Raw genomic sequence first — 70,424 nt, 5'->3', positions numbered from 1 at the left:
TTCTTTAGTTACTGTCTTCTCTCATTATGGCCAACATCCAATGAATCAATAAAATACCCTTTTCCATGTAAATATTAATGGTATACTGTTGTGCATATTTGAGCGTGGAATTAAATGGCTTTGCCACATTGAATTGCATCAGATATGTACCACAGTATGGGTAATTTGCAAGAGCTCAACAGGACATGTAGTATTCTGTGTCATTATAGATAGTTTGGAGAGTATCACTGATGCATGTCAATGCTTTTGCTGCTGTGTCTTGCTCCTTCCACTGTCCACAGTCTCCACTATAGGAAGCCATGTGTCAGTGGTGAAGTGAATCAAATTGTCCAACCAGACCTCATTCTTTCAAATCATTAAGCAATAGTTTGCAGCTATTTATGAGCTTCTTTAGTTTTGCATTTTAAATTTGAAGTGGGTACTATATGGTGTAGAATCAGACTGTACAGGCCATATTGCAAACTGTTTAACCTGTTGAAAATGTGGTTAGCATATATAAATAATGTAAAGAAATACCATTTGGCAACAGTTTTGTATATAAGAAAAGTGTCTTCAAGTTTAGATCACTGTTTCTTATATTTCTTTCCTCATTCATTTGGCTTACTTTCTAGCCACAGTAATTTCAAACTGTCATCATCACACTATGAGAAAAAACAAGTGAGTATTTGTAAACTATCTTGTTTTAATATTATATTTGCATATATTTCAATGTGAAGTAAATTGTGTAAATCTGGAACCCAGCTTGTTTCCAAATAGTTATCTGGTAACAGGACATAGCAAGGAAAGTATTAGGGGAATGTGCGAATTCCTAGCACTATTTACATCAGAAGTTCCAAGGTAGTCTCATTGTTCATTAAATCCTTGCTATCTTGCAGTGTCTGTTTACATAGCCTATTCTTATTCTTTTTGAATCATGCTGCACTAGACTTGTACAAATAGAATCCACAATATTTCCCAAGAACAAAATGGCATATTTGTATAATCAAGGACATCAGGACATTTTGTGTTTCATACACAAGTTAACATTAAATGTAGAATCTTTCTTTTACAAATGCTTTTGACTTGTAATGTATTGGTGAAATGCATGCAGGAAATTGTTATTATCACAAACAACGTAAATTATATAAATGAGCCAAAAAATAAAGATTTCTTTTTTATTGTATTTATTTTTCTTTGTCTCTGTCCTTCTGTTGGTTAAAGCAAGATAAAAACTGGCTTTGGTACAAATAAAGAATGCTTTCTTTATCACTAGTGCTAAATATGTTATTCTTCACATTTTAACTATTTTTATGTAAAACAATTTAAAAATATCTGAGAACTTTGACCACACCCCATTGATTTCTACTTCTTTGTCACCAGCATACTGTCTGGGGATAACACTGGACACCTACACATTCTTCCCAAACAGCCTTTTACTCAACCCTCAAGAGCCCTTCTGAATCATAAAGGCACTGCTTTGTATCTAAGGTATTGTTTTAGTTTGCCACATTGCTTCTACCAAAGCTGCTCATGCTTAAACATGCAAACAAACTCTCCAACAACGTTCTTCTGTTTGGTCCTGTATAACATTCAGCCAAAGGGCTCATCACAAACAGATAAAAGTTGTTTTTAATTGTACTGTGATTCTTTTTATTCCAATAATTCTCAGTAGTAATAAATACCATTTCACTTCATCTCACAAGAAAGGGACCGCACTGAAACTCAGCTGTGTTAAGTAGTGTTCATAGTCATAATATCCAGATGTTACACAGTAACTTTTGACTCACAATGGATGTCTTCATGCTGTTCAGGGCAGAAAGACATAGTACATTGAAACACAATATCATCTCATTGAACTTAAAATATTATATTTCAAAATTAGCAGTAAGTAGAACATTCCTGAAGTTTGCTCACTGGCATGTTTTCAGTGGTTTTTTAATTTGTGGATATTATGCCATATTAGCCATATTTTGGCCAAATATTTAATTGCTTGGATAGCCATGAAATAACTAACAGAATATTCTAACACTACCATCTATTAAGGTCTCTGATATGATGAGCTTCAGCAATTGCTGCAGCAGAGTATCTGAGTTGGTATGCCATGCGATAGAGAAGCCGTATTTGCTTATAAGAATGGCTTTACCTACACCGGAAGTAATGCCTTACCAAAAACACACAGAATTGTCTAGTCTGCTCATACCATTAGTTCCTGGAGCTGGTCCCTGTCCCTCTTAGAATATGGGGTTAGAGCTCAAGACATAGCCTTCCACAGTTGTCTGGGCATCCTTACAAGTACCTGGTCTCCAGGTCTGAATTAGACAATTCTCTAATCACATTGTGTTAATGTCAATATGTAAATCCTTGAATTCAATGTTATGCACATTATTTATTCCACCACTCCTCTGACCACCTTACCTAACCTCATAAATGATTCCATTTACTTCCAAAGACTTTTGGAGCTCTTCTGCTTCTTTGGTCCCTGACTTCACATCTAACAATTGCATTTTACTCATACCTATTCATATTACCTGTTCAAAACAGCACCTAAAATCTGCAGAACACCTGCTCTGTGAACCGGTTGGAAAGTGTTCTGATGAGGAATGACAGTTCACCATTTATTTCAGGAACTTGGAGTCTCTTACAGTACTCTGTAAAAGTAAGATTACTGTACCCAGCTTCATTACCAAGCACTGTACATGGGAAAACATTAATGCTTTTGGCCTGGACCAGCAGGAATGGCTAAGGGTCTTAGTTTAACACTGGAAATAGACTCACTGCTTTGAGGGCACATATGGCCTCCTAATTGCCCTTTGCTGCTTCTGTGAACTTCCTCTTCCCTTCTACCTATTCCTTTTTCCACCATCAGTAGAGCTTGTATAACTTAAATCTCTCATTACACACTCCTCTCTTATGCTTCCAGAGCATTTGAACAGAAATGCCACTTGAAAGAACTCCCTACATACTACCAGGCAAGTCAGTAGTGATGGTTATCCCAGTCAAGCATGGTTTTATATTCCTACCACATTGTGCTTGTAATCCCTCTCCACAGTTCCCAGCCAGCAAAAGAGGATCCCTTATTGGCTACTAAAATCCTCGTTGGATGACTATGCTGATCCATGTCCATGAACAGGTGAATTTTCAGTGTGTCCAGCCACAGACAAAATGCCTGCCACTATGTATTAAATCTCTTATCTGTCACATATTACCAAAACAAGACTATCAGTAGTCTTGTTGACTACTGCTGACAGTAGAGCTAGGTCACTCTCATCGTATAAATTCATTACTCACTGCTTTTATTTAATGAGTTTTTAGATTAAAAAATTTCCACATGGATGCCCAGAAAGGAGACATATTCTTGTTCAGTACATTGCAAATTAATTCACAGGACAGCACAGCTTATTGCTGTTCCCAAGCAAGTGTTCCCAGAAGTCCTAGTGCCTCACATGAGCTAATGCAGCAGTACTAACATGTGCACAGTCATAAAAGAGTAATGAGCTTGCAGAATTAACTGAAGCTAACTCAGCACCAAAGTAATATTAACAAAGGAGGAAAGCTCAGTGTGTGCTGGCAAAAAAAACCCAAAACAATATTTCCTCCAGGAAGGAGCAGACTGGCCACAGCAACAAGCAGGACTGCCATTATGGCAAGTTAGGATCCCCAGTAGTCAAATGTATTTATTGTGAAATTCATTAGTCTATTAAAGGAAATTGTGAGTACTCAGCACTTCTTAGTCCATTATGAATTGCATATGGTACTTTACTGAAAAAATCAATCATTTAGAAAGTAAAATTATGATGGGAATTAATAAAATCAAGAGAGCCTTCACTCAGAGGGGTCATCTCCAGTATATGACTTGCATGTTACATCATTATTATTGCTACATGAAGTGTTACAATTGTATGAATATTTTTACATTGAAAGTTTTAACTATCTTGAGGTGCCATTTATTGTGATTTTTATGTTCATCTCTTTAGTTCTTCATCTAGATAGATAAATTTGAAGAACCATAATGAAGTATGAGCAGGAAAACAGATCACTGAACTAACAACAAAACCTTATACTTAAAATAAGTTTTAATTATTTTCTATTTGTCGCCTTTTTGAAGAATATTTGGTTATCCAGACAGAGATAAGACTCAGAAAAGAGAAATAACACCACGTGACTGAGGCTGACAGCCACAGAAATAATTCATTATAAATAGACAAAGCAAATAGTAACCACAGTACATTAGTCATGTGTTCAAATTACTGGGATAGTTACAATGGATGTTTTCTAAAATATCATGATTAGTTCATGTACAATTTAATAACAAGACAGGATAAGGTAAAGGGGGATGGTGGAGTGCTGTGATCTGTTTCCACTAAACACCACAGAGCAGGGATGTGCTTTGTCTCTGTAACGCACACTCGCTGCCAATTTACAAATTAAACACTTCACCTTCATAGAAGAAAACATGCTGCAACATGAGCCTCAGCTAAGCTAAGAAAATAAATTGTACTGCAGTAGCCTAAGTAAACTGCAGCCAATTACCATCTCTCAGGAGAGAAGACAAATCACATGCATCTCTGCAGCAAGTGCTATGTTTGAGGCATATAAGAAAAGACATATCATGAACAATTTATAGCAGTAAAGCAGGCATCCATTCCTAAGCATTCTACACTTCAAGTACTTTTCCTGTATAATAAAAGCCATTTAATTTTTTTTTCTCATAACCTACATTAAGGGGTAAGGGGAAAAATGGTATCAGCCCTAAAAGGTATTATTCGTTCTTACAGGAAACAGGTATAGAAAATAGAAAAAGCATTTATCAGACCTTACATGTCATTCCTGTTTTTTTATACAACTATAAGACTCTCATGAGAATTTCAGTATCAGAGGGTTATTTACTCTTAATTCTAAAACCCTTATAGCCTGTGCACGTATCACAAACATTCTGCCCCACCAGTCTCCTAATGTAGAAATGTTGGGTTTGCTTTCAGAAGGCATAGCCCCGGGTATGTACTTACAGAAAAGTACAAGCAAAGTACAGTCTTAATGAGTGAAATCGGCCATCCTAAATCAAAGTGGGTCATGCTATTTCTCCCCTTAGTCTAACGCAGTGATATCAAATCCAGCAAACCAAAAGAAGCAGTTTAACAACATGCCATATAATAGCAGCTATATTCGAAGATAACATGCACAGGTTTTTTAATTATGTCGTACAAACACTCTAAGTGGTTGTTATTATGAGTTTCTTTCCCAGAGAACTGGAACTGATTGCTGAGTTCAACAGCCACAAAAATTTACACTTCACATTTTTTCTCTTGTTGCCATTACAGGGGGATGACAGTGATGGGTCTAATTTTACGACTCTGCAGGAAGCTCAATTCTGGTATACACTTCAGAGATCCCAGCTCTGATCTAAGGAAGGAAATTGATTGACCCAGAAAAAAATAACAGTTTTTTTTCTCTGCTGAATACGAAAGGCCTTATCCTACCTCTTCATGCAAATAAGCAGAAAAAGATCCAAGAAGCATGTGAAAGTATTCAATGGGAAAGCTGTATAAATCTCTCTAGCAACTAAGAAACATCAAATGAAATATGTAAACACAAAAAGATACAGAAGAAAAAAGGGATGGTAGCTTTAATTGGCATAGTCAGATCCTAACATGTGGGACACATATCATAGGTATCATTAATTCTTTGGATGGGATTTTGCTACTGCAACTCCAGGCACCAGGGAACAGCACATTCTTTTCAAACTCTGAAAGTGACAAGGGACAAAACTGGCAGAGCATATGCTACTTTCATGAATGTGCACTGTGTAGAAAGGATGTTACTAACATCTCCCATCTGCACCAGGCACATCCTTAATTCATGTGTTGCAGAGTTTGTGCAGAAATGAGGACAAGCAATGATTTTTATTTTACTGTTATCTTCATTTCATAATGCAGCATTTTAAGCCAGAGTCTATATTTTAAATCCGTAATTTACACGCATATTTTCAATTATATGTTTTAGACATAAAAACCTGTAACTGCTCCATTTAGCACACTTTTTTTCTTTTTTTTTTCTTTTCTTCCAAAGAATGAGAACAATTTATCTTGTTCATCAAGTTGTGCAACAGGAAATGAAGAAAGGCAGCAGTGGTATTTAAATTACCTGCATCCTCTGCCTGTGCCCTCCAGGTTCCTGATACACAGCAGAAGAATTTCAAGAGTTCCAATGGGGACATGAAGCACCATCCCACTTGCTGGCTGTATACATGGAAATATATACCGAGTAAAAAGAGCCTTAAGGTGTACTCAACCTCCAGTGGGCAGTCTGCAAGGGAATTCTGTTTCCAGACCAGCATGATTATAGCCTTTTTGCATACCATGATCTGAATCCATCAGAACCCTGATGTTGACACCTTGTATGTCTTCATGATTGACATGCAAGAACAAGTCCTAAAACTTAGTAGGTAACTAAAATACAAAGTCCCCCACTGTTTTTTAGTCTCAGAATACTTGCCCAGAACAAGTAATGTTTTTTAGCTAGGTGATTTATGCTATTTAATTGTCAATGGAGCAGGCGGGGCAATTTGATGGCTGGGCTAGTAAATTTTCAAAGCAATTTTGCAAGCCTGTATTTCTTGTTCTAACCATTCTACTTCTATTTTACAGATTGTATGTGTATACAAGAGTGCTCCTCGTTGTACTTCAGATTAAAATATGTAACTGACAATTTTGGAAGACAATGGAGTTTACTAGCATGGCTGCTCCCAATTCATCATTCTGCAGAATTTGCCTAGCTGAAGCTAGAGATTGTAAATATTTTACAGTAAAATGATATTTCTATATTTTCTAGGTCACTGCTTCTTTCTGTTCCTGAATCATTAGGAGCAAACAGCAGACTGAAGGAACTGCTTCATCTGATGATGGAGTACAAAGGAGCCCAATCATTCTCTGCAGCTCATCACTGCTCCCGCACTCCTCCACAGCACTGAAAACACACACAGAGTGTCTTCTCTTGGGAAACGAAGATCTCATTCACTCACCAGGGGGACTTACACACTTCAAGGAGTACTAGCTGGAACCTTTTCTTCCATTTAGTTAATTCTCTCTAATTAATTCCTCAGTAAAAAGGCAGGGTTTCTTTTCATCTTCACTCTCCTCATGCACTATACTCTCCTCCTTTCTGTCAGCCCACATTAAATTTGAGTCAGGGAGATCTTCCTGTTGTCTGTGTGCAGCATTCCTGACTGAACTTTAGTCTGAAAATTCCAACACTGAATAATATTAGTAACATCACAGATTACAGACTCCTTTCTACAACTCAGCTTCACAGGGTACTACATGTAAACATACAGAGTGAGAGCTGCATGGTCCTTAAAGTAAAATTTCAGTCATGTCAACAAAAAAATCCTACCTTCTGAACCATGAAGCCAGCTTTCATTTAGTTTGTTCTGTCCCTTCAAGTCTGACAGTCCTTTATCATTTTTCAGCTTATGATATTTAACTCTCTTACACCTCTCTCAATTTTCTCTCTCCTTACTCAAACACATTACTTCCTCCAGTAGCAGGGACATTTACCTGCACTGCTGCAAAGGAGAAGTGGAATTGAAACGAATCCTGCAGCAACAGCAACTCCAGCTGAGGTCTTGGCAGAACTCAGAAGTTTAAACAAGGCTATGCCACGTCAGGCCACAGAAAAGAAAATACTGGCAATTCACTAGGTGGCACTTTTCGAGCCACTCAAATCTAAAACAAAGGTGATGCAAACCTATTTTTCAGCTATGACATCAAGGTCAAACCACATTTAATCACTGAAAATGCTATTAGACCTCCTTCACAAGTGAAAGCTGGCGGTCTGTGTGCGCTAGGCACAGTCCAGCTTCCTAATTCTGCTTACCTAAATTGCTGGGACATACTGAGGGAAGACAGAGCTGAAGGACTTTTTCCATTTACTCTCATGAATATTTCCTACCACGGCATGTCTACTTTCTGCCACTAGACGTGGTCACGGCCACAGAGCCCTCCCTTCCCATTCAGACCAATGCCCTAAACCGCTGCCATATTAACCTGCTTTCACCTCAGCACAGGTATACCTTTCCTTCTGAAGTGCGTAACTCTGGGAAAACCTACAGTCAATACAATGCAGAAGCTCAGGCAGTCTGACTCTATTCGTCCTTTTGCCCTTCTAACCCATGTGAAGACTTTAAATGGCAAATGTGAGCAGCCCCTGTCACACTGTCTGCAGTGATGTATTCTTTCAGATTCCTGCATTTCAGGGAGCACACACGCATGTGACAGGGTAGGCATGCAATCAAGTGCAACCCATACAAAAGAACCCACAGCTAGAAGGGGTATATCTTGATGCTCTTCGCCCCCATTCAGGAATTACTATCATCTTACAAGAGCCCTCCCTAAGGGCTGTATGTAGTCATGGTGACAGGACATCACCACCTGTCTGCCCCTGTAATGGAGGCGATGAGCCAGAATACAAAGCTTTGTTTTGTTGCTGCTGAATGCACACAGCACGTTTCCAAACAACCTGATCCTAACAGAAACCAAAGAAAATTAAAACAGTTTTCAAAGTAATAAAATCTGAAGAAAGTTCCAGATTTATTAATACAGGCTTATGAAAATGAATCAATAAAACAAACAGTGGCTTGAAAATTTACATGAACGGACATGTTTCACATTCTTCAAAATGCAATTTTGAGCATAAAATCATAAAAGGGATGCTTTATGCCCCAAAGTCTAAAATGCCAGCATCACAGAAACAGATTTTACAATGGGCTGCAATTGTTACTACACGTTGCTTTTATTCCAGGGCAGATGCACACAGATCATTATATACTGCTTGCCTGCAGCTAACAGTGTCCAGCTTGCAGTATTTTGCCAGCTTATGAGACTCTAAACATCAGCTGACCAAAAATCACAGAGAAAACTGGCTAAACTACTATCATGTAGTACCACTCGGTGAAGGGAAGAAGTAAACAGTATAAATAATGAAATACGCAGGCAAAATGCATCCTGGCACAGACTGGAGACAGTCTAAACAGAATGAGAGCAGAGGAACTCCTCCTTCTTATCCCATATATCTAGTCTATCCCTCAGGTTATGCATACGTTGTAGAATTAGGCAGCACCTCACAGCTCTCAGATGTGGGTGCATGCCCCTACCTTAGCTTGACCTTGCACTGGACAAGACACAGTGACTATCTCCTTTCTCTTCTCTTCCCAGCACACTGGGTTTACCCAGGAAAGCAATGCAGGCTGGTAAGGATTTTCAGTGTCCAACAGGTTCCCTGAACTGGGTAACTGGAGGGTGAGGACTAAAAGACAAGCTGCAGAATTCTCCATCTTGTGGTTTAGATTTATCATCACAGACCATATGTAGATTTTCCAGTGGCTGCAGAATTGGTTTGGACCTCTCTTCCCCTAAATGGGCAGGACCTAGCAGACAACTAGTGCTCCTTTGGATCCACTCACATTGGGTTTCCCAATACTGCAGACTTCTTCCAGTGTGGAAGACAGTGCGGAAGATTTCTCCCATCCTTTACTACATCATTTGTAAACAGTAAACATTTTGTCTTTCAAATGGCTAGCAGAGAAGACAGAGTTTTGATGAAGTTAGGAAGAATAAAAAAAGTGGTTCAGTGCTCTCAGATATGTTATTGGTTCAGTTTTGACTAATCCTTACCACTGCACAAAGGGAAGGTGCTTATGCACTCTGCCTATAGTCACTTTCTTTCGAACATATACCCATTTAACAGGCAGGCAGAGGCTTTATGGTATCAATGAAACATTAAGGCTTTATGTCTAAAAACAAAATTCAGCAAATGGTGAAGGTCACGTATGCTAAAGTTAATCTGCCATCTTGTGGGTATATACCACAATACACTGTTTTCTAATATCTACTATACATTACTACAGATAAATTAGTATCTTGTATTTATACATTAACTGCCTAAGAGTAGACAGTAGAAGATTTCTGAATGAAAAATGGGAGATACCTATCAAATAGTAGATTGTATTTGTAAGACATACACAACGAGTATTGTATGTCCTAAAGTAACCACAGAGCAATATTGGCCAAGATACAGTACTAATTTTAGTTGGGCAGACAGTCTAGGCTAGACTCTTGGTCGCTCTGAGAAATTAACATTACAGTTATAAACGATGACTTAAACACATCAGAAATCAATGTAATTCAAAAAAAGAAAAAAATGAGTCACAAACACAGGAAGAAAGATCAGTCAAGAAAACTTACCCCTTCAATGTGAAGTGGAATCCAAACCAAGCAGTGGATTTTATCTATCTGTACAACAAGACCCAGGTTTTATTTTTGGCTAATAAACTTACCTATTTATAAATTAAATCCACCTGGAACTACTACTGCATTTGATCTTAACACAAGTTGTAAAGTACACTTTCATGAATTGCTGAGTAACAACTTCGTTACTGCTTTGGTTGCATGCTTAAATACTGCTCCAAAATGCAAGCAGCCATTCTTTTCTTCCCATATGGAATATTGTTACATTGGTACAAAACAATGTCATGAAATTACATTAGTTTCATTGGTGACTAATTTCAATAGCATCATGAAATCTTGGTCCCTGTCAAGAACTCCCAAACTGCTGTCACACTTCACATGCATTTTTATTTGTTTTCATTCTAATGAAAACCTCTCTCTAGCCATGACTTGTGGAAACTCTTTATAAAGTTAACAGTTAAACATTGATTCTACTTTACATAAGGTAATTTATTTCAATATAATCCTTCATTAAAACACTTCTCGTCTCTGATCATAACAACATTTTGCAAAGTTATAAGTCTTCTGTGGTGCTTTTATGGATAGGAGTAATACTCGAGTGCTGAGATGTCATGTGTCTAATACATTTCATTTTTTGAACAATTAGAAGTCAAAAGTATAGTTATATCTTAGCAAAAAGTAGTTAGGGTACTTTAATAAAAGCAATTAAATGGACTCAAAATACAGGCAAAGACTGTTTTAAACCACCATTGTTAGAGCCATGATGTATGCAACTTGTATAAGCATTGTGGGAGAGATTCACTTTTTTCTTTAGCAGGACTGAGGAATTAGCTTCATTCTTGGGTTAGAAACCTGGAATCTTTATGGATAGCTAAAGCAAAATAGCCAGCTTCACTCAAGAACGTGAGAAAAAGGCTGAAGAAACAGCAATAGAAGGTATGGCTTGATAGTTGTCCCTCCAATCAAAAAAAATGCTATTCAAAATTTAAAAAAAGAAAAAAAAAATCACTTTGTAATGAATATTTGGGATGTATTTTCAAGCTGAGAAAAAACATCTACAGAGCTTTTGACTGTTTACCCTAACATAACAATCCTAGCAGGAGATAGACAAGACGACATTGCAGATATGCTGCTGTTTTTGAGTCCTTGAATGAACCTGGCTGGGTATAAAAACTATGTCACAGGGAAAACAAGATCATCAGAAGACCTCTTTTGGGTCACCTCTCACCTCCATTGTAGCTGATTTGGAGGAGGGGGCAGGATGGGCCAATATAATAATATGTTTGATGTAATGATGATATTAAGTATTTTCATGGCAAACTAGCCTGGTAGCCTGTTGAGTCAAAATTCTGCCTTACCCATGCGAAAACCATTATACCCATCAGGTCAAAGACAAGAATGTCTTTTTCTATTTTTAAAAATAAAGTCCTATAAGAGATATACAAATTCAGATATGATGCAGCTACAGCAAAAAATGTATAATTTCGTAACTATTTCTGCAATCCACCTGGATTGTCTCTGCTGCACTTTATGAGTGTTGTATCTGTTACATCATAGGGGATTGCTTTATTTCAGTAAAATATCATCAGAAATGGAAGTCTGCCACAAAACTAAGACATGGATTTTGAGCTACTAATCTTTCAGGGGATTACTGCCAAGACTTTGGTTCAGTTCACTTTGAAAAAAAGTGTTTTTTTCAAATTAAATTTCTAGATACAGGATGTGATTTTGAATAAAAGTTCTTACCATATCTCTGCAGCAGTCATGGCATCCTACACTGATTTTGGTGTGACATCTGAAGATAAATATATTCTAAAAATGCTTCACACAATGACACTGAATATCAAATTAAATAAATTTCTTCGTTTATCTATAACTTTGCTTTTCCTTATTATGTGCATGTATTAGATATACACATACAAAATGCAGTTCAGAGAATTTAAAATACAAGGATTCAGCAGAGTTACAGAGACAAAGGTGACAACAATGTCTCATTTATGGGTACTAGGGATTATATGGATGTCTTCCCATGGTCAAAATAGACATTAAATCTGATTCTGTAACCTGAACATAGGGATTCTGTTCTCCTTGCCACCTACATGTGAGCATGCCTCATGCCTACCCTTCAGAGAGTGTAAGGATGTTTCTACACCGTTTCGAACAAGTCAGATCACACCTGTCAAGAGTGACTCATACAGATAAGGCAATAGGTTTATCAAGAGATAGTTGCCATGGCAAACAGGTAGTGAGTTCAGTTTTGTGTGAATCAAAAGAAGAGAAATAACCTCCAAAATAGCTAGGAACTACCTTCAGTACACTATGTGGTTTTTTTCTTCTGCAAATATTATTGAGCCAGTGCTACACAAATAATGGAGTCACACTGTATACCTCATAGATGCATTTTGATCAAGAGATACTGCTGTTTCAGTAAGTTCTAATACTGATGAGCTACAAAAATACCAGATCCCTCTCCCAAATACTTTTCTTAAATATTGTAGACATATTCTAGAGACAATGTGCTCGATAACATCTGGCACACAGAATCAGCAAACTATTTAAAAAAATCTTTTTCTTTTTTTTTTTAAAGAGAAAAAGTGTGAAAATTATGCAAAAAAAAAAAAAGATTTGAAACCAAATCATCCATGAACAAGCCATTGTAACAACACTAGTAAAATCTGAACAGCAGTATCACAACAGGACACTGTAAATGACTTCCTAATTTAATGCCTTTTACAATACATCACAAAGCTCTGAGAAAAGCAATAAATAATACCACTACAGCTGAAAAGGAAAAACCAAGATGGTTCACGCAGTTAGGTAGTTTTAGCCCAAAACCCAGATATTCTGCAAATAGAATCAGCAGCAAGAATTACAGTACAGCACATAATACCCTGCCATTAACTATTAACTACTTTGATTTCAAAGGACTTCAGGGGGTCTGTGTGTGATACACAGACTCAAGATACATAGTCTCTAAAGCAAGGCAACTGTATTATAAAAGGACAAATGCCATTGAGAATATCTCTGCCAGAACAGTAAAAAGAAAACAAAACAAACCACAAAACAAAACCCCATCCCAATCAACAGTTTTGTATTTTGTTTGCAAAAAATTAATACACAATACATGAAAATGTTTCAGATCAACTTAAACAGCAGCAAACTTCCTCTGAGGAAAATGCCTTTAAAACTGCACTAAAATAGTATTGTTGCTTCAGTGCTTCTCATATATATTACATTTACTCGGATTGCAAATTGAGTAAACTTATGTAAATCATTCACTAAGTTGTGTTGTTCTGTATGTTTCCCTTCTAAATTCAAATTCCAGAAACAGAATTTGAAGGACAAGCTAAGTTATTTCTGGCTTCTCTACTGATCCTGACTGAAACATTTTCTGGTCCCACAGGCTATAATTTACCTATCACTCTCCCCAAGTAAATGATCACTTTGGCACCTCTCTTCCCTGTTTATATCCTCCCTCCCTGCTTCACTCCACAGGAACCAGCTATCTCCTTTCTTATATAATCTCAGACCAATTATTCTCAATGGTATTTAATTTTGAAGATTGTTGTTTCTATTTCAGATGTAAAAAAGGGGCTTCTGTGACCAAACGCCACTTAGTCAACTGTACTAATTGTTCCAAGATATCATCTGTACCTACAATTCCAATCTAGCATCTGGTAGGTAGGACATTTGTAGTCAGTATTACCAAGAACTCCTATGTAGTTGTTTTAATAATTCAGAATTAGACAATGAGATGAAGAAATTATCGCCCACTTTACACATCCTAACCAATTACTTTATGGCATTTGCACAAGACTGCATTGCAGCATTGCATAGTAACTCAAGTGATGCAACTGAGAGTTATAAATAAATAAGACATCACAGGTTAAAATACAGTGCTAGCAAGGGTTAAATGCTCTTTTAATCCTTGGACAGTTGAGTCACATGGCTGCTATCGAATGTGCTCTTTGCCTCAAGCCTTAAGCTCTTCTTTGTAATATGTCTTGATCTGTAAAGGAGTGATGAATAAAATAACTTGGAAATGTTATTTCTTCCCTCATGGTGAAGTCAGGGAAAGAAGGGAGAGTAAAATTCAATGTGCCTAGCAGACTATGTAGTGAAGTTGAAGAACCCAGTGTACAAAAAACATGAAAGCAATGGCATAAAAAATGCTAATTATTTACTTACTACAGTATTACTCCTACTGAAACACTGAAAATGTCAGATGAAAACAGGACCCTTTTCAGGTTTTAGATATTTAGTTTTAAAGGAGCAAGACATTTGCCATTAAAAAAAAAAGGTTTTGTTAAAAACTCAGTCACTTAGTGTCGCAAATGAGTCATTTAGGCTGCTTAAAGAATCACTACCAAAGATATCAGAAAGTGAATAATTTTAATATAAATTTGTAAAAAGCGCAACTTAACAAAATTTGATGGCATGATCCACTCTATTACTTATTCCACATGGAAAAGGTATACAGAGAGAAACCAAATTACAATTAAATTGGAAAGATTTACTCGTGGATCAAATCGGGTTAATGTGTATACTGAGGAGAGAAAGTAGGGGAGACCCTCTTGTTGAGTCGTGAGGTTCAGAGCGGACCAAAATCCACCCCTAGTTGCAGACTTGGTCAACGTTTTATGTCTAAGGATTAGGAAAAGGGATGCACCACCATACCCAGTGAAAACAGAACACTATCAACCTAGCCTAGTAATTTTTGAAAATTCAATCTTAAATAATAATATTAATTTTCCAAGTGAAGCAATGTTCTAAATAACAAAGCTAACTTCTTCTATTTCTGTTCTATCACCCACTGAGTTTGAAGTGCTAATGTTTTGAGTAAACTCCACATATTGTCAGAAAGTGAAGGAATAATTAAATAAATAACAAATTGTAGAGGATCATCTATTTACATATATTCATGTGTTTCTGAAATAGAAGCAGCCAGGAAGATAGCAGGTAGAATTGGAGGAGGCAGGGAAACTGAAAGAAATAATAAGCATTTCATGTGGACAATACACTTAACCTACCAAGTATTGTAGTAAGATTCCAGTATATCTATTCCTATACTATTTCTGAGTAAAAAAATGTGACAAATGCAAAAGAAAGGTATGTCACAGAGACAATCAGTCTAATAGGTTGGCATTAATAGAGATTTTAGAATGAGCACTCTACTCATTATACAGAGTCTGAGATAAATAATATGGAAAACTTAAGACTAATAACACATTAACAATTATCTCTTCCAGTTCTCATGAAACTTTGCATTTTTGTTCTGAAAAAGGCTGGAAACTAGCAGGGGTAAATGAAGCACTATTCTTGCGCTATTTACCAATCTGAATCTGATCAAATTTTCTCAACAGCTTTCTTATTATTGCCATAAACAGAGAAAAGATCCAGGAAAGGTAAACAAAACTGAACTGCAAGTAGGTCTTCAGCAGGAAACCAGGTTGCATTTTAACTCACTAGAATCAATTCACTACAATATTGGCTGTGAACAGGTCACATAGATAAGGTGGAGCAAAATTTTCATAAATCTCACCGTGCCTTTTGAGTGTTTACTCTAGTTTACCATATATGATCTGAAATTTTTACTCTTTCTCAACAAATGACAACTCAAAACTAAAAAACAGTACAAGCTAAGTATAAACTGCCACCATGACATTAAACATCATTTTCATATTTAGTCTCCATATAACCAGTTGTGATTTCAGCATATTACCACTTACCCTCAGACTTCTGACTAATGGTTAAATAATCAGGTTTTACAGTGAAGACAAGAATTATTAGCCTGTTTGTGCATCACTTCAGCAAACTGAATGGCTTACTGGGGGTATGGTGTGACTAACATGAGGTGAAGGAAGGAAACAGCTTTATATCAGCACATTTCAAATGAATCTCATGGTTAAAAAGATGGTATGGCTGCAAAATCAGGCATGATCCTGCTCTCTTCATGGTGACCAGTCCTGTGTAAAGTTACCCTACAAAGAAGACTAAATTATGGAAAGCAATGGATCAATCCTGGTTAAATACCATTCTTACTTTGATTCCAAGGGTTACATTTTCAGTGAAGCATCTCCTTAAAAATTACTCATCCAGAGTCTGATAGTTAAAGCAAATCCAAGTAAATTAAAAAAATAGAATTATAATAGGTGACTAACTAATAAAAAATAATGGTTAGTTCATGGCAGGATGCAATAAAGTTACTCATTTTTATTGACTTGCCTAATCCTAGGAAAATCCTTCTAATTTGTTTTTATAGACCATCACTCTGCAGTACAGTAAGCAGAGTTTGTGCACAAACAAGATGACCTAGTTTTTAACATCTGCAAGTCCTAGCTTGACGCTTGTTTGTTACTTGAAAGGGCAATTAAAATTTAAACAAGTGTGAAAGAACAAACTCTTATTTTCCTTGAATTTCTGTGAAAAAGTCGTTATGCATTAACTAATATTCAATACAAAGTCACATCAGAATTCAACATAACAAAGGATAATTAAGAGTCGTGTTCTCTGAGAATAAAATAAATCACAAACAGATAGTAAAACACATGCAGAAATACACAAGAACAGTAGAGGTAGACATTTCAGGAGACTTGGTTGGATAATTCCTTTCAAATCATAAACCATGTAAAGGAAGTGTAATTCCACAGAACATTCTTCAAGTAAGAAATAAGTTCTGAGCTGATGAATAAAGTGACCTGTATATTTTTGTATGGAATTCAAAAATTCAGGCACTCAACATGCAACAGAGAAACACTTCATATGAAAAATGGCTTTTAAACATCAGGGAGTATTTACAAAGGCAAACATACTCATGTTTTCTTTTTGTTTTTTTTTCATTGCATATGCATCTGTTATTATTTAACTATGCATTTCAGGATGGATTTACTGTTACTTATTGAACATGCTATGTATTACATGCTGAAAAGTTATACACAAACCAAAACAATTTCTGTCCTAAAGAGCTTGTAAACCAGGCAATCACAGGGAAACACAGGAAAAACTGTCGAAGGACCAAGGGGTGTTACAACACCCATTTTTTATGGAAGCTAAAGAACCCAAGTAATTTATGCCTTGCAGTGTCCTGAAAAATGTTCTGGAAGACAAAGGTATCAGAACTTATTGTATGTTATACTAACAAACTATTCTGAGCAAATTCAGCTCCATCCCTGTCATGGCTCCAAAGAATGGCTTTTTAGTTAAAGCACAAATGCTGAAGTCAAAAGGACTATATTCTGTTACCAGCTCCCCTGCAGAACTTCAGACCTTTGGCCAAGCCTGCTACTTACTTTCTTTACTTCATTCTGCCTTAAGAGACCAAACGTCACCACTTACACAAATGCACTTCAACATCTACATAAACAAATGTTCTCGACTTTTCCCGTGAAACTACTTTTTTATGTAAGGCATACAATTTATTTTGATGACGAAGTCTGGCATCCTACAGACAGGTGCACTATACTATGAACGCTTAAGATTTCTGCTTCCATAGACTATGGCATTCATAAAAAATAACTGATAAATTAAAGATGAAGGATGGGAAATAGAGTAGTCACAGGAAATCAATTCTCTTCTAAAATTAAGTATACATTGCCATTGTTTGTGAACTTACATTTAAAATCTCAAAGATTTTTCAATATACAAATAAATTATCTGACTATATAAATATCTCATCCTAGGTGCATTAAAGGAACATAGAAGAATAGAGGCTGAGGTTGCCATTAGTGCAGAAATGTCAATATTAATATTTCCTCACTGTACATTTATGTACTTTCTGATACTTATTTCTCTTAAATTCACTCTTCGAATTGTCCTGATTTCTTCAATTACAAACTTCTTTGATTTTTTTCTCTTACTAATATGAAGTATTTTCAAAGGATGAAAGAGAACAGCCATGTAAATATATGCTGGTTATATCCTGGGTAAAATCATAGAATGGAATATAAAGGCTGCAATCAGTTTAGAATTAGAGATGCTAGAATAACTGATGAGCATCAGAACAGCTTCAGGAGAACTAAGTCTTGCCAAACACCACTTTTTTCTGAATACAGGTTTATTCGATCAAAGTAACTGCATTGACATCAAATGCCTTGAAGAAGCCTTTCAATGGGCTTATATGACATTCTGAGAAAAAAAAAAAATCAGTACTATAAAAAAAAAATCTGTATAGAATCTGAAATTTATATCTACGTAAATTACAGGTATCCAAAGGTAAATGTACATGAGATGCCACTAATACAAGGGAGCATTCCCATTCAGATTCTTTGTGGCTGGTTTTGGCCAAGAGCACCATAGACATCTTTATCATAGACTGGAACATGGTCTTGCATCACATCTTGGCATACACATTTGAGAAGAAAAGAAAAAAGTTGACAAACTAGAATCAAGGGACAATTTTACATCTTAAATAATGAAGACTGAAAACTGTACTTCATGTACTAATTACTTTATCCAGCTGAATACTGAAGCAATGTGATTATCATCTACATATTCTTACAGGCAGAAGAGATGCCTTTGCAATTTCTAAGATGTAAAGTGTTATGAGATAATATGGTTTGCACCCTATTCTCTTCAATATCATAATCTAGTAATAGATGCAAAGCCTAATCAAAATCTCAGAACTCTTACAGAATACTTACATAGAAAAAGTTTGAGCTACAGCTCTATAATATCACTCCTTTTCTTTAAGTATGATTTATATAACTTCTTTTAATCTCATGAGAAGGAGTTATTAGAATTATTACTAGAATACTAGATAAAATACTAGAATCAAAACCTCTTCAAGAAATAGGAAATAACAAAAAGAAAAAAAAAAAACCCACATACAAACTTCCCCTGGATTCACTGTATTATCAAGCACCTGAGATTACATACGTTGGAATTCAAATTGCCCGATTCTAGTATCCTTTTCACCATTAGTACAACTTAACAGATTTTTTTTTAAATCACATACATCTTGTTATTGAAGAATTTTGCCTTAGTGTGACTTATGTTTGGATTTCTTCATTCTACCATTCCCTCATTCTCTTAGGTAATTCATTTGCTTATGGTACCATCTGAGAAAAGATTACAGGTTCGCATCCTGGAACCTATTAGCCAGCAGGCTGTTTCCCTTCTAAGACAGCACCTCTGGGCAGATGGTCTGGCAAGGCAGTTAGCTCCATCCTGATTCTCCCCAGACAGGGAGACAAGTGATTCATCCCTCCTGGCAGATAAGCTGCTGACATTTCCATCTCTGTTTACAGGGTTAGCTGACAGATTGTTGACATGATCCTTTTATTTTCTCCCTATTCTCTTTACATTAGAGCTGGGAACTTTAGCAGGTGAACACTCGCTTTTTGTTACAGTCTGCAGACACCACATGGAGTCAACTTCACTAGCAGTTTCATTTTCAGAATATAGAAGCTAAGCATGCGTATTAAAAAATCTACATTGCAAAACTCAGTTTGACAAAAAATTATAAGTTCCTGAGAAAAAAGGCATCACAAGTCATATGATACGCATCAGTTTCACATATGGATGTTATTTATCAAACAAAGCAAAAGATTTTGCGAAGATTTCTTAAGGTACTGAAAAAAACACTTACAAGAAGGTGAACAATCTTGGTCCATAAAAAAATTAAATCAGACCTCTTTTTTAACTTAGGTGATAAGCAGTTAAATTCTATAAGCTAAAGAAATTTAAATTCAGGATTTCCAAAAGGAAATGCACCTTTTTAAAGCAAACAACTGACTTAAGTAACTTCAGGAGTGTAACAGATCCAAAAGCTCTATCTAGCTATAGAAAAAGGTTATATTATAAATTTTAATGATGTTTAGCATATCCATAAATTTTAAGCAAGTTAATCTTGAAGCTGTTCAACTGTACAACACACAAAAAACTTATATATATCATTACACAAATAAATCTTCCTAGGTGTGCAACCTTACAAGCCGTACAAGATATGGTGAGAGAGATGACAGGCTTAGATACAGAGTTAGTGGAATAAATATAGACCACTAGTGCTCTAAGAAAGGGGAAAAGCAATCATTAATGACTCTGAGACATGGACCCATAAAATCCTGATGTGACTAGACTACATTACATGGCACACAAAAAACCTGGAAAGTCATTTGTTTAGTTGCTGTTTACTAAAACTCACTAAATTGTGATTGTGTTTTAATACTCAAGACAAAAAACTAAGTTTTGCATCATGATTGTATTATTTCTAAATGATTAGGACACATTTTAAAGGTAAAAGCTGACAGGATATTTAACTCCGGATTCTCCCTCCTTTCCCCTCAACCATCACCAGCTATACTTTTATCTTTGAGCTCTGCCCACTAATTTTTTGCTGTTGCCTCTCTCTCAGAAACAGCTCACATTTTTTTAAATGTTGATGTGCTTCTTTAAAAATGCTAAGCTCGAAAATTTACATGTAGAAATAAAAACTAAGTACCTCTAAGGCTGAATAACTATTTGGTCACAGTCCCCAACCTCCAGGGTGCTTACTACTATAACATTTTTGATTAATAATTTCAAAGTACATAGGAACTAATTCTCATGCCTGTATTTTAGATTTGACTGGTACCTGTAATCAACCTGATAAAGAAGAAAAATACCCTAAGAAGCAGGAACAAAAACAGTCTTTCACTGGAGTCCAAATCTCCAAGTATTTTATTTTTAGCATATAAATAAGAAATTAGACTATACAAATAGTTATTAATTGTATTGACATTGATCAAACATTTCTCGTGCCTTTAAATGATACTCTAAACAGACTTTTTTTTTCCTAATTCAAGAATCTGAAGTTGCAAAAGAAACAATTCAAATATGACCCATTTCAAATATACTTCTCCTATTCACTATTAATGATTGAAATCACCTACTAGCTTCTGAAACCTCTAAAAGACAAGAAAAAAAATTATTCTGATAATCACAACAGAGAATTGAAATAATTCTTCTCAGTGTGTTTTCAGTGATAATAAAAGTGATGATAAAAAAAATCTGCCTCTTTTTCACACAGTTTCCTGAACAATAATGTAGAAATCACTGAATAGATGGGGAACATTTGAAACCGAAAGTGATTAAGCATTTCTTTTCTAAGTCTGTAGGACAGGAATTATTCAAAATAGGAAGGATGCCTCAGATTTATAAACATAGAAATTAGTATTAGCCAAAGCACATTGGTAAAGGGATTAAAAAATAACAATAAAACAAAGTGCACAATATATATAACACCAGCATCAGAGCTGCAAAACATTGGGTATATATTTATTTTTAATGATTTATAGAACATTTCTGAAAAGGTATCAACTAAACAAACAGATGGATACAGCTAAGAAAAAACTCTACAGCTCCCAGAAGAGAGAAGTCTTGAAAGGAAGACTCACTTATCTGCCCAGGACCTTTGATCTTATCATTTATTGCTTTTCATTCAGCAGAAAAGAGTATTTTTTATAAGTTTCCCTTGAAAACCACTTTAGATATACACATGCTGCAGAACATTTGGCAAAGTATGTCCTTGAGTGACACTGTTTTATCTGAAACCGAGTTGAATTAGACTCAGACTGTTGTAAATATGGTGTATGGCAAGATGGACTCGTGGAAAAAATTCACAAAAAGATTCAAGCTTTGCAAGATCTGAGTGAGAGTCCCTAAGTGAGCTGGAATAGGATTGTGACCTTATTAGAAGTATATTCTCCTTTGCCACCATGAAGCAGCTGGAAAAAATAATATTCTACCCTGAAATGGAGAACTACAAATATATAAAATTTGAAGGATTTCTCCATCTAATCATCCATGGTTTAGCACTAGGGAAAATACGTGAGCAGTGTGACTGACTTGGTATTATAGAATACCTTAGTATCAGGAAAAAAAGTTGTGAATCAACAAGACTTCAAAAAGCTATGTTTATTATTATTATTGCATCTCTGAATAATAAAGACAAAATAAAAATTAAGTTAATTAAGCAGTGAAGAATCATATTTCCTCCCAATATTCCTAAATCACACAGGAGAAAAAAAAAATCCCTTATTTTCCAGTTAGGTTAAATTACTTCATTGGAAGATGAGAAAAAAAACTAAAACCAAAACACAATTCAAAATCTACGTTGATACTCTGTGGCCTTAAAATAATTTGAATTAAGTTAGTACAGAAGTTCTACAGAGATTTCAAATCTAATTGTCTCCTCCCAAACTTCAACACAAACAATGCACTTTTTGTAACATATAATGTCTATATTATCATCAAATACAACTTTATAGTACTTCTGATATTTTATAAAAGCTTTGGCCACTATTTAGGATGAATTTTCAGAATTTTGTGCAAATAAGTATTAGCACTTTTTAAAATATTTAAATTCTAGTTTGATGATAGAAAATAATTGAACTAACAATGAAAGAAATTAATATAATAAAATGTTGAAAAGTCCTTACAATTTGTATTGTCTTGGTATGTCCTTAACTTTCTAGTTAGTTATTCTAGTGCAGCAAATAGAATAAAGCTACACTGACACCAGTGTTTCATTCCTGCTATATGTAAGTTCTGTTTCCTGAAAGAAGGACACTTACCCACTGTAAATAGGTTCACAAGATGTATTCACTCAAGGTATTTAAACGAACTCAATACTAAAAAGAGGAACAGTTTCTTCATGAAATTTTCTGACAGCTTATACACTTGACCTCCTCCAGGGTAGATGCTTCTTCCCTCTGTTTTATTTACATGAATTTACAACCAACCATTTTAAGATTTTACGTACATATCAGTACCCACAGGAAGCATGCTCTGTCTGCTGACTTACTGAAAGGGCAGCTAGGTCTGTTTACAGTGAGAAACAAATCAGTGCTCAAAACAATACATTGAGTTTCATCAAAGAATAAATCATCATAAACAAAAAGCACCATTTTGCATACGGATTTGTCTGACAAGGATAGTTAGAAAAACAAAACATTCTGCAGCATCCTAACACAAGACAAAAATCACTGCCTAAATTTTAATATATTCCAGGAATTCACAGAATTCCAACATGCCCACTTCCCCCTCTCTTGGCTAACATTCCTTTTTTTTGTTTCTTAGACCTGAAAAAGTGCTGCTTACACACAGTTAAAAACTCTCTAAAAAAAGAAGTTATTAGTGATAGTCTCTGAAAACAAACCAAAATTCACTTACTCTGCTGAAGCACATCACAAGCTGCATCACTTCTATAGATTCTTAAACTTCTCCTTTCTCAGTATATTTGTTTCTTGTCAGTTTTAATGGGAGAAGAAGGTGAATGGCACTCAGCACTGGACGCACCAAAAAGTCACTATTCATGACGTAGCACCTAATGGGACAGTAGAAAGAGTTGGTTTGAATAATTCAGTAAAAAAAAAAAAGGGAGGGGGAGGAGACAAAATTATCGTGGGAAACAAAAGTAATATTTTACTCCCACCAACTTCTAGGTTTGAATTCTAACTGTTTGTGAACGCAGACTATTTCTGGTGAAAATGAATGATTCATTCCTACACATTTCAGAATTAACTGTACTGAAATAGGACACAACTATTGAAGGGTAAACTAGGTGAGCGAAATCTTACTAAGATTATAGAATAGTTTAAAGATTTGAATCAAGTTAAATTCCATATTGATCAAAATTATGAACATGAATTTATTGCTCAGCGCTCCACTAAGTTTCTAGTTTCTGAAAGTCTTGCTAATCAGTGCTGCCAAACTTAGAAACTAGAATCAACAACAATGTTGATCCCAGTGGACTAAAGACCAGACTACACTAAGATATGCAGGGAATTTGATATGCGTAGGACCTTCTCTATGTCTGCAGAGATGGCTGTTCCATTGCACTATAACATTGTTTTCAGACGCTTACATAAACTATGTTGATTTCTTAGGTTTTACAGCATACTATGGTTTTTACTTAAAAACAATTTGCCAGCTCCCTCCCTGCTCCCCCACCACCAAGTATTCATCTCCCATATTTCACCTCATTTTTTGACAGGAAAGCAAGAAGGGTTTTCCTGATTCAAAATGCCTTTCAGCTTATCTTAAGAAGAGAGACTTTAAAACACAAAGCTGAATTTGGCAGAAATAGAACCTCTTTTTATATTTTATAAAATGGAGACCTGCAAGTAAATTCAATTTGTGGTCAAAAGAGACACAATGTTTCCTTCAAATGCATGATAGGATAGCTCAAAGTGCCTGTAAAATGTGCTCACTGATGCAAATGCTTAAAACATTATCTACTGCCAGAAGCTGCACCACTGGCAGTAGATTACAAGTGCAGAAAATTTCTATCTACTATAGCAGAAAACTGACACTTTATGCATGCTTACAACGAGGCAGAAAAGCCGAGCAAAAAGAATAAAAACATTTTTAATAAATGTAATGGTAAAAATCAAGGTTTAGATAAAAATTTTCATACACTGTACAATCTTATATCATTGAGCTGGTGCTGATACATGAAAACATTTAACAAAATTATGTTAACACAATAGGTTTCTACCTATCTCTTTAAAATCTGAAAAAGAGACAACCTGAGAACTATATGCTTGAAAGCAAAGAAACCACATTATAGTGGCCACCTAGCTGTTACGACTAGTATAGTTCTAAGTTTTTAATTTCTCAATGCATTAAATATCTCCGATTGCCTCTAAACATTGCCATCAAAGCTGCTTATATTAAGTGAAAATCATACCATGCAAACATTTTATTAGGCCGTTCTCTTTTTACTGTCACACCTCTTGTGCCAGATGAACTCTTCCCATCAACTCCTGACAGACTTGACCTATGAAAGCTGAAATTGGAAAATTTCTTTCATGGATCTGTATGTAGCAGTGAAGGGATGGGAAAGATATCAGAATCCACTGGTCTAAGCACAGGTCAATAAGTTTATGGGGAAGCACATGCGCACAGGATGCACTGCTGCTCCAACGATGGATTCCACCTCAGCTTCTTTCTACATTTCAATCTCATTAAGCACAATCACCTCAGATTTATATACATATACAGCCATTGTGATAATTTTTTTTTCCACAATATTATCTGAAGGTAAGGAAAACTGCAGAATTGCTTGGGTTCAAAGGAACCCTTTGAGATCATCTAGTGCAACCCCCTTGCACGAGCAGGGTCACCCAGACCAGGTTACGCAGGACCATGTCCAGACGGCTTTTGAATATCTCCACAGATGGAGACTCCACAACCTCTCTGGGCAACCCATTCCAGTGTTTCACTATCCTCACAGGGAAAAAGGTTTTTCTTTTTTTCAGAGGGAATTTCAAGTGTTTTAATTTCTGCCCATTGCCTCTTGTCCTATCAGTAGGCACTACTGACAAGAGTTTAGCTTCCTCTTCTTCATTCTCTCCCAGCAGGTACTTATACATATAACAAGATCCCCACTGAGCCTTCTCTTCTCCAGACTGAAAGTCACAGTTCTTTCAGCCTCTCTTCATATGACAGATGCTCCAAGCCCTTGATGTTCTTTGTGGTCCTTCTATGGACTCACTCCAAGAAGTCCACATATTTCTCATACTTGGGAACCCAGAAGTGGACATGGTACTCCAGATATGACCTCACCAATGCTGAATACAGAGGAAAAGGATGACCTGCCTCAACCTGCTGGCAGTGCTCTTAATGCAGTCCATGATGCTGTTGGCTTTCTTTGCTGTGAAGGCACATTACTGACTCATGTGCAACTTACTGTCCACCAGGACCCCAAAATCCCACTCTGCAGAGCCACTTTCCAGCCACTTGGTCCCCAGCATGTACTGGCAGGACTTGGCACTGTCCTTTGTTAAACATCATGAGATTCCTCTCTGCCCAATTCTCCAGCCTGTCCAGGTCCATCTGAATGGCAGCACAACTACTTGGTGTAGAGCATTGTGTAGTAACTCCTCACTATTTTTGTATTGTCTGCAAATTTGCTGAGGGTGCACTCTGTCCCATCACCAGGTTATTAACAACGAAGCTGAACAGTGCTGGCCCCAGTATCAGTCCCTGGGTTACACACCAATTAGTGACTTGCCTCCAACTAAACTTTGTGTTATAACATTATTCTTCAGCAATTAACATAAGAACTTTGGTTGGTTTGCTTCAAATTTGTTATTTATATCTTTTTCTTGGTTCACAAATTCTATAAATATTAATACACATGCTATCAATTAAATAACTTGAGTTTAGATTTTCTGTTTGACCATCTGCGGCCCAAAGAACTTTCTGCAGCAAAATGGAGGGAAAATCTGTGTACTACAAAGCCTAAGAGCACATGGATGTAAAATAGAGACTATCTAAAGACAGGTTTAAGCCACTGTGTCCTCAAGCTGTGGCACTGATTTCTAAAGATGCTTTTATACTGTGTTATCTTTGTACTATTAACAATACTATGCATATTTTATCACCATCTCCCTTTTGACAGAACTAGGCCTCCATAAACACGTACAGATCTGGAAGCAGAATACAAGTGTTTAAAAACAAACATCTCAAATGTTGGGCAGCATATAAAAGCTAAAACTTTATGATTGTTTTTACCATTATTTGCCTTGCATTATATAAATAAGTTACATTGGATCTTCTTTCTGATATTAGAATCACAAGAAGACAAAATTGTAAGACTCTTCTTTTCTGAAATCAAAGCTGCTGTTAAATTCTATCATGAACCACTTCTTCCACTTAGAACTGCTAGTAAAACATGTAAGGAACATGCTTGAATTCCAACTGTATAGGCTACGAGACTCTTGCCATGAGACCAGAGAGTCTTACTATTCATAATCCCACATTTTAGTTCACTTAGTTCATGCACAGTCACTGATGTATATTTAAGACCATTTTCAAGGAATACTTGAATTGATATCACATTTCATGTATCAGGATTTTCTGCAAGTAAGTTCGGGTGCTCCAACACCATCAAGGTTTATGTCACTAGACGTTTAACTCCATCGAGTGCGCTTTAGACCAAACAGATCTAAAAGTAATCTCAATTAAAAAAAAAAAAAAAAACAAAACACCACCACAAACAATCACCAATACCACTCACTGGTCCTTCAGGTTGGATATATGAGAGAGAAATGAGGTAACAAGACAAGAAATATCCTTGTCAAAATATATTTTTTTTTAAATCCTCCATGCCTTAAGTGCTGTCAGGCAGCTCAGGAAGAACCAAACTCAAACTGGATTATGCTAGATCAGCTTCTACAATACTAAGTGGAGTTCTGCTCTCAAGGATGTACTACTCAAAAGATCCTTCATCTAGCTTAAGGCATAGAGAATTTCATTTAGTTGAGTCCAGTGTATGCAATCAGCTGGGTAAAAGTAGGGTGTGAGCTATACTTCTGGAGCCAAGGTTACCCAGTAACTAGATTCATATAGTATAAATCGATTCCTTGCTATTTATAGATGTTAAGCAATTTGATCAATAGTGTAGCATGCATTTTGCACATGTATCTAGCTGGATGTCATTCTCTGCCCGCTCAGAGTATTTCTATCTATGTATGCACTAGATGTGTTGCAGTACTTCATTAAATGACTTACCTTATAATGCTGTACATACAACAGCTGCTGTTATTTTAAAGGAAATAAAATTTTCAGTAACACCTATTCAAAAAAAGCCCAAAAGAAAGTGTTTTTTAAATGTATCATGTTAGATATTTGCTTTGTAGACTATGTTCATCTTCAGTAAAACAAACATTTGCTTACATTATTAAATATCAATTAAAAACATGTAATGCAGTGGAATGTATTAAAACACCCAGATAGCTGCAAAATATCTATGGAAATTGTGACTGAAATATCTTACAATTTGAGAAGAAAAAACACAATTCATTTTTTTAATCGTATACAAATATGTACACAAAATACAAATTAGAGACAGATTAAAAAAATAACACCGAAAAGAACATTGCTTATATATAATACCAACTGAGATAGTTTTAAGTCTATTTCTCGTTATTTGTAAAGAAAACTGTTGAGGCTCTTCCACCTAAAATTAGACTTACTATATCCGTTTCAATTCCCGGCTGCGACATCCTTTCAGCCTGCCCCCACACTGCACTCTTGTGAGCTACCGTGGTAATGCAATAGCTCAAGGTGACTTGTTTTAATAGTATGCGTTTCTTCAATATAGAGATGCACAATGGGAAAGGAGTGACATAGCAGTTGCATGGGGAGAGAACTCCTTGGCCTTAATTTGCTGCTGCTGGAGGATTCAGCAAGAAAAACGGATTTAACACACCTGTAAGCGTTCTGTTCTGAACTGGCACTGTAGATCTGAACTACTAAATATTTATTTTGCAAATAAAACTGACAGAAGAGAAAGCAGTCAGACAAGCTTTTAATATTATATTATGGTTCAATAATAATTATTCATAGAACAATCACGAAGAAAAGCATTTTGATTTTAAGTGGAAATAACCTGCTGTAGCTCATTACACAATTCCATCTCTTGACTGTAACAGGAATCAAGATATTCAACTCCTTTATAGCAATGTATGTTTCTTGGCTTTAAGCAAATCTGTGTTTATCCTGCCTATGACTCTGACAACATTAGTGCACTTCTGGACCAAATCTGGTAAACTGTGACAATAATCTGCTGGCCATTACCTGAATCATGCAGACATTTCCAATTTTATAATCAATTGTGTTTATGTTTTTAAGGCAGCACCAGAAATCTTAAATTCATCTTTTCAAGTATTTAAATAATACATCTCTACTGCTATTCCAGGAAATCAACATTTGGAAAGCCTGGTCAAGGCCATTCAGCTAGTTTTCAGTTACATAAATTACATGCTAATTTGCATATGTTATGTTAATAAAAACACATAGTGAGCAAAAAAGGAAAGGAATCGATGGAGGATCATCCTAAATTGTTATAACTACAATAGCAGTAATCCATAACTATATCTAACAATGGAAACTCCAGCTGCAGTCCTTTCTGCAATGGCACTAATGGTTGCTGTGGAAATAACAATGTCATTAATCTAAAATTGAAAGCAGGGAGTGTCTGGAAACTCAAAGCCCAGTCTGCAGCATCTCTAGTGTTAAATTTCTAATGTTAAAATTTATTTACAGGATTGTATTTCTCACCCATAAATCATATTCTCTCAATCCTCTCTTCTGCCTCCCACCCAGCTGCACCTCCACCCACCCTACTTCAAGGCTGTACTGTTTGTGCAAGGTGATTTTCACTGCATATAGTAAAATGATTCTACCTTCTGTTACCCAACAGTGCTTCTTTTTCACTCCATATCATTAATAGTTAGTCATAGAGCTATTATTCATTCTCTGAACTCCTAAAATGAGATATCACTGATAGGTTTATATCCTTAGCAACCGCACATAATATGGAGAACTGTATTTTGCTCAGCTGTATCATCACATGTTCCTATTTCTGCTTGCAAACAGACTCTTATTGTTGTTGAAGAATGTGTGTCAACAACAGGCTTCAACAAGATATTTCATACTAGTTAATATTTAAAACATGTCTTTACCTCCCCAGCAATGTCACTAGTTTGAGTTACTGCAGTCTTTCAGACCAAAAGTAGATCTCTCTGCCAGCTAGTACTAAGCCAGCCACTTATCAAGCCTTGGTTCTAGTATAAAAATATACATGTGCATATATATCACTGGTTTTGCCTTAATACTGCCTCTTTATATGTAAAAGCATGGCAGATATGTTAAATTGCCTAAAATATTTGATCACGTAGTAAAAATTATTCTTGTAAACATAAATGCTGCTTTTTATTTCAAAACGTCATACTTACTATCTTTTACTCAAATTATTTACTATATTTTACTCATTTTTACTCCATGTGCACAGTAGGGAGTGCCCCAAAGAGAAGAAGTACAACTGTGACCTTCTTTATAGAAAATGAAATTGTTTCAATAGTCACAATCAAATTTTATAATCACTAGGGGAAAAATGCAGGATATGCAAGGACTTTAAAAAATAATGTATCTAACTTTAGATACAAGTTTGCATTAGCATACTTTCATATAATAAAGGAAGGGGTGTTGGAAGACTATCTTTTGTTATACTAAGCATGAAGTGGATTCAGTGAAGTCAGATGGTCTTTCAACATAGACCCAACCTGAATAGACCCTCTGTATCATCTATATATTTATTATCCCTTTCCTAAGACAATAACAACATTCAGAAATGAGGAAAGTCATAAGGTCAGAGAATACTACAGTGTCAGGAATACTTAAAAGCTGACATGTTTGTAAGTAAATTGTCCATTCAATAAGGAAAATAAGTCTACTGTTCAAATCCCACATCTTGTTTCTGGATGTTTTTTGACCAGTATTAGCAGTGGACTTCTTAGCATCCTATATTCTTTTTAGACTGTGCTTCAAAAGCAGTACAAGGAAGGAAAAAAAACCCATTAATTCAACTAATATCTCAGTACACAAGGGGAAATTCTATTCTTGCGGTACTACAGCAACATCTTGTTCCATGCACAGACCTAGCTTCCCTTTTCCATATATACAACCATGTTAAAAAAATAAACAAGAAACTTTAAAAGTTATTTAAGTAGTTAGTCATTACAAAATACTACCATTTCACTCCATTTGGCCTTCTTTCGTTATTCTTTTGCCAGAGCCTCACCTTCCTAAACCCTTCCAAAAGACAGTCAGAGCCACTGCATCTTACAGATGAAACCAGACTGAAAGAATGATTTGAATTTTGAATAACGGAGGTGAGAACTACAGGGACCACTATTCCCTCAGGCTCCAAAGACAGCCAGAAAAGTCCATTACCCACTTTCTCCAAGTATACTATCAGCTCAGACAGTACAAGGAGGTTTTCTGTTCCACTATGAAGTAACCTGTTCTTTCTGGGGTCCAATCACCTTTCTTCTTACCTTGCTAAGGAAAAATAACTATTGTTCAATAATTTTGTACCTCTCTGTGTAAGCTCACAGTTCCTTCAGAGGAAAGAAGGCAGAAATGGGGAAGCAGGTAAGGCAGTGTTTCTTGAGGAGCAGTGGGTAAAGTCAGGCCTCTGGAGGGGTAGTGATAATAGCAACAGAAAGGCTTGTGGGTTGAGATAAGAGAGAGACATCATTCATCAATCATCATCATGGGCAGAACAGACTTGACTTGGGGAAAATTAGTTTGATTCATTACCAATCAAATCAGAGTAGGATAATGAGAAATAAAAACTAAATTTTAAAACACCTTACCCCCACCCCTCCCTTCTTCCCAGGCTCAGCTTTACTCCCAAATTCTCTACCTCCTGCCCCACTGCAGCACAGAGGAATGGGAAATGGGGGTTGTGGTTAATTCATCATACATTTTCTCTGCTGCTCCTTCCTCCTCACAGGAAGGACTCCTCACACTCTTCCCCTGCTCCAGCGTGGGTCCCTTCCATGGGGTGCAGTCCTTCAAGAAGAGACTGCTCCATTTGGTCATCCACCTGCTCTGGCATGGGATCCTCCAGGGGCTGCAGGTGGGTATCTGCTCCACTAAGGAGATCCATGGGCTGCAGGAGGATAGCCTGCCTCACCATGGTCTTCACCATGGGCGGCAGGGGACTTTCTGCTCCAGCGCCTGGAGCACCTCCTCCCCCTCCTTCACAGATCTTGGTTTCTGCAGTGTTGTTTGTCTCACATATTCTCACTCCTCTCTTTGGCTGCAGTTGCTGTTGCACCGTTCCCTCCCTCCCTGCTTCTCAACTATGTTATCCCAGAGGCACCACCACCGTGACTGGCTGGCTCGGCCTTGGCCAGAGGGTTTGTCTTGGAGCCCGCTGGCACTGGCTCTATAGGGAAGCTTCTAGCAGCTTCTCGCAGAAGCCACCCCTGTAGCCCCCCTGCTACCAAAATCTTGCCACGCAAACCCAATACACTCTTCAAAAAGGTGCCTCTTTAATAACTCACCTGGAGAAAGTATGTTTTTGGTGTTGAGAGGGAGACAGTATTTTGTAATACCTTCGGCTGAATTTGTCTGTTGAACATAGATACGTGTATATATATCACGCATATATTCACAATTGCACACATGGTTACCAACATTTCCTTTTCTTCCCCCCCCCCCATTGAAAATGCTACTCTGAGTGTTAAAAAAGTCTCTCTTGTCAGTTATCTATACTAGAAGTAGAAAAAGATTGTTTTTATTAGCAAATACTTTACTGTTATAATTGTATGCAGTTAACCATTCCCTTAGTTCATTGTTATTGCCAATGGAGATGATTCTTAGTCTTTCCCCAGTGACGCTATATTTGTCATTATTCTGGGCATTAATCCAAGTCCAAAGATAGGAATGAAAATTATAGGCTCTTCCTACATAGCTTTCCTTTTTAGCAGCTTCATGGAGGCTCCACATTAGCAACTTCTAACTTCTCTCAGATTTCTCCCTACATAAGTCACTCTCCAAATGGATCAGAAGTGAAATAAATTCAGATTACTGCTATAAGGGAATTTATTCTTTAACTTCTTACTGAAAATAACTTCTTTTTTTCAAATTCAAATAAAACTAACAGTTTCTTGTGGTTGCTGTTTTTCTGGTAGCATTTTCTATAGTACCTATCACATCAATATTTGACAAAAAATATTAATGGAATTTTCTTCACAATAGTTCCATAAAATGGAAAATATAATTTTCCTCATTTTAGCAGTAGGGAACTCATGCATGGAGAAACTGTACTGCGTATTCAACATCATAAGGGAAGATTATGCTGAAATCAGGAATACCTTTCTGAAAATACAATCTTTCTCATTCCTAATTCTTTCAGTGTTTCAGAAATATTGCTATATATTCTTACTTCTCCTCCACAATGCTAATTTAACAGAGTGCTGAATGCAACTTTTTGATTTGATCTTATTCATCATGCTACCTTAATCGGTAGGAGCCCCAACCATGGGTCAGGATTCATTCTGCCAAATGTTAACAAACTAACAAGTTGGAAATGCTAAAAATACTAAGTACTAACTAATGGGAAAAAAAAAAAGATAAAAAATTAAATTCACTCCTAGTCTGAATTAATTAACAGCAAGTCTATTTTGAAGCAGGAGACAGAACAAAGGTGTCACTGATACCATCTGTCATTTACGCTTTGACATAAGAGAGATATTTGTAAGGCACATCCACATCCTCTTGCTAATAGAAAATATCTGTACTCGATTATATGGAGCCCCTACATAGCAGTAGGGGTATATTTGACTAAACATCACTCTCTATATGTTTACCAAATCCCTTGGAATAGATACTTTCGTATATAGATACTTTGGAGTCGATACATTGGGTAGATACTTTAAATGAGACTTACTGTTTCACCAAAATTTAAATGGACATATTGACAACAAAACATTTGCTAGATTTTTTTTTCTTTCCTTTTGAGACCTTTCCTTTTTCTTCACTTCTACAGAAACCACATTTGCTTGTAGCTCCTCAACCTCACTCTAAAATAAAATCAAGAACTCTTGCAAAAAGCTTCTTGGCTGCCTTTCACAATGAAATGTATTCATTTAGGGTTAAAATGAGCAATCAGATATGATGACAAATTGAATGGTGATTGGGAAGCACTTAATCACCTAACTAAGATAAAACTTTATGAGTGGCAAATCAGAAAATACTTCTGAAAGAAAAATCTGAGAGGCTGCAAACACCATCAAAAGAGAAACTAAATGGCAGGGAAGTCATCAGCAAAACAGCATTTGACAAGCCCAATTGCTTCCTAGTTATTTTTGTCCTACCGTTTTAAAATCCCACAGTCCATTTCTAGTTTTCTCCCTCTTTCCTCCTTTCCCTTGCTAGACCTTTTGGCAAAACCAAACCTACCTGTTCTTCTACTCCTTCTCAAAACACACTTACTAACTACCTCCAAACCTGGATTACTGTAGAACCTACTACAGGACTTCACACATACAAACAATTCTGTCAGATATACACATAACAAAAACACACAAGCAGCATAACAAAATAATCCATTACATCCTACAGGTGTATGTAATTGGTTGGCTCTTACGCTATATTCATACAATACCATAGAGCATTTAGGAGTTACACAACTGACTTCACTTTGTCCAAGTTTTCATCATTAACATTCTACTCATAAATCAGATTTTAAAATAACAAACAAGCAAAAACTTACGGTGAGTTCACAGTTTCCAAAAGTACAGCAAAAATGTTCAGTCACTTGGTACATCATAAACTATCATCTGTTTATTGCCTGTAACATTTTACACCATAAATAACTTAAATACTTACGTGGCTTGATTTACACACCAACTTTCTCCATCAGATTTGCAACATCTCATCTCTTCACCCTCTGCATAGAAAAAAAAGAGAATCATGAGCTTGAAAATGATCAAGACTAATAAATGGACAAATAGTTGTAAGGAATGCCAAGTTACTAAGATAGTCATGAACAAGCCAACGGAAGACAGAAGGAGTTTGACTAATCTCTGACACAATCATCACATACTGTACTTAATTTTTGTCATGTTTTTATAACATGACACTCTATTTTGAGAAAAAGTATTGGAACAGTATCACTTGATTTTATTTTTATTTTCCATCCCTGACAAATCTTTCTGAGTATGTCAAAATGCCCAAAATGGATTCTGAGTTCAGGCACTGTTTTCACCATTTGTTTTCGATTGTTATTGTGTTTATAGAAAACTTTTCCACTCGGGCCTACATAAGCGGTAACTGAAGTGAGTGAGAATCCCGACACCGATTTCGGTGCTTCCCGGATACCACCTACGTGAAGCTACACATGTCGAAAGCCTATAGGGGCTCGTTAGTGCCGTGCAGTACACAATTAAAAGAAGTCAAACATTGCCCCCTGGTGCCAGCCGGACAAAGTGACTTTTAACATTCCATGTTAACAATACAGAGTCTCTCAATGGGAATTTGCGGCGGAAGCATGGAGGACTGCGGCAATGCACAATTCCAAGACCCAGAGAAAAGCTGTGCTCCTTAATCCTTGCTGGGTGAGTCCATCACAATATAGCTCAGAAATGAGCTGTATGAGTATATGCCTGAGTAAGAACCACTCAGTTCTGCAAAGAGGAATTAAAAATATTAGCAAAGAACTTCAGGGAAGAATTAATATTGTGTATTAGGGATACAAGAGATATGCATAATAAAATATGAGGAAAAAGGGCCTTTTTATACTTAAAGTATATTGTGTTCTTGATTGGAAGAAAAATATTGAGTAAATTGACCTTAATTTTCCAAATGAGCCCATAGCTTATAATATTATATGCAGCGTTTTTTAAGCTACTACAAGCATACATTCAGTTCACCATCCACTTCAGAAAACACAGAAGAGATAATCCCTAAAAAACAAGGGAATCATGCCATTGATTAGTATTTATTCTTAAGACATTCAAGGATTAAAGCACAGAAAAGCAGGGCCAAACCAGCAAGTACTTGTAACAGAAATTATTACAGTAGCACCAATTTTAACCCTTTGAAAACAAAAGCACATAAGTAATAATCAAAGCAACTTGTTTTATTTCTGTATAGGATCTGTTAAGGCACGGGAGAAATACTACAGTAAAAGCTCTAGGATTGTGCATGGCTTCACGTCATCATTGAATCACGAACATCCAGCAGAATACCAGCTTCTGCTACAGTTCAGAAAGAGAACTGAAGCACTTAAGCTAACCAGCTGGTGACCACAATGCCATTACACTCTGCATAGAATCACAGAATAGCTTGGGTTGGAAGGGACCTTTCAAGGTCATCTAGTCCAAGCCCCCTGCAATGAGCAGGGACATCTTCAACTAGAGCAGGTTGCTCAGAGCCCCGTCTAACCTGACCTCGAATGTTTCCAGGGATGGGGCATCTACCACCTCTCTGGGCAACCTGTGCCAGTGTTTTACCAGCCTCATTGTGAAAAATTTCTTCCTTATCTCTAGTTTAAATCTACCCTCTTTTAGTTTAAGACCATTACCCCTTGGTCCTATTGCTACAGGCCCTGCTAAAAAGTTTGTTCCCATCTTTCTTATAAGCCCCTTTTAAGTACTGGCAGGCTGCTATAAGGTATCCCTGGAGCCTTCTCTTCTCCAGGCTGAACAACCCCAACTCTCTCAGCCTGTCCTCAGAGGAGAGGTGTTCCACGCCTCTCATCATTTTTGTGGCCCTCCTCTGCACCCTCTCCAACAGCTCCATATCTTTCCTGTGCCGAGAGCTCCAGAGCTGGATGCATAAATCAAAACTATGCATGTAGCAAAGAAATTTAGCACACTTCACAAAAACACTCTTTATATATAAATATATGCCCTCCAAACATGTCTCTCTGCCCTTACCTTTCATTCTCTGAACACAATGCCTTCAGGCTGGCTGCTGGCTAGCATGTTATCAGCTACTTGCCTCCAGGTCTCCTACTTGTCTTTATTACATCTATGTTTTTTCATCTAAAATAATTCTACAGTATTTTTTTTATGTCTATAATCCTGTAGCCAAAAGAGAAATTTCAATTAAAAGCCTGAAGATCCCAACTCCTCATGACAACATCCCTTTATCTGCTATTGCACATTCAGTAAGCAACCTATGTACTTTATAATTCCTCTAAACATTATAAGGACAGCAATCTCTACCACCTAGGGAAAACAATATCTGACATTAAGGGCTTACAGTAACATAAACATGCATGAAGAACAGAGATTGTTACAAAAAAACCCTGTAAGATCCAGGATAAGAGGAAAATTATTGTAGATACTAAAAGCCAAAGCCTCTAATGGAGAAGCAGGGTAAACCAGCCTACTTAAAAACCCAAGGCTGTAGCCAAATACCATTGTCACCATTTAGTCAACACTGACGCAGCACAGAGTGACATAACTGAGTAAGCTGGTTTTATTATGGTGACAGCTTCAGGCAGCTACCTAAATCCATTCTTATATGTCTTCATGAATTAAAATTGCTTTAACATTGTTTCCTGACAACTAGTCAACTTTCCCCACCAGCTACCAGCATAAAAATTTATCTGCTGAGTATGAGGCATATTGAGATAATTTGTTTATACTTTTTTGGTAGACCTGGCTGAAAACACTGAAAAAATCTTGGCTTTTGAGAGAACAAAACCATTTCAGAAGAAAGAGTAAAGGTTTTCTCAAGAACATTCCTTTCCTACAAACCTAGCTGGTTGTGGAAACCAATACCTGTTACCATTTACTTCCAGCTTCAGATAAAACTGATAATTTTGCTGTGAAATAGCAAAGTAAAATGGGAAGAAAAAAATTCTAAACCAATTGACACTTCACCTCACCAGTTTGTCTTTGCAGAATGTAACTTGTCAGTCCCAGTAATATTCCAAATGGTTCCCAACTTCATCCCAAGTTATCAAGTCCTCAGGGATACAGACAGACCCTGTTTCTCTCTTATGCCTTGCTCACTGCTACCCAACTATACAGTTTGTTCTTCCATATTCCTGGCACCAGGCTCAGTGAAAACCGGCACATTTAGTCTGGGGATTAGGAGGAGAGGGAAGATTTTTTTCATACTTCCTCTTCCCCTAGATATTTTCTGCATTCCTGTAAGCAAAATGTGATAGGTTTTAGGCATTTTTTGAGAAGTTCCATTTGTGAAAATTTCACAACCATTTCACAGACCAAAGTACCCTTTTTTAGGGTGTTTTTTTTCCCCCACTTGCAGATTTTATATTAGAACTGTAGAAATATCAAGCTTTCCTATAACCCAACAATCCTACTAAATAAAGTTTGCAAACTTCTTCGTACTGTTAAAATCAGTGCCCTCAATGCCCTCCTTCATATGTTCAGGATCATGGTGTAGGGGTATGGAAAACAAGTTTCCTGCAGACCAGGCAATATCTTTAACCTTTCTCACAATTTGCAGATATCTATGTACCCAACACTCAGATGGAGAGGGATTTAGCCAGGTGCAATGATCCCTGACAAAGATTCACACCTACATTAATAACCATACTATATAGTATCTTTATGTAGGCAACAAGTTTGAGACACATGGCATAACAATTTCACTACTATTGTTATGATTTGCAAGAAAGTCAGATCTGTTCAGACTGAGGATGAAAGATTTTTTCCAGGTGGTGAAGGGTGACACTTGGCTTGCTTTCTCCCCCCCTTTTAAATCTGGTCAGGCAACACAAAAGGAGCTATACAGACCTGCTACAGCAACACTTCAAGCAAATCCCAATTTTTAGAACCTCCTCCTCACTCAAATTCTAACTCATACCCAGGTAAACAATCAAGCAGACATAGCTGGCTTTTGTCTTCAGCTTCTCTTTTTCCCCCCCCAACATAGCTGGTCCAGCAGGTAGAAGTGTGTTATTAACTTCAATCCTAAATCCTTAGCTAAGCACAAGCAGTTAGTTGCATTCACATCCTGTTCACTTAGAGTCATCTGAATATGAAAAAAAACATTTATTCTCTTCTTTACTTTCTCAATTATAGTAAATAATGAACAGTAGAGCTACTGGGAGTCAAAAGTACACAAAAGAGGAAAAAAAATCCAAGTTCCAAGAAAGGTGAAAGAAACAAAGAAACATCTAGGAAAGCAGATAACTAGTTCTTTTTAGTAGTTCTTTTTAGTCTCATATAGTTTAGCTGAAAACTTATAGGGTGGAACACAGCAAGGCAGTTCCAAATTCACAGTCTGGAGTTCTTAGTACAGCTCTCCCACACCAGCATGCCTGCCCGCTGGGCTTCATTGGGGTTATTTTGAACCAGAAGAATTTTGGTTTTGATTTTCCCAGATAGAGATCCCATGAATGAATGAGTTGGAGGTAAATTACAAGTTTACATTTCAATTTGCCATAAGAAAAATTCATATGTAAAGCTTGAAATTCTCTTATTTAGCTGGGTTTGTGTGAAATTTAAATTAAATAAATAGTATATTATTTGTCACAACCAATTAGTAAGGTGGATTCGGTGGCATTTCAAGATTTTTCCCTCCAGATGTGTCTTTTGACCACAACTCTGTAGGATGTGTTATACATGAAGCAGAAAATTTTCGTTACCACAAAAGGCTGATGACCCAGGATCACAATGAGAACCATCAACAAAAGGCTACCAACACTGCCTACACAAGATTTATCCCCTATTAAGTTTAAAGACTGTCTGTTTCTCCAGAACAGATTATGGTAGCTACAACTCATAGGAGAGGAAAAACTGTACTGCTAACTTCCAGGTCAATTGTTTAGCATTTGTCCACTAACTTCACAAAGACCACAAGTTCTTAGGAAGGCCAAGTTAAAACTTTTAGAGTGTAAAGAAATGTTTTCCTCAAACCATAATTCTTTTAAGTAGTTTCTCTAGTACCCTATATACTTCTCATGGAGACCAGGTGCTTGGTGTTTATTAAGCTCATCAATGAAGCAACACAAGCAGACTGTGTACAGCTGTAACATGAGGAGGTTGCATTCCCTTGTAGTAGTGACCATCCTTGCAGGGGTGCCTGATTAAGCTAGGCAGTTTTCATTCCATCTTGCTCAGACACATCATGGAGGCTCACATCTCAGCAAAATTTTTTTTAAAGTGGTCCATAATCACTCTTACTGGCAGACTATTAGGTATCTTACAGATAAATTAATTTACTGTTGAAAACAGTAGTTCTTTTTTTAATATGTTTGCCTTATGGACAAAGACACTATTAAAAAGTAAAAGGTTACTGACCTTTTCAGGAAGGACTAATGAGTCTGACATTAAAGTGTCATGTGATTATAACTATCATCGCCTAGAAAACATTGCTCTTTTTTTTTTGTTTTAGTCATTCATTTAAAGAAAGGGATAAAAGGAAATGAAATCTCTCTTATGTTTGTCAATTCACATCACATGTTTTTTCTTTCTTGAGGCCTGCTTTGTGTCTAATCTTTCTTACATCTTTTATTTCATATGTTTGCAGATGATCTAGACCACATCATTGGAGTACACAAAGAACTTATAATATTGATTTTTCTCTGTTTTTTTAATGCCTTATTTGCTTTAGCTTACTTAATGCTTGTGAAAGATGACAGCGTTTTTATTGGCATTTAGAAATTTAGTTCTCAAGCAGTAACACTAGCAAAGCAAAAGCTGTAACAGTGCAGGCTTCTCCAGAAAGTTCTGCTAACACAGCTCAGTGCCATCTCATCCTATTATTTATTACAGTTTCTACTACTTCACCCAATGGAGGTGTCAGGCATGTTGGTATGTAGTTTCCTGGATCATTCCTGGAGTCCTTTTAGGCAGTCATATTTATGTCGCATTCACCATCTTCCAATACCACTTAGTACCACTGATATTAAGCAAAAACTTAGCGCTCCCCTTTCCCCAGCTACAAATTAATTAAGGATTCCAAGATGAATACATCTGATCATCCCAAATCATTATTGTTTATCTTTTCCATTCACTCTATTGATAATTCAGTTTAAGGTATATTCTCTGTCTGGTCCTCCATACGGGAAGAGTTCTGCTGTGGAATTCTGCTCAAGGTACTCTCCAGTGAACAAAAAGTCCTCTTTACTTTGTTCTGGTTTTATCATGATTGCTCTTCCCACCCAACCTTGATTCTCTGTGGATCCTCAGGATTCTCTTGCAGGATTTCTGCTCATAACTACTAAAATTACCAAAAAGAATTCCTTTTGCTGGTTGTTGCTCTAACTCATTTTAGGCTGACTTAATGTGTTGCCACAGTTCACAAAGATTTATGATCCTTTCTGTCTCCTCTTCTGGACACAACTTCCTTTGTGTCCTTCTTTTTGGAAGATGTCTTCTTGTTTGATAATTGCCCTAGCCCTGTGGTTTAACTGTGTTGGCATCCTTCAGAGCTTGGCCCTCCACTGCAACCACAGGAATAAACAATTGTACAAACTGTCCTGCAGCAAACTCCCAAAGAACATGATCCGGACACTGGATTATGGACTTTCAATGCACCCTGTAATTTTATTCACAATGTACTACTAGTCTCATTGCTAAGATTAAAACCAATATTAAGGTTTTCATACAATAACTACATCCCAAAGCACGGCAGGGAGCACAGAGCAATCGAAGTGATCAAAGACTACTCTCACAGTACAAGAAAAAGACCACAATCTTTTGGGAAGTGCCAATTCCGTCCCAAATTCACTGCTAGTGTACTGAATTAAAGCTTTTAAGTTTACAAACACTGCTTGGCATTGTGCCAGTATTACTGATACAAGTAAAATTCTAGGGCTTTTAAATAAGTGGGTGCCACATTCATGCACCAGCCCCCTCACATAGTAAGAGCTGCACAGGGGGAGCTTGACTTAATTTGTGTCAAATAACTGCCTGAAGAATGTAACCGATTAATGACAAGGACATACAGGAGAAAGCATTTACACAAACCAGAAATTATTTTCTGAGGTAACAAATGCACACTCCAAACTGGAATTAAAATTACAGAACTCGGAGGGACTGCCGTAGAAAATGTGGATGTTAGATAAAAAGGGTTTGTGAGGAAGTTGCTACAGTACTTAAACATATAGAGTCTGTTAGAATACAGTCATGAAAACCTACTATATGTTTTATTACACTCTGCTTTAAAACAGCTTAATTTCCTCTTTTTACACAGAATTCTTGGTACAGTCCAAGGAAAAAAAATAAGGTTGCTACTAAATTACAGGAACATTCTCTGCACCTTAGGCCTTTCAAATTTTCTCTGCTGAGTCATATCATCTGACTAGTCACACAAGAATACATGTCAGCTTGTAGCTTGTCATGGAGTTGATTAGAGATTTTTTTGAAGGAGCTGAAGCTAATGTGCTTAAGCTATTGAACGAAAATGTCATATATGCTTTTTATGTGTGCTTTGTTCTCCATATTAAATCATACGCATCATAGATCTTTAGGGACAAAATTACTGATGCACAGCATATGGACTCCTTTAACCACTACAGTTTACCCTAGCAAAGTATTATCAAATCTAAGAGTTCTTAATACTATAAAAAGAAGATTATCATGCTCTATTTTCTTTTGCTATTTAGGTGTCATCTGTCAGGTTTTTTCCCCCCCCATGATTTCATCTTGTTGAAAATTTTGCGTCCACATGCTATTGATGGGGCCCTACACTAATTGGCGTAAGTTCCCAAAGTTGTTTTTTTGGTTTGGGGGTTGGGTTTTTTTAGGCCCTAAATTTTATGTCCAGTAATACTTCACAACGTTGTCTGTCTCTGATTTTTTGTTAATGCTTAGTACATGTTTTTGTTTAAGACGTACATTTCGTTGTGTGGCTTGTTCTATCTTTACAAAGCATGTTTCTGCTGGAGACTGCCTGGTCTCAGCTCAAGATTAACTGAGGTATGTACAGACTCTAAACTTCCAGCAGTGTAATTTTGCATCTTTTAATTAGTTCGGGCTCTTCCCATACTTTCCCTGTAACCCCAGTATGTTCTTTATCTGGCTTATCCCCGTTTTGCTGACTTCGCGCTCTCTACGGTAGCTTGCCCTCCCTGAGGAGAAAAAACGATGCCTGCAGTAGCGAGGCCTCCTGAATAACACCGACACCGAAAAGCGGCAGCGAACACGCCGTGTGACATTGGAGCCAGGTTTCGCTACGCGCCCTACAGAGAAATCTTTCCTCGTGCATTCAGGATAAGCAAGTATTTTGTAAACTCGGGGGTCCCGTAAGTACAGGGAAGACGTGCTTACTTTCCGGAAAGTTTCAAACGAAGCACTGGCCGGAGGAGAGGCCGCCACCCCCTCACGCCAGGGTGCCCCAAGCCGCCGCCTCACAGCCCTGAGGCAGCGCGCGCCCGCCCGGCCTCCCGCGCGCGCGCGGCCCCGGCACTCCTCCTCCCAGCGCCTGATCCCGACTCAACAGGTCTCCGTGCAGACTCGGTGCCAGGCAGGGCGCGGGCGGGCCAGGCCCGTAAGCTCACGCCTTTCCAGACCCCGCGGGTACTCTTCCGAACCCGCCTGAGTGGTGCCGGCGCCGCTCCCCGCCTGTCACCGCCCCGCGCCCGCCCGGGAGGAGCGGGAGAACCTGCCCGCCGCGCCCCTCTGCTCCCTCCCCTGCCTCTCCCGGCGCCCGCGGGGCTCAGGCAGCAGAGCTCGCAGCAGCTCGGCGGCACAGCGAGGGCAAGCGCCGCGCCTCCTCGCGATGGAGCGCGCCGGGCCGGAGCCGCTGCCGGCCGCTGCTCACCAGGTACCGGGGCCGAGATCAGCAGCGGGAGGGAGGGGCGAGGTGGGAAGCTCTCCGAGGCTCTGCAAGCCCGCTGGCATTCACCTGATTTCTCTTTGCTTCCCTCGGCCCGTCGTTGCGGGACGTTGGAGGGGGTGGGGAGCGTGAGCGTTTTGAGGGGCGCCGCGGCCCCTTTTGGTGGGCTTTATAGCCACCAGCTGTGTGAAGCGTCCCGGGCGGGTCGGCGCCTCAGCCCGGCTCCGCTGATGAGCTGACAGCAGCTACGGCTTTTTCATCTCCTCAGTTTCCCCCTAATTCATGTGAGGAAGAAAGACTCGTAGGTAGCATGCCGGGGAGAAAGAAAAAGAAAAGGCAATCTGAGGGGCTTTATTCTCGTGAGGTAGGGGCACTGTGGCTGCTTGGCACAGCTAAAATTCAGCCTCGCTTGAGGACCAGAACTTGAGCACCCCATCTCCCGGTGGGCCCACCGCTCTCAGTAGGGTATTGAGTGGCCTTGGCTGTCTCATGGCCTGTAGCTCGATCCTGGGAGAGGACCCTGTGGGAGGCAAATGCATCCCATTCACCTCTTCCGCAGTCTTCCACCTCGCACAGCTCGCTTGCATGCCTCCCAACAGGCATTCCCTCCCCATCTGCAGCCCAAGTGCACCTTCAAGAGCACTAGTCTTCACAGAGGAGCCTTTCCACCTGTGTCACAATGTCCGTTGCCCTTTCCTGTCCTTTTTGCCGATTCAAATGTATCTTGTCCAAGTGGGGAAGAAACCAGGGCTCATGATGGAGTCTTGGAGCTGTACAACACACATTGTGTTCACTTTCTTGTAAAATTAACTGAAAAGAGGGAACTGGACTATTCTAGTTCGGTGCAATTTCACATGTACTGCACTGTAAGTAGCAGAGAACATTAAAATTTCAGAAGGGAATGACAGCGATGCTTCTGCTGCTCAAATCAGTGGTGAAATTAAATGTAGCACCTGTAAGTCTTAGATGAGAAGCAGCTGAGGGAGAATGCTACCTATAAAACTGCATGTGACACAAAACAGTGGTTGGTTCGTGATGATACAAAGTGTTTTAAGACACCAAGTGGAAATATTTAATTGTAGATTCCGAACAAAGAAGAGTATATGTCTCTTCATATGAGGTATATTTAAGATGTGGTATTCATCGCCACATTACATTGCAGATGCTAAAAAATTTACTTGGCTTCAAACAGGGCAAATTTAAAAAGCAATCCACTAAGAGATGTGATGCTGTAAGAATGTATCTGCTTCAGGAGGTCCAGGATGTGCAAACTGATGAAAACTGGGACAGTAAAGTTATTTGCTAACTATCTAGTTTTTAATGTTCTTACACTCTCCCCTAGGTGCCTTCCATGGCCATGCTCAGAAATGGGATACTAGGCTATTATGGCCTTTGGTTTGAGCCAGTATTACTCTTTTTATGTTAGTACTGCTTAAGAATGGAATGTTCCACTTAAATATGTAGCCCTCCTTGAGGTACTCTTTATGCTTGTCAGCTTATACCACTATCTACCCATAACTTAGATTCATCAGTCATTTAATTTTTTTCCATGAGTGTTTGTGACAAGCATCTGTGTGTGTACTACCTGCTATATATGTTAAATAGGCTCCTGTATACATGAAATAGTGGTTTTATTTTCATGGGAAGTACACAATGTTTTGCTTTTGTAGAACACCGGTGGGCATTTTCCTCTTGAATTACTCAACCTCATTTAAAATACTGGCCTTCTAATGAATGATTCTAAAATGTTCTCTGGCAGCAGAGTAGTGATCTGAGGAGAGGAACACTGCATACTTGTGAATAAATGCTTTTTGAAGATAAGAACTTTAATTTTTGAAACTACGGGCTACAAATTGTTCTTTGAAATTTGTTTTGTACCAGGTCTTCACACAGAAACTTTCTGGCACCAGGCAATTTTATAGTGTTGTTAACTATTCGTAATGAACTAAAGCATTGGATGACACAGAAATATTTAAAATGCTGGATAAAATCCTGAACTAGAGCATCTTCAGATGCTGGCATACTTCACTAGAAGCTATTGAAATTGATTTCATTCCCTTGATTCAGGGGACTGTTTTTACTGACCCGTTGTAATAACCAAAATATTTTTAAAAATACTTGATTCACATTTCTGCCTTTGGAATGTGACTATAAAGCTCTTTGTTTAACAGTCTCCCTCTGAGTTTATATACATTTCTGTCCTTTCAATTATGTTTTTTCAAAGAAGAATTAATTACAGAAGATATGGGTCAGACTTATACAGGAATTAGATGCCTAATGCCCCTTTGATTTCTTACTGAAAAAAATAGGATTTAGTTATCAAAATACCTCTACAAACCTGAGTCTATGACCATCTTTTTTCATCTTGAATTGATTATGTGTAAAATCCTCGTTCTCACCTATTTTTCTCATGTATAATGTTATCACTGTCTTCCTGAAATAGGTAGAAACAGATGACCGAACAGCTCTCGTTAGTAAGCCCAGGAATAAAGGAGGAAACAGTGATCTGGCATCAGCTGGATTTAACATTATCAACTCTATCATAGGATCAGGCATTATAGGTAAGTATGTAGTAAGTATACTTTTCTTTGCTATCCTGTGGTCAGCCTTATTCATACACGCATGACCATTCAGTTGGGAGAATAAGACTGTTGTCTTACTTTCTGCTGCTGTTCCTAAAGATTTTTCCCTGGTTTTATTTGCTTACTATACAAAAATGTAGAGGTGTCAGCTGAGATAATTTCTTACAGTGTTAAGCACTCTACAGCCTCTTTGCCATAATTGATCAGAGAACTGGTTGGGCAGGTGCTGACTGAACTTCACACTTAGGCAACACTTTGTCCACTAAAAAGGACCTTTCTGAGGTTATTAAGCATGCTGGTCCAATTGGGGAGATTGATAGCATTTTTTAAAAATCTGAGTATTTCTTTATTTTGGTCATCACAAGTATTTGAAAGGTTCTTCTATAATGTCTCCTTTTCTTATTTACAGGGTTGCCATATTCAATGAAGGAAGCTGGTTTTCCACTAGGAATACTGCTTTTATTTGGGGTTGCCTGTATCACAGGTACTCTAAAAGCAGTTTCTGTTGTAAAGTGAAAATTAGTCTTGCAATGTTGAGCTGACCTTGAGCTTAACGATACCTTAAGAAAGGTATTGTTATATTTATGAAAACAAAAACGACAAATTTTTTCCTTGCCTTACTAATCCCTTGAGCAGATTGGTAAAAGTAGAGAATTATAATGTGCAACATATAAAGCTGCTTTTTGTGTGCATTTTATTTTCATAAAGCCTAGTTTCTTAGACTAGGTCAAGGTGACATTTGGAAGAATAGCTGTTATTTGTGCCTCATAATCACCTGTTTTAGTCTGCTGTTTTTACTCAAATTAAGAGACTGATCCTTGAGTGGGTTGTAGATCACTTTTTAAAAATATATTTTATTTAATTATCATTCATCAAAAAAATAATGGATTTACCTTCAAAAAGAGGCAAGTTTTGAAATCATCTGGTAAATAAACTTAAACATAAGTAAATCCATTGGCATCAAAAGACAATTTTTGTAAAGACTCTGTGAATTCAAGTCTTAAAATGACAAACCAAGTGAACATGAATGGCACAAATTCTGTTACCTATATGCTGAGAAGCAGTTGATGCTTTTCATTGCTTAAAATGTCATTTAAGGGTCTGCATAAATGATTGAGGTTTGACTGGAGAGCAATATAACATAAAGAATATGTTTCTTACAAATAGAAAATTTTCTGCATGGCTGATGGCAAAATACATTAATGAAATCGTATCATAAACATAGCTCAGAAATTTTAGTTAGTTTTCTGTAGGAAAACTGATTTGACCTTTATGTTTCTCAGTATTTTGAAGACTGTATAGCCGTAGGCCCAGAACCTGTAAATTAAACTCAGCATTTTATTATGTTAAAGATGTGGTGTGGCTTAATATATCTTGCACAAGCAAATTATAACTATAGTTACAACTTTTTGACTTGTAGCATTTAAAGTACAGGCTGAATATGTAACATTAGCATTTATTTTCCACAGTTTTTATTGAATAATTGGCAAATAGCTGTTATTTGGCAATCCTGACTGTATTTCATTTTGGGGGATGTTTTTGAACTCTACTGGGTGTAGTCCTATAATGACAGCCAAATACAATTTTAGGTCATGTAAAGGTAAATCTTTTTCAAGTTTGGTGTGTCTAAGATCCCTTGCTACAAAGACTTAGTATTTCTTGTACAAGATCAGCTCAGTATGCAACATAATTGATAATGAACACTTCTGTATCTCTGCTTTTGTCTGCTCCCAATTATAGTGTAAGTAAGTATATATTGTGTAAGAATTGCATATGCTCATGGGAATCTCTGGATTGGCTTTCACATTAACAAATGATAGAAGTCTCCTTTGTAAAGACTGAAAATTTCATAATTTTAGTCATTCACAGAAGATAATAAACGCTGATACTGTTCACAGAAAGGAACTGTTCCTATCGCAGCGTAGATTACAAGCTAAGTGAAAGCCAGATGAGGAATAGACGAGGTCTAGCTACTAACTGCCGAGACATCTGCACTAAGGTAATAAATTCTGTGCTGTAACTAATCTGGACTGGAAAATCCCATGGTGCTCAAATGAATCCTAAAGCATAGCTTGACATAACAGCAATATTTCGAACTGTCTTCATAAAATGTTGAGTTTTCAGTATGTGAGTAATTCAGCCTGTGAGATCAGCTCTGTCTCAAGGAACATTGCTTCATGGTTTCCCAGATAAATCACTTTGTGTGTGTTTTATTTTAAAAGTATCCAATAAAAATGTTGATAATATTTTTATCGTAAACAATGGAGAAGACACAAAATACTAGCTAAGCTTTATGTTTCACAAACTTAGATAAATAGCTGAGTAAAGTGATTGAGACTTCTAGCATCATGACACAGGCAGTCCTCACATTTTACCCCCTTTCGGGATATAATCAAATGCTCCATCTGTTCAGGAGCTCTCTGCATTATTAATTGAATTTTCCTTTCTTGGTGCTCGTGACAGTTCTCATTCCCTTTGACTATACTGGAAGCCAACGAAAATGAGTCTGTTTCTGCTGTCCCTAATCAGGAAGGCTGGAATTTCCTTCCAATATGAGCCTGTATCTCCTGGTTTCTGTGGATTGAGATCCTTTGTGAGATTCCTCGTCTCTGCTCTTCACAGTGCTACTGTTTTTCTTTTTACAGACTTTTTTTTTCTAAGGAGTGAAAAAGATGAGCAGTAACCAACCACAAGTTGGTTCATGCTGTCTTTAACAGTAATTTTATATTTTAACAGATTATTCCATTATATTACTGATCAAAGGAGGGAACCTCTCCAGTACCAACACCTATCAAGAGCTGGTCAGAAAAACATACGGTCTTGTAGGTTATCTGATTCTTTCAAGTCTTCAATTTTTATATCCATTTATTGGTAAGATCACATAAAATATAAATATTTAAGTTTTATGAATAATAAGCTTTTTCACTTTACCACATTCTTTCACTGGTTAAATATTAACTCTGTAAAGAATATACTGTATACATCTCTTTCCTATTAAGAAAAATAATTTAAAATTAATCATTGTGTTGTGAAGAATGACTGAGGAAGAATTCAATGAATTGGAGGGCCAGAATAATAGAAATGAACTGAAATGTAATAGCATTTATTATAGAAAATACAGAAAATATCTATTTATTATAGAAAATATAATAGAAATTAATGATCACACACTTAAAAATTGACAAAAGTAGCTATGAGAAATAGCAAATAAGAGATTCTCTTCTGGAATGAGTAACAGAACACAGATTTGATGTGCCTGAAACAAAAGGAAAACATGACTTTAGGAGTATATTGAATTAATATTTTTTTTCCGAAGATGTAGTATTACTGTCATTGGAGAAGCCACAGATCAGATCTTGCTTGAATATTGTGTTCTGCCATTGCTCTTCAAAAGTGTTAATTCAGCCTCATACCCAATGAGGTACTAGAAAATTGGGCAGTCGAGACCCCTTTGAAGAAGAAATACTGAAAGAACAAACAGGTATAATCTGGGCACAAATTAATTAGACCAGAAGTTTAAAATAAAGTGATATTCTGAATGTGTCCCCTACAGTAGTAACATAATGAAATCAAAGCTTAAATAAGCTTGATATTTTCACACATGGAGCTGCAAGAGGTGGTGACTTGAGATACCAAGAGTCTGGACTCGGTGACCACAGAGTCCCTGATCAAAATTCCTCCTTGGTGAATAATCAGTCTGAATTTATTACAGGTAGCTGAGATTTTTGAGAGAGTCATGTTACTCTTACTGCAGGCAACAATGTTACACATATTGACTTAAAAAATAATATAATTAGTACTTCATAGAGAATATGGAGGAGAATTGTAAAGATCTCAGTCGCTACCATGACACTAGTTATGCATATGTATTTGCTTGAATTTATTTCTGTAAGTGGTGTTAATGACTTAAAATTTCACAAAAGTGAATATTTATGCATTAGTTAAGGTCAATACCTGTATGTATGCTATCTAAATGGTGAAGACCACATGAGTATATAAATGTATTTTGTGTATATGTATACATACACATGCACACATATACACACTCCAAGTGTAGAACAAGGTAAGAATGAAATATGAATGTTAAGGCCACAATTCTTATTAATGAGAGGAAGGAATGGAAGTGCGTATCTGATACCTTAATCTATTTTCTCCTCCTTTCTTCTGGTTTAAAGATTTTGCTAGCTTTTTGCATGAGCTAGGAAGTCCTAGGCATTTAGTTGCAGGACTGATTATTAGACTAACACAGGAAATTTACTAAATAGAAACAAGAATTTGGGGAAAAAAAAAGACAAAGAATTGCTGTTAGAAACAAACAGTTTTAAAAAGCCTTTTTTTCCTCTTCTGAAGTAAGTTTATATGGCAAGTCAGCACAATGGCCTTGCTTGTCAGACTGGATTCTTGCTTAGGTTGTACCCATTTAAAAAAAACAAAAGGGCGGGGGAGAGTGTTAAAGAATTTTTGTATTATTTTGTTTTAAACCTGAAACTTAGAAGTTATTGGTGCTAGCCTGAATTCATACAAGAGGGATAGTGGCATATAATCCTGAAGTCCACAAAATATGTGTATTTAATGGTTATCAAATAGTTCATATTTGACTTGTACTAACAAAAAAATTTATTTTCTTTAAGCTATGATCAGTTACAACATAATAACAGGAGACACTTTAACTAAAGTTTTTCAGAGAATTCCTGGAGGTAAGATGCATTTAAAAAATTCAGAACAGGGAAAATGTATTGGATAATAATATAGCATAAGTATTTACGGATTAGCATCCTGCATCAGTCTGAAGTTCTACCTGTTACTTTGCTTCTACATTACTCTTAAATATAGTTCAAGTTAAGAATTTGAAATGTATTTGTATGAGTGTTTTTTGGGGTTTTGTGTTTGGGATTTTTTTAATAAGTCTTTCTCAAATAAAACATATGAATCCTAGTCCTTGGTTGTCATTGGACTCAGCGTCAGTGAAGAGACCATATGCTTCAATGAAATATTAAGCAAACAGAAGGAGTCTTCCACAGTGGTGTATTTACAAGGTCATCATATTTTGTCTTTTTTTTTTTTAGGTATTTCCTATAATAATAATTTGAATACTGTAACTGCACTTTATCTAGTAAATCTGGGTGGTTTGCAAATGATATAATGGATTTAATGCTTCCTTAAGCATATCTGTAATAGTTGGTCATGAACTGCATATGTAACTTTCAGTTCTCTTAGATATTCACTGCTAAACCAGATGTGGCATTTTTAGCTTGCACTTGTTACTCTTCCCTCTGCTGTAAGTTTTCACAACAGAATCAGTGGAGCAGTTTTTGTGTATGTTTGCCATATACTTTAGCACAAAGTCAGCTAAGTTAAAACATTCTTCACTGGCAAATGAAACTAAAAAGAACATGTCTGCAATGAAGTGGAATTTAGTGTTTGTAAGAACTGTTTGATTTCCACAGGAGGACTATAATTTTAAGCCTGCAAGGTGTGGATGCAATTTTAACTGTCACACTGAATACCTGATCAGGTTGATAGTGACAGTGAATGTCTAATAATTTATATACAATACAACTTCTGTAACAGGAGGAACCCCCAGCATGACACATGTTTTCACCTGGCTGGTAGAGTGCCTGTCTGGAAAAGGGTGCGAAAGCATTCTAGTCTCCCAAAGAGCAGAGGGAACTGAACACAGACTTTCCATGTCAATTGCCAGTCACTTTTCCAGCCATAATTATTCAGCAAGCTTTCATTAAAGCCCATGATTCACAGTAGCTTGACTGAAGCTGATATGCGCTTTATTTTTAAGTTGTCATTGGCTTGAAAAACACACCAGTTGTACAAATAAATCCCACTGATTGCAGGGAATATTATAACATTGTTGCCTTCACATGGTAATCTGTATTTTTCAAGTGGAAGTCAGCTGAGAGCAAGAAAGGAGGTACTCAAAAGAAACCTCAAAATTAGATTGTTCTTTTAATAATTTGCTTATCTTCTTCAACAGCACAGTAATTGATTAATTAATTGTTAACAACACAGTGTCAAAACATCCTGAAGAGTAAAAGGCAGAAAGAAGTAGTAGAATGTTTTACTTGCAGGCTGATAACATTGACCCAGGCATGATGAAAGAAATTAACACTAATCTATATGTAGAAATGCCAGACTTCCAGAGTTTGGTATAATATATCCCATATGTTATGCATTCGATTTGAATTTGCAGAATTCTTGTGATTATGCACATGCTGTGTATAGCTTCCTCAAAGTTAGTTCATGCCTAATTTTTATTTCAGTGTTACTTAACTTGAATAAAGGGGATAAAAGCCTAGTCAACATCAGTTTGTTACTCCTGGCCTTTCAAATGTAACTAATCTGTTCCTTATGTCAGTCTCTTAGAGAAATAAATTATTTTCTTTTTTGTTTTAGTTGGACCAGATAATGTGCTTACTGACCGCCACTTCATAATTCTCCTTACCACTATCATCTTCACCTTGCCTATATCTTTGTATCGAGATATAGCAAAACTGGGAAAGGTAAATCGCAATAGCAGTTGATTTTTGGTTTACTTTTCTGTATGCCCTTAGAAAATAAGTGCCAATCATAACTTAATGTATTTGAACTCAATTACATCTGGCTAAAGCATGTTAAGTATTTTAAAAGTTCAGACTGCCTTCTGTCCCAAGAAATACTGGAAAACTTGTAATAGTTTAAGCAAAACTTTGCTCTCCATATGAATCCCTGGAATTTTTCCATCTACTGCTAGTAGAACTCAAGTCCTGTAAAGCACTGGGTGATACAGGCCTGATTTGGAAATGCTGAGCACCATTAATTAGAAATGTTTGAATGGGAATATCTTAAAATTAGATAAATTGTTGCAAGTGGCTAGTTACTCAAAAAGAGTAACAAATTAAAAGATTATTATATCAGACAAGCTTTCTAATTCTAAATATTTGACATGTAATATTTAGAACTTTACTTGGTTGTTAATTATTCTTTTAAAAAAAAAGTACGTTATGCTGCTAAGAGGACAACCTTTCAGCAGCTTACTGACTGAATTCATGTTTTTACTTTTACAGGTATCTCTTATTTCACTGATTTTAACTATTGTCATCCTGATTATTGTGATGGTGAGAACAGTAACACTCAGTCCACAAGTGTGAGTATTGTTACACTGGCCATAAAGTGAATTCTTGATGATACGCACTATTACCTATAGCTGCATAGTTTGGAACATGGCTGTTTTGGGAGAGACAGATAATTGGAAAAATTAATCTGTATTAACAGTAATACAAAATGAACTGCTAAAACATATTTAATCTTTTTTTTTTTTTCTTCTTTTGCACATAAACAAATCTAGAAAAAGTCTCAAAAAAACTACAGGTTAATTGGAAATTGCGGGTGATATGGCTAATAGCAGGTGGCTCCTGAATGGGCATGTGAGGTTATCTGTCGTTTGAGAAATCTTTAATCTTGTCCATAATTGTCAGATGGCCTATATTTACAATGTTAAAATAGATAGTGTCTTAGGAATATTTCTTTTTCTGTTAATGTAATTATTTAATTATAAAAATTGAATACAAATAATGAAAAGAAAAAAGAGAACACAATAATAAAAACTTTATTCTGTCATTTGAGAAAACAACATAAGCATGCAAAACTGTTTTCCAGCACTCGTACTCTGAAGTAGTATTTGACATTGGACATGGGAGTGTTCTAGACAATTTAGTACACATGAATGTGTGTTGTGGCAATATTTTATAATTACATTGCAAGAAAGTGTTATGAATCTATTATCTTACCTTTCTGGCCTAGAAGGTCTGCCTTTTTACTTATCCTTTAAATATGAAGATATATTAATAAAGACCACAAACTCTATTTCTGAATGTGCTTTTTTATTTATTGGAATAGTTTTATGTAGTATTTCTAATGTTTCTGTAAGAAGTGGATTCTTCAACCATGATTTTTCAGCAGTGTTACATGTAATTGTTCATTTGTCTTATTGCTGTCATACATGAGTTAATTGCAGGACATTCATGTTTAATGCTAGAAAGATGGCTAGAATAGCAGTTTCTGAAGTTGTACCAGATGATGTTGTCTATCATCCGTAAAATGATGCACTCAGAACAGTGTGGTACTCCCCCACCATCTTTCAGAAGCAGCGTGGTTTTCATACTCTGTGTTTAAGACATATTTGAAAGGGTAATCTCAAAATCCCCCATCATAAAAGGAAGAAGCTATATGTAATGGTTACTCATGACCTTCTTACTATAGTAACACTTCTTCTCAACCATTGTGATGCACTGAAAATTATGGAATGCATAGCTTTATTTTTTCTTACAGTAAGTAATGTTGAGTTTTGAGAGATTCTTGAAGTTTTATCTTTTAATTCTTTAGATACTTCCATTTTTGCCTTTATACTTCTTGTTTTCAAAAATGCATCTAGCAAGGTGATAAACTGTTAATCAAATTTTTTTGCCTTACAAACATTCTATCAATGTCTATTTTTACTATTTGTATTTTACAATTAGAAATAGGCATATTCTTTAATTATAAAAATCCCCTTCTAATATTTTGTTAATGGTATAATGAATGCCATCTCTTTTTTTTTTTTTGCAATGAGAATAAAGAACAGTAATATATTTTAATATGGATCCCATCATAGTATTATAACAAGTGAACCAAGTAAATAATACATTTACTGTGAATCCTTATTTTAATAAAATAGAAGTTAAAGTTTTCAAAGAGACTTAATAAAATCATGATTATGAAATACAGTCTGCAGATCTGTCACATAGGAAAAGAATTTGTATAATCCTAGATAAAAGCTTGATGGGGCCAAGAGAGAATATTTAATCCCTACAATTGTTACATGGCAGAATTGATTGGCTTGTCATTGATGACAGGTGGTTGTCTAGTTTGTTCTTGGCAATTCCATGATTTCCCATTCCAGTTCTTAACTAACCTTTTCTTATGAATTCTTCCTAAATGTGTATCGTGTGTGTCTCTTACTGCATTTCATGTTGATTGCTTCTTGGCCAAACCACAGTGGATATGGACAGCACACTGTTCATTCTTTTCCAGATGCTTAAAAACACCTGTAAAGAGTTGTAATGGTCCTTTCTATAGACTAAACAAACAGTTCCTTTAGTGTTTCTCTTCTTGCCATTTCCTGTACTACTGATCATCTTCAATGGCTGCCTTAAGTTCTCTGTAAATTAAAGTGATATCCTGATGCCCCAGCTGCCTGTGGTATTCCCACTGAGGAGCAGAGAAGACAGATTGATGTATCTTACATGCAAAGTGTCTTGAGGTCCCTTTCAACTGTATCTTTTGGGTATTGCCACACCTGTTTATATAACCTAGTTTGTTGTTTGCCGCTGGAAAATAGCGTGATATTGTGGACATGCCTTGAGTCTAACAGAAGCTCCAAGCCCTTCTCTGCAGAACTGTGAGCTGGCAATTTTTCCTTTCTTTTCTTTTACTCTGTTCTCATGAAGTTTTGGGTTGTTTTTGCTGTTCCTCCCTGCCATGTTCTCATGAAGCCTTCTTTCCCCCTGCATAACTGTAGAATTTGTCATTACAGAATTGAATACTGCTTTATCGGATGATTTCTTCATCTACCAACATACCTATGATTTCTCTTTTTTCACCCTGTTCTCTAGGATGCTTGTGCTAACCGCACATTTCATGCTTTCTATTAAGGATGCTTCTTACTTTTTGTTCCATCATTCAAGTTACTGCTGAATACATTCAAAAGTGCTGGACTCAGGTCAGGGTCCACTGGAATCCCATTCAGATATCTTCCCACTTTGATTACTACTCAAACAGTAATTATCAGTTTTCATTTACCTTTAGGTTTTTCAAAGTGAAAATTTCTTCCCTTTGAGAGGTATGAGAAGATTGTCTGGGAATAATAAAACTGTCTTTTTGCTTAAATGCAATTCATGTTCTAGCTGAAAATTATACCTATTATTTGGACAACAGAGGATATTATCTTTCCTAGAAACTTTCCACAATCATCATCAGTGAAACAAGAACACTATTATTGTTTACAATGATTTGATGTGCTTGAAACTATAGGCTGAAAACCAGCAATTATAAGTCTTTGAAGTGTTGCTTTTTTTTTTTTTAGTTGCTTTGGGAGTGGAGCGGGTTGTCCAGGGACATTATAGGAATGTTATTTTCTTGTTCATTCTCAGGGAAAAAAAAAATGTATATATGATGGTTCTTTAATTTATCTCCTCTTATGACAAATACGAAACTGAAGTTCGGGGGGGTTTTGTTTTGTTTTTTTAGTTTTGCTTTTGATTAATATAATTCATATGATTACTGTTGCCTGAAGGACATAATGAACCTGCAGATAGAATTCAGTGTTCTGGCCCTCAAGAGTTGAAGATGTTGGATGAAAATACGTTTTTATGCTCCGTTCTTTACTTTATTTCCCCCTGATTATAGATGGGTATGTTTCTACTGAGATCAAAAACAATGGGTTAGAATTACCTCAAACTGTAAATGTGCAGTATGTTAATACTGCTTTAAATAACTTCATGCTTCAAAGCTAAAACTAACATTCATTGCTGTAAAAAGCAATACTTTATGTAGCTCATAAAGATGGATCATTTTAGTTTGGTGTTTTTTTGGAAAGAATGTCATGATGTCAATGTCTGCATAATACATAAATCTCTAAGAAAAACTTCAAGAGCATCTGCTACACATAAAGGGATGTGAAATTTACTCAACTGGCAGCTGATCACAAAGATGAAATACCAAGTGTTTGGGAAAATAATTTGAAAGTGGAATGCTGATTCTTTCTTTCATATAAATAATCCAATAGTAAGCGAAGATAAACTTTAATGTGTGATGAAATTAAATAATAAAACCTAAGCTAATGTATATTTACAGAGCTGCTAAGTAGTTCATTAAGGAAGAGGCATTAAAGCAGCTTTAACTAAGTGGGGATTACATACAGCTTTGCCTCATCTGTGTTCTTTAACAACTGGGATGACTTTGATTAATATAAAATTCAAAGCTGATGTGAACATTACTCACTTTCCATTGTATTGATTGAAGTTATATTCAGCATCTGTAAACTCTTTCAGTATCTTCAAATTTTTAAAGTTTAAACAAAAACTAAAAAGGTATTTTGCCTTAGAATAGAATTGGATTTAAATTTTACGGTTAGTTTCCTAAATGTCTAAATCATTGAATTAAACCTGAATTAATCTGCCATATGTTCCTGGATTATTTTGATAACTGCTAGCTTGCACCTAAACTTGGTGGTTTGTAACTGATCTTCAGTCCAAAACAATGGAAGTCTTTTGCTCGTTCCAGCAACGTAGCTCCCCTGTCAAACGTACAACTTTGCTTCCTCTCTGGAAATTAACTTTTTGTCAGTCAGTGTTTCATGCCTGCAAGCTCGGTTGAGATCAGGAATGTCTGTTTCCTTGCCCACCTTAAAGGTATTTTTTCTGGTGCACTCTGATGCTGTATTATATTTGGCAGCATTGCTACATGAATAACAGAAAAGATTTTTGCATAGCATGGGTCTTACGATGGGGAATATTATACTGTAAATATTTTATGAGAAGTAGAAGATACGCTGTTTCAGACTGCCAAACAAATTTGTCCGACTTGCTCATGATCTGGATGTGAAATGCCTTTTACCCTGTTAGGAAGTCTTAACCTTGCCTGGTTCATTTTTCTTTTCATTTTGCCCTGTTCTTATGTAGATAAACACAGATATTTTCAAAACGTTTTTGAACTCACTAGCATGCTTATGATGCTATACTTTCCCTTAAGTGTACGGAAGACCGAGTAGAGTCTTATTTTCTTAACCTCTAGGCTTTCTTCATAGCTAGGCCTCACTACCTTCCTATGGATGGTGCGAATAGTTAGTCCACCTTGCTCTTGTCTTACTTGCAGCTGAGGCTTTTTCCTGCCTGGGATCTCCCTTGGAATGTCTTCTTGATCAATCTCTTACTATTTTTGTTTCAGGAATCACAGTTCTGTTACCTCTCAGCTTTTACTTTGTGCTACAACTTCTACTATATATGATAGAAGGTGCAGCTCTCAACAAATGCATTTAGTATCACAAATGTATTTCTTCTGTTAACTTTCATTGTGTTTCATCTGACTACTTCTCCAGCATGAAAAAGCTTTGTGTTCATGCAGGCGTGAACACAAATAGCCTGTATTTTCATACACTGAGTGAGGAGCAACAAGCTAGCTGCTCTTGTCATTCATGGATATTCACAGCTACTGCTATTCTTGTATGAGCAGCAGTTAAAATCTTCCCCTAACCATTCCTAACAAGAATGTAGGTCAAACTGCTCAGAACAAAGGTCCTTCTCAAAACAACAACAACAAAACCCAAAAACCAAAACCATTTTTCAGGACTGAAAAAGCAGAATAGGTGTAGTGTTACTGGGTATTCTTGTGATAGACTCTTTCAGCTTATGTGTGCATCTGCCTACACAGGGAGACGTATTTATGTGAATGTACGTATGTTTACCTTGACACTTGGCACTTGGTATTTCCATTAGGTGGCCTTTGTCTTGTGAGTCATTTTAAGTGATTATTCACAGTATGGCTCTTCAGTAACTAACAGCTACTGTTTCCTGACACAAATTTTCTCTTGCCCAGTCTGAAGTCTTATTTTATGTAGCTGCTGTTTGTGTCCCTTGCACCCTTTTCGAGGAGCTTTGCCTAAGTCTGTATGTCCTGCAGACTGGACTTGGGGTGATCTGTTGTTGGTATGGTCAGTACCCTAAGGCTGTTGTCTCTTAGTCCTAAATGGTCAGAAATGAAATTTCTTACTATGTTGCTTTCACTCCTTAGTTTCCGTATCATATCTGTGCGAGATCCCTCTATTCCCAAAGTATGAAAATGTTTTTCAAAACACATGCAGCAGTATATGACATACTGTAAGCAATAGTCATATACTCTTGCATATATCATCTATACTAACGTGCATTGTGTGACATTGCAATCTGCTGGTAGTGTTCAAATCATGGATCTGAAATTCTTCTTCCATTCCGCAACTGGAATGGAAGGAATTTATCTTCTTATGCTGCTAAATAAACAGGATTTTGTTCTTTTGGATTTTTTCCCCTCTCAAATATTACTCCTGATCTGGTTTGTCATTCATCCGTAAAGCAAAGCTATGTTTTGGTCTGTTGTATATTGCTAGTGCATAAGCTAACACTGTGCAGGGGGAAAACTAGCTCCTGTGATTATTTTGGTTTTTTAATTGTTTATTTGGCCACTTTATTCAGTTTTTTTTCAGCTGAAATCTACATTCCTTTTTTTAAATCCCTTTTTATAGGAGCTTATAATATAGCTATACTGTTGCATGGGATGTACCATTTTCACAGAAATTAAATGTGTTTCAGACAAAAGCATCCTTTATTTCTGTGCATTTTAAAAATATTTTGGTTTATAGAGTATTAGATAATCTAAGTGTTAATTATTAACAGGAAAGGAGGTAAGAAGACTTTCACAAATACTGTTGTCAAAGGAAAATAAAACAAATTTTCATTCTGTATGTTTTTATATCAAAGATGACCTCTAGTGGTTATGGAATGGAACAGTTGTAATGTTAGCTTTCTATATTCTATTTTTATTTTGGAATATTATTGATTTTCTTTTTTTTTTCTAACCAGATGTGAATGTTTCCCTGAAAAATAATACATTCAAAATTTAAGAATATGAATTGTCCACAGACATCTCTAGTGATTTGAAATCAGTGGCATCAAGTTAAGGGAGGCTATTCTATGTAAGGAACTACAGCAGCTGTAGTGGGTCAGAACTTCTATGTCACAAGACTGATGCCAGGTATCTCTTATTTCAGCTGTAGTATTTATTACATCTACATGCTGAGTCTGAGAATGTTCTGGGAGGGCCATATTCAGCTGCTTAAGACTAGAAGCAGTATGTTACAGTAGTCAAGATAATATACTGCATCTCAGGACAAAAAACTGAACTTGATTTTGATGCTCAGGTTCTCTTCACTTTGAAGTTAAGCTTAACAACCACAGCTTGAGAGCTGAAAAGGTGCTCTTAAGTCTGAACTGAATGTGCATTTGATGCTAAGTCTGTTTTTATAATACAGAAAAGGAAGGATTGACTATTTGAACCCTCAAGAAATAGTAAGATAGGAGTTCTGAAAGGGGAAACAGCAACATCTTTTTTGTCTTTTTTTTTTTTTTTTTTTTTTTTTTTTTTAGTAGATGGGTGTGGAGTTTAAACATTTGAAAGCAATGAAACCTTGCATAGCATATGCTACTACGGCTGTCAAAACCAGCTAGTTGTCGCCAGATAGAGGGAGAGGCAAAGCTGCCATTGTTACCTTCACAAAGCTGGCACGGGTGCCGTATGGCTTTCTAGCGCAGTAGGAACATAGCAGCTAAGGCCTCAGGTGGCAGCAGCTTTCCCTCTAAATAAAAACAGAGCAATCAAAGTTAGCAGCAGCCACCTTTTTAAGAGCAAGCTTCTCTGTACTGTTCCTTTGTGCTTTAATAGTAAAATGTTCAACTGGCTTGTAAATTTCATTTGATGTTGTTAGCAAATTGTAGTTCTGGAAAAGGATGTTTCATGTGCTCCTCCTTTCCTTCATTTTGGTTCTTTATTAAGGGAGGAAATTCATTTATCAAATGGTTTTTAACAAAGTTTGCTGATGGTTCTGTGGTCCTCCTCTAAGAATTACAATTACCACAGGTCCAAAATTGTGGGCATATCTTAGAGGAGCAGATGTGGAGGATATTACATTCTTGCCCAATTATAAAAGTCTCCATATACTCTTACGCTTTATTTTATAGTTCCTTTGGAAACTAGCAGAATCCCTTTACTATGAGAATAGTTGGAACAGGTATAAAGAAAAGCAAACTGCCTGACTTGATTTGTAGCCTTAGGAAAAACGTATCTCTAGACTACATGGATTACATGTGTAAATTCAAAGGAAGAAATTGCCTCTAAATAGTCAGAAGAGATTTTGGGTTGAGATAACCTTAGTCAGAATCAGTAACTGCTTTTACCTTCCTGGTTGCTGTTTCTTGGTATATGATGACTTGAAGAGTTTGTTTACAAAACTGGTCACCGAAACAGGCTGACATTTTTGGCTATAAAAACTGATTACAGAAATACTTTAATCAAAACAAGGGCGGTGACAAGGGTATCTCCCTAGTTTCAACTTATTGTTGGTGAACATTGTGGCCTACTTCAGAGAGTTCTGGAGATGTGACTAGCAGTTCTGTATTACAGCATAGTATTTTAAATTATTTTTAATAACTGATAGTTGAAAAGAGGATGATCTATTAAAACAAATGTCTATTTTAGACCTAAATCAGAAAATGCATGGATATTTGCAAAATCAAATGCAGTACAAGCTGTGGGGGTGATGTCATTTGGTAAGTAATTTTGTTTGTATTTTCGATATTCAGATCAACTGTAAAGAAATTACTTTATTTAATATTTTGGACCTAGAAACTGCATATTTTCATTGTATCTTTTTTATTTGTGTTATATTAATATGACACATCAATATTCATGTTAAGCTGGTTTAGAAAAAAAATGAAGTTGACTCTGAGTGATCCATAGGTGAATTTAATTGCTATGGTTTAAGACCATAGCAATTGCCCATCTGTCCCTAAGGGGCTATTGCTACTGTAGCAGAGACAGTGGTGTGGCATGTGAATCCATCTCAACTCTCCAGGTCATCTTAAAACACCTGGACCAATAAGGTCAGTCTAATTGATAAACTGAGGAGGCTGTGATTATTCTGTGTTCTCTTGGATAACCTCTAACAGAAAAATTTTAAACTGCAATGCATGTACTTGCTGGAGAGTGCCTGTTGCTTGACATTTCTCACAGTGGACCATTCAGGTGAGTCTCATCTCACCTCCATTATCTTCATTCTAAAATCTGTTCCTGCCAGGAGGATCTGGTATATTACTTCTTGTTAATGCTGTGACAATCTGAGGCCTCCCAATGCTTGCTGCTGCCTAAAATGGATGTCACAGGAAGTCTGAAAGGAGCAGGTGGCTCTGTGGATCTAAAAAAAAAAAAAAAAAAAAAAATCAAAACTGCTGTTGGGTTCTTAAACAAAAGAAGAGCAGGAAGAGGAAACAGAGGTGGAACGGAGGTGGGGAGGGTGGGAAATGGCATGGCGTGGCATTTTAGGGTGATGTAATCAGAATCGTCTCAGGATGAATTTTTTTTTTTCTATACATGAAATCATACATTTGCTATAACTGCTATGTGTGTTTCAGCATTCATCTGCAACCATAACAGCTTTTTAATATATGGATCTCTGGAAGAACCCACATTAAAGAACTGGTCTCGAGTCACACATGTGTCTGTCTCACTCGCTGTTGTTATCAGTGTAGTGTTTGCTGCATGTGGATATATGACTTTTACAGGATACACAGAAGGTAAACTGCTCGATCCCTCAATTTTAGTGCTTGCTGTAATCCTTAGATTTCCGCCTTTCTGTCTGACTTGTTGTTAATAACTTAGTGATTGTAAAAATGCCAAAATCATACTATGTTTGGACAGAAATAGTTAGGATGTTCCTTGTAGTAAGTCAACAAACAAAACAGGATACAAAGATGTCAGCTACATGCCAATAGTTGTCAAATTCCCAAGTGTAAGTCTCACCAGTGAACGTCCCCTTTGAGTACTTCCATAATCAAAATACTTCCAAGACCTAAACATCTATAATTTAGCCACATGGTCCACTAGCAGAGACCAGTAAGAACAAAAATTGCCTTGATTTTTCTACATGGTGCTTGGCATATATTTCTTGTACGTTTTCCTGTATCTTTTCCTATCTGTGCTAATATAGCATCCTAGCTCTGACTTAGAGATATTTCCTTTCTTTACAACAACTGTTCTGCTGCAACTAATCCTGCTGTCACCTCTGTGTGCATGTGAATATATATATACACATATAAATATATATAATTAATGTTACATCATACTATTTAATGTAGTTTTGTTGAAGTGGAAAAGGTGCTTTCAGAAAAGCAAGGCATAAATTTGTTCAGTGCATTAGCTTCTTCAGGAAGAATACACATTTCATAAGCAAGCAGTTTTTATGTTATTTAATAGTGCTGTTCCAAATTGTAGGAGAAGTTTTCCAACCGTTTTCCTTTCCTGATGAGCAGCAGCATGTAGCTGAGAACAGAGGAATTGTAGGATGGGGGTTACTGGTTGATCTGTCATCCTTTTTTCTTGCCTCCAGTGCTGTTTATGCCGAATAACTTAAAGTCCTAAATGCAACTGTAGCTAGACTAAATGAAAACTGGCTGAGATATTTCAAGTACAGAAAGCTCTGACTGCAGCTACCCCTTAGCATATGACTCTACACTAAGCAGGTTCCATCTTACCTTCTGTCTCCCCTGTCGAAATCTTTTGGGTGTTTTCTCTAAAGTACACCTTATTGCTTCTTCAGTGCCATTGTGATCCTAAAAGTAGTAAATCATAAGGCAGTATAGTAATAGGGTAGAAGGGACCTAGTAGATCATCTGATCACTGTCTTGCAGTTTTCTCTTGTGCCTCAGAGATTATTATTCCAGATTCTTTGTGGTAAACACTAAGCAAGATGATAATTTGTATTCTCTAACAATGCTTTTGTTGTTAGATGTAAGAAGATTTGCTAGGTAATAATCTATATGTTTATAATGGGCTTTCAGGGTCACAATATTTGAAATTCTTCACTGTAGCTTACCAGATATGATTAGATACTATCAGTGAAATGCAGTTCACCAGAGGTAACTCCCTGGTCTTCCTCGTGTAGTTGTTCTAGGAATTACATTTTTAAAGGGAATGTATCTTTTACATACAAGCTTTCTTTCTGAATCTGTCAAATATTTATTTAAACAAACACCAGCATCTCATATAAAATCTGTGCTAAGGGGAAGATAACAGATGACAAACTAAAATGTGTATATGTTAACATATTTTTGAAAGATAAATGCTACTCGAAATAAAACCACTGCTACTAGCAGAATAGGGTGAAAGTTCCTCCTGGATATAATTTCTGACTAACTACAGTTTCTTGATTTGTGTCAGGAGAGGGGATCTGAAAGTCTCAATTACTCCAGTAACTCCAGTAACTTAAACTTCAATTTGCAGATAGGCAAATGACATGAAGTTCAAACTAACTGATGTTTTGCTATGCCTTAGGAGATATATTTGAAAACTACTGTAGAGATGACAACCTTGCTACATTTGGAAGGTTTTGTTATGGAGTCACTGTAATTCTGACCTTCCCCCTTGAATGTTTTGTGACCAGAGAGGTCAGTATTCATTACATTCTCCCTTTAACAATGTTCATATATATTAACAATATTCTCACATTATTAATATATTATAGCTGCAGTCAATCGTTGATAGGATATGTTGATATTTATTACAGACCCTACTGCATGCAATGAGTATGAGGTACTAGTTGTACTGTTTAGATTCTGGCAATATAATGTTGTATTACATTTATTATAATATCTAATATTATATTAATAATTACTTAATAATGTCAGGACTGCTTAAAATTCCAAGTTTGGCATAAATGTTACTGTTGTTATGTTGAGAATAGCCAAAGATAACATATTTGTCATGCTTACTAGTTTTGTGAAAATACCTCCATCTAGGAAATCCATCTGCTCAATAAATAATTTTAAGTGGTTTTTATTCTGTAGTGGGCAAATGAGAAGAAAGCAAGTATACCTTAAATCCTGCAGGTATGACTAAGTCAGTCTTGCAAGTGTTCTGCAATTTATTTATGTTTGTTATGAGTTATTTCTGAAAGTGGATGGAGATGTTTCCTTGAAGCAAGATAGGTAAAGTTCAGTCTGTATTCTGACCCATTCTTTTAGTTTCCTAAGGTTAGCAGGTTTGGAATAAGCTGTTTGTTAACATAAAGAGCAAAATCAAGGTTTAAAATTGTGTTTCTCTTTCAGGTGATTGCCAATGTGTTTTTCCATGGGAACCTCTCAACAGTTTTCCATATTGTTGTGACAATAGTTATCATTGCTGTGGCAACTGGTGTATCATTAGTGTATGATTGCCTTGGAATAGTTTTAGAGCTGAATGTAAGTGAACCTGTATACTCTTTTATTTAATAAATCACTTTTTTATAAAACAGAACTCTGAAAAATCCACAGCTCTACTGAAAATCTTATGTAATTAGACATAGTAGTCAGTAGAAATGTTCGTAGGAAAAAAGGGAATTATTCACTGCTTCAAAATCAGATAATTAAAGGAGAAAGGAAGTTCATAAGTAAAGTTCATATGGTTGGGGAGGGCTTTTGTAAGAGTTCTGGAGAAACGGCAAGTGGTTGTGACTTACCAAATGTATTTAATCTGCAGTGGAAATCACTAAAATACTCATACTAACTGTATTGCAGAACTGAATCTGGCGTTTGCTTTTCTACTCCCTGCTTCTGATGAATTTGACAAATTACTAAACGCTGGGGCAGATGGTAATGACTGCCTTGAGCCAAAAGGGGAGGGGGGAGGAAGAACAAACGAGTAGTAGTGAGACTACAGAGATAATAACTGGATTTTTTCCCTGCTTTGGGCTTAACAGGCAGTAAAACTGAGTAATTTCATAACCTGAGTGTATGATTTTTAGGAGGAAACTGCTTTGTTTGCCAATAAGCATTCCTGTGTCTAGTACCGCCTCATAGCAGAGGTGGAGCTTATCCAGCAAGCCACACAAGGCACTTCTTGACTTGAACGAGTTTTAACACATCACTGTAACTTTTTTGGTTGTCGGGAACTGTCATGTAGTCTACTGGAGTTCTAGACTACTAGTTAGCAAAGTAGACTTACCAGATGATGTCAGTCTTTTTTGGCAGAGAATGTACATTTAATCAAAGGAAATGTTAAAAAAAAAAAAAATAAATCCGGTCTACATTTATGATAAATAGTCTTTGTCTTAACAATTTACCTTCAATTTCAGGTCAGCTATTTTTAATAAACAAAGCAGATGTGGAAATATCATACTCCAGGATATAAAAGTTAGAAGGTGGAGAAAGGTCTTTAAGGGCAGCCTTTGCTTCTTCATAGAAATATTTTAGAATTGCCTCCTTATGTCCCTGTTCATGCATTCATTGACAATTTCAAGCCATATATTGCATTCTTACCAAAAGCTGATGGAAAAAAATGGAGGGAGTTGTTCTTTATGCTACATGATACATGTACTTTTATGTACATCGTGATACACTTAACACTGTTCTGATCCACAGTGCAGTTTATCTGCTAGCCAAGCAGTAATGAGTGATTTTGTAGCAGTGATTTTGCAGGTCATGCTTGCACTAGTACTACAGAAACAGGTCTGAATATGCAGATAAGCTATCCAATCAGCCTCTATTTAAAATAATTACCTACATATTTTCTTCTAAGTTAATCCTTCCCAAATTATAACTAGCTCAAAATAAACAATATTCACATTGGTTTGATCAGGATGCATGTTTCCATTAAAATTTCTCATTCATGGCATCTGTTGGTAATTTCTTTTCCATCTTTTCCCCTCTGCTTTTACGTTACAAGTGCAGAAAATTCACCTGTGTGTGTATATACACCCCAATAAAAGTATTTAAATGTGTGCATACATACACACATGCCTATTCTGACCTGAATACTGGTATAATAAGCCCAATTAACTATGTGTGCCCGTATATGTCTATTTATTTTACACTTATTATATGGTATAATATGTTAAGAGTAAATTTACACCAGAGAACTGCCAGTGAGTCTTTCTAGCATGAATAAATATGTTTGATTCCTATTTGGAATTAAATTGTTTTAAAATAATCACTCAAAAGCAAATATTCCATCAATGCAGTATCTTTACCCAGAGAGGCCTAAGCAATTACTCGATAGTCAAGTATCTTGATAGCTTGATTCAGTTACAAATGGAAGTTGATAGCCAGGCATTTGAGTGGGTAGCTCATGTCTAGTAGGGGTTTTTTTCTTTTTTTTTAAGAGAGAGTTTGACAATACAGCTATATGTATTTATTGGATATAAGTACTGCATTTAGAAAGATTGTTCAGTCTTGATATCCACCAGTACAGAAAAAATGAATAGGCAGAGTCTTTACATGTGAAAGAAAGATGATCTGTGCTATTCTTTTACTGGGACGCTGATTTGTGTTGCTTCACTCACTTAAGAGTCTCAGTTTCTATGAAGAAGCTTGGTGCATGTACCTATTTTTGATGTCTGTACTGATCACTGTTAACAGGTTCTACCATAAAAATATACATGCAGAGATATTCAGTAGGCTGTGTTACTACCTCACCATAATTGAGTTTAAACATAGTGTTTGTTAAGTATGTGACAAAGTAAATGTTCAAAATATCTGCATAAAGATGCTCTCTTTTGCCATGTAACTCGTATGCTAATCTGCAGTGGCTTTACTATAAAAAGTAAAAGCATTGAAGCAGGTGCTTTTTATCTGTCCTTATCTAAGAGAGCATTTAAAGAGGAGCTGAATTTTTAATAAGAGGAAAGGTTCTACTCTCTCAAAGGGAGCTTTACTTTCATAGGGAAACCAACCTAAATCAGGTCATAAATGTAGAACTTGATCAGAATTCCTTGAACTGCTACATGATGTTTCCACTTTTGTTTTTCTTTAAGGCAGTATTAGATCTACACTCCTACATGGAATGTTCTTACATATTTTAAGTCAGTTACAGTATTGTAGAACTGTTATGTTTGGAATTTTACTGTACTTTTGAAGCTGTGAAACTTCTGGTAATCAGATTTAATAGTATTTGTGACATAAAATATTATCCTGTATTAGCAAAGCAAAAGCATTTAAATAAATCTGAATTATTTCAAATAGTTTTACAGATATTTTTGAAAGTTATTTATGACTTTGAAAAGAAAGTTTTCCATATAGCAACACTGGAAAAGGCTTCTTTTCTGGCTTTACTGTTGCATCAATCTAATCGCAACCATTTAAAAATGCAGGTTTTTGTTTTTCACATCTAAATATACATGCTTATGAGGGTTTTTTCTATTGTTGTTTCCCACACACAGGGAGTTGTGAGTGCTACCCCACTTGTTTTTATCATCCCAACAGCGTGTTATCTAAGGCTATCCAAAGAGCGATGGAACCACCCAGATAACCTCATATCCTGCCTGATTCTTGCTGTCGGTGTGCTAGTGATGACAGTTGGGTTTGTTTTGACCATCTTGCATCCCCAGGAATGTAGCCATGGAAAAGAAATGTTCTACTGCTTCCCTAGTAATGTTTCTTTTCACAACAGTACACTTCCACCATAGGTAGCACGCCAGTCTCCAGACTAGACCAGGTACATCTCGCAGCAAGCCATACATGCCAGTTTAAAGGAGAATGAAACAAAGAGCTTTTATGTTTTGATATGCACTAAGAATTTTAACCTGTATAACTGCATTTACGTACTAGGTTTTATGCTGCCATCCTTTACCACATGAAACTTAAGTTTTAGCTGTTGAAACAGAAATTTTCAGAGGTGCCTTTCAGTAGAAATTACTTGAATAACTTGCAAGCCTATCAAAAAGGCTGCATTTTTTTAACTTAGTCTGCAATGCTGTGTAAAAGCTGTAAATGAAATGTTTAGGAATGCAAACATCTCCCAGGTTTCATTGCTGTAATTTAGTTTTAATTAATTTTATAATATTTTCATGTATATTTATTAGCACACTATAGTACAGGGGGGTGTTGAAGTCCTGAAAAAAAAAGTATGTCTGAGTCTCTGTGTACTACATTTCTGCTGTTAAATTGCAAGACCCCTATTAACTCTGTCTTTCATTTTGCAATAACTGTCCTTTAGTGCTGAAAGCATCCCTTGTTACTGGCTCTTGAGTCAAGGGCAATTTTGTATTCTGACTGAACTGTAATTGATACAATTCAACTGTCAGTGTTAAAATTTGTGGTCTTCTAATCAAAAGACTTTGCATGAATAAATCCACACGGGAATTTAAAAAGATTCAAGTAAACATTCTTTGTAAAAACTTCAAGACTGAAAGAGAGAAAAATTGTGTGTAACAAACACATCTTATGTTTATAACCATATTTATTATTTCTGAAACTGGATTGAAACATTGTTATATGCCAGGCATGTGCAGCTTGAGCAAATTCTGTAAGAAAACGTTCTAAACTTGGTTGTCATTCTAGTCACAGAATCACACAGAATCACAGAATCACTAGGTTGGAAAGGACCTTTAAGATCATCAAGTCCAACCATTAATCCAGAACAGTCCTCTGACTCTTTTCAGTATATGGCTATTGATTTTATCATGGTTTGTTAAATTTTGGTGATTTGATAAGTTTTCTAAAACTGATTTAATATTAAGGATTCATATAATATATATGTATGTATATCTATGTACATATATACATATGCATATCTAAAAATACACACACACATATATATGCCTATAGAATATGAGTAATCGGAAGTTGAGAATGAGTAATATGAGCATCCTGTTATGTCAGTGCTGGGATTTTGAAAATGTTTTGTTATCAAATCAAACTCTGTACTTTGAGGGTTTTTCTGCATTATTGTGATCATCGTAGTTCCTTTTGTCAACCGTTCCTTGACAACTATATATAATGCTACTCTATTTTTATACTGCTAAATGAGGTGGTGATGGGTTTTGTCTTTCGTTCATTCTGCATGACAAAGCTATTTCATTCAAGACTTCTAGCTAAATAGATCTTTAAGCAAGGGTCACTAGGTGATGATAATACTCATAAGAATAACACACTTTTAAAAAGCAGTGCTTTCATAATAAATGTTTTAAGTATTGTTGGGGGTTTTTGGGGGTGGTGGGGTTTTTTTGTTTGTTTTCTTTGTTTCTTTTTAAGTTGTAAACCTATTAGAACTAGGAGTGTTAATTCTGCTTTGATTTCCCTACATAGAGGGATAACTTTGAGGGTGATAATTTATTTCCTGTCCAGGTACCTGGAGAATATTTTTTCACCAGTTTAGATCCAGCAATAGCTGATTTTGTCTTAGCTGTGGGTGAGTAGTCACTGATGGATCCCCCTTCTGTGTCAAATGTAGTTAAATAATATTTCCTCATGACAACTGATGAGATCTTTCTGATGAATCAGAAATCTCTATGAGCTTTTCTGTTCTTTTTTTTCTGATACTTTTTTTTAAATTTCTTTTGTTGAAGTATGTTACTCGGTTTCAGGTATTAATTATAAGCTATCCTCGCTTTAGAGGGTCAATGGAATAATTTATAGGATGCATTGTATTATTGCCTGTGTAACTTAAAGATTCTACTCAGGCTATGTCAATATTAAATCATGTTTACATATCCTTTATGAAGGACAAGTCTTTCTATGCCTTTCTACTTTATCAATGCAGATTTAAAGAAAATTTGTTTCATGATGCCTTGTAATTTGAAAAGTGTAAAGTCTGATGTAGTAGTGTCAGTTAAATGATTTCATTGTTTATAAAGCTTCTTTTGCTCTTTAAAAGTTTCTTTTTGCCAAAACTAATTGCATTCATGTAATCATATGCTCAGTGGTTTTCACTCATGAATTTGTCGGGTGACGATGGGACTCTCCCAGCCATAAGTATACTGAAAAAGGGA

At 36.5% G+C, this 70,424-nt stretch overlaps 1 protein-coding gene across 1 annotated transcript; it reads left to right on the top strand.

The window, feature by feature from the left end:
• Positions 1–45,720: 45,720 nt before the first annotated feature.
• Positions 45,721–68,120, top strand: SLC38A11 (solute carrier family 38 member 11; the record flags this gene model as incomplete). Its single annotated transcript, XM_082001315.1, has 11 exons — positions 45,721–45,829; positions 46,260–46,334; positions 48,587–48,721; positions 50,482–50,547; positions 52,259–52,365; positions 52,909–52,988; positions 61,166–61,236; positions 62,098–62,259; positions 64,016–64,128; positions 64,789–64,920; positions 67,875–68,120. Exons 2-11 carry the CDS (start codon positions 46,274–46,276, stop codon positions 68,118–68,120), a joined length of 1,173 nt encoding a protein of 390 aa, XP_081857441.1. The 5' UTR covers positions 45,721–45,829; positions 46,260–46,273.
• Positions 68,121–70,424: the final 2,304 nt, after the last annotated feature.

The sequence above is a fragment of the Phaethon aethereus genome (assembly GCF_964289735.1).
Source record: "Phaethon aethereus genome assembly, chromosome: 6".
In the NCBI taxonomy this organism is placed as follows: Eukaryota; Metazoa; Chordata; class Aves; order Phaethontiformes; family Phaethontidae; genus Phaethon; species Phaethon aethereus.
Note: the sequence above shows the minus strand (reverse complement) of the source record. Positions and strands in the feature narration are given on the sequence as shown.